Source organism: Populus trichocarpa, chromosome 16 (genome assembly GCF_000002775.5).
Source record: "Populus trichocarpa isolate Nisqually-1 chromosome 16, P.trichocarpa_v4.1, whole genome shotgun sequence".
NCBI lineage: Eukaryota > Viridiplantae > Streptophyta > Magnoliopsida > Malpighiales > Salicaceae > Populus > Populus trichocarpa.
Window position 1 is genome coordinate 11,745,619 of NC_037300.2, and position 60,948 is coordinate 11,806,566.

The following is a 60,948-nucleotide window of genomic DNA, read 5'->3' on the forward strand; positions in this document are numbered from 1 at the left end:
ATTTTAATTTTCTTCCCCTTTTGGATTTGAAAAGATCATATAGATGATCTGATAGATTATTAAGGACATGGCCTCTGCACAACAATTCATCTTCATCTTATTTCTTACGTTTTGCCTTCAACTGATCATTATCTTCGGATGTAGATGCAGGAATTTCAAGTAGATTTGGATCAAGTATGTAAGAGATCTTTAAAGTAGTCAATAGAAACATCATTTTGTCTTTCCAACGTATAAAATTTATACCATCAAAACGATTCAGCTTCACAAGCTCTTGATTCACCATAGTCTTGGACTCTATTGCAAATTAATACTTTAAAATTGTAATGCCAGTGAGTATAACAAATAGGCTTTAAGGCGAGAAGATCACTATTTTTAAAGCAATATACCTTTAGAATACAACAAAGCCATAAACTTACAGACAACAACTTCTATAAGTTTATTAAGAAGTTTTGTTTTGTTTCTAATAAACGTAAACAAAGAGTTTGTAGAGAAAATTAGAGAAAGAAGATTGTTTCTAATTAATTTCTATCAATATTAAGCTGATATTTATAAATAAAATAGCATCCTTTCATACCAATATGTCTGTAGAATTTAGAGATACACCTCTTCAGACCAATATATCTATAGAGTTTAAAGGCACACCTTTCCAAATCAACATGTTTGTGGAGTTTAAAAGACAATTCTTTATTCAAATTATTTGTACAATCATAATTAAATAATAATAAAATTTATTTATATTACATAATACCGAGTGTCAAGTTTTCCTCTAACATCTAAATCTATTGATTTGATATTCCTCACATTATAATATACAACAAAACCTTTTACATCTTCATTGTTGGATAAAGTTCTCTTTAACTACCAATATATAAACTATATTTTAACAACAGTAACATGACTTGTTATTTGTGAATAAATGGTGTAAATATCAAACCCAATTATTTATGAACTCTATATGCATAATATTGATATGCCAAATTGCCAGATATGCCAGGGACTTTTCAAACATGGCTCACATGATTATGTAACAATAAAGCCAGGCATCTGACACCACTCCTAATCCAATGTCTCTTATTGCTACCTTTATTCAAAAAACCGTCATCTCTGTAATTTTCTTCTCGGCTTGCTTAATCCCGAAAACAACTTTGCCAGACCGCCAAACTTTACTCAGTCAGTACCCAAAAAAAAACCTCAAACTTTTCCCATGCACGTTAAGTATGTAAAGAAGTACAACATTGCAGCGTGCAAGTCATCGACTGTGCAAAGTTTGACATTTATTTCCAAAGTCATTGACCATAATACCAAGCCTAGATTGTTGGCATGCCTTGAGCTAAACTAATTTTATTTTTCCGATTTTTCATTAATTTTTTCTTCTAAGCTGGCCCATCAATTATCTTTAATATACTAATTTCCATCTTTTCAGTTAATGGTCTGAAACGTGGCAGAAGAATGAAGATATTATGAATAACCTAGATGATCCGGCCGATTGAATTTTGTGGGGTCAATCTCGAATTTCAAGCTTGTAGCATATCCATCGATTGCTGTTATTTCTGTAGATGTACTACGTACCATGTTCACCGGCCGATTGCTATTATTTAGTCTCCCATTTAATTTTAATCACATCAATCTTTGACCACCAACCAGCACGTCAAATTTGGTGGTTGAGATTGCCTTGTCCACCTTAATCTCCGATCTATGTCCAGTGGAAGAAATGGCCCACCAAAAATATTGCATGGTTCAAATCAATGATACTCGTATCTATGGAAGCAATGCTGCTGAATAGCAGCACCGTTGCCCTCGATGCTTCCCAGCTTTCACCATCGTCAAGCTCCAAACACAATATATGTGCTTCAAATATCATTGCACCCCATGGCGACGCTTTATTCGATCTATTGGATTCATTTGTTTAACCTATAATAGGGGGGGGGGGGGGGAATCATTAAGCTAATTCCGAATTTGTGTAGTTTTTGTGACCAACTTCATTTTGAAAAGAGAACAAGGAATCCAAGTTCCAAAAGTCGAGGGAAAGCCACCAAGTGGATCTTTTATTTTTAGAGGGCCTTCCATGGAAATGATTAAAATTCTTTTAATGGTGAACCTTTGATAGTACTAGTAATGTGAACTGGGTTCTTCTCCGTGTGAAGGACCATTAAATGGGGGAGAGATCATTTTGTTTTTTGTTTTTTCTTGAAAATGCTAGATGCCAGATAGCTTTAGGAAGATGAAAAGAAAGGAAAAGAAAACACAAATAAAATTAAAGAAAGAAAGAAAGTATAAACAAAGGCTACGTTCATTGTTGGTTTCCACGATTCCGGCTACTACTAGCTACAAGGAGCTTCCAATTATCCATAAATCAATAGTGATCTTGTCATTGATTTTAAAATAAATAATATTTTAGGTTTCGAAGAACATTGATTTTATAATACTTTACTTCTAGAGATTTCTACGTTTTCTTAATTCAAAGTTTTTATTTGTAAAATTGACTTTTATTCCATTTGTTGTTAGTCGTCTACGCATGCATTTACACTCCACAAAATGTGACATTTTTTCCAAGAATTCTGTATATATATAGAATTACGAAAGCCTGGAAAATTAAACAATGAACCTAATAATTAAGTTCCTGAAAGAATCCCACCTCAGAAAAAAAAGATCGAAATTCGAGACATAGAAGTAAGCGAAAGTTTTTTATGATTTAAACTCGAATTAATAATGACATGGCATCATTAAATTTCTGAATCTTCTATGCTTCGAATTGGTGAATCCACAACAGGTTTTGTCGGTGTAATCTTTGCATGGGAAATCTCACTGTGGAACAAAATCGTAGGCGCCGCCGCTGTAGGTGGTTTCGAAACAAATTAAGCAAGCCACCGTGACGGTCCCTCTTTGAATTCATCAATAAGCAATTCCATTTTTCTAATCTTTTGTTCAATTCACTTCCCCTTCTCTTGACGTCATGCTCTTCTCACATGATCATGAAATTATACTCTACGAAATTGCTTCGAGAATATGATTTTTCTATGAAAGAATGATGCACGTAAATAATTAAATTCTTCTCACATTCGACACGAAATAGAGAACTGTATACCTGTATAGATCTAGAAGAGTTAATCGAATTAGATATACAATATATTAAAAAAAAAATGAGCAAGTAGTGATAAACTTTAACTAGCACTTCAAACTAAATGAGTATTCATTACCATTTGAATGAGGGCACGAAAAGTGAAGAGAAGAGCTAGTGATTTTTATTTGCATAAATCAAAAATTACATCTCTCTCCTAGGATTCTTTTCTCTAGTGGATTGTTGCTTTCAAGATCTATTTTTGAATATATATATATATATATATATATATATATATATATATATATATATATATAAGAGTCTTAACTCTATATAGATACAGTATGAAATATATAAGAGTCTGAACTCTGAATAGATGCAGTATGAAATTTATAATTCAGTAGCTAAAATCAAAGCTAAAGGGCTCCTTTTCGTTGTGCAGTAAATGTTCGCTCTGTTTTTTTTTTCTTTGTAATCAAGAGTGAATCTAGTAATTTCATGTATACAATATTATCAACCCTTAATTAACTTAAAAATCAAGCAATTACAATCTTTAACTTCTATTTAATTTTCAATAATATACCTTTCTATTATGAAAATCTGTCAAATTTAGCATAGATTGGACTGACATGTGTAAAAGAAAATCATGTCCCGAAATAGACATTCCAATCTGCTTCTGATCAACCTTCACTTATGTAAAATACCTATTAAAATGAAATAAATAAATAATCCCATTGTACCAAATTCACAAAAGAGGTTAATTTGGTTCATTTGATAATCTTCGAGTGTGAATAACAATTCATTAAAGGAGTGATTACAAAGACGAAAAGAAGAAGAAGAAATGATGTTATTTGATCCAAGGGACAAGCAACATTAGGCATGGTCCTAGCTACACTGGAAGTGCTCTCCTTGCACTTTGATTGCCTACATATTAATATCTACACTTTGTTCTTCAAGGACATATAACTTAAATCTTCTATAGAGACTTGGGAGAGATCACATCATGTCTTAGGGTTCCTTCCTGCCCCCACCATTTTAAAAGAATCTGAAGAACAAAAAACAAATAAATAAAGGAAAAAGGAAACAAAAGTGGGAGCTGAGAAGCCTTAAATTTTCGCTTTACTTCTTTGTTTATCTAAACCATCATGCATATATGTGACAATGTGCTGTTATATGAACCTATGAAAGAACTTCTATGGGACTTGCAAACCCACAAGTCTCACCTTTTTCATTCCACTCAAGTAGTAATACTATTATATCTTTCCCATCAATCTGAATCTCTTGTCTGTGCATTAATGAATTCTTTTGTATCATCATGATTTCACAGTAGTTTTGATTAACGAAAAAGAAATTTCATCTGCTTGGCTGGATCGTCAAGCTGGTGCGTCCATATGAGCTAGGAAGAATATGAAATTTCTTGAGAAGTGGCTTGAGGTGCTATGCCTTTTTTTGTGGCTGAGCATTCACATGGTTGTACGTGTTATGAGAATTTGGGACCCCCTCTCCAATTGAATTTGTTCACCAGAAATTCTTATGACACATTAACTACTGCTCCATCTTTGTTCCAATTCTCTATTCGAGTGTTATTAATTAAATATATTCTGTGACGAAATATTTAAATCTGCTAGCTTTAAATTCTACGGTGGAGAGCCATACATTTTTCATTTCTGAGTGAAATCTATGCATAGAAAACCCCCACGAACATCCAAATAAAACTTGAATATAGGAGGATCATGTATTTAGGGAAGCTAATGTCTTAATGGCTGAAAATTGTTAGTGTTATTCCGTACAAGAACTTAAATGAAATATATACCACAAGGTTTCAAGGACATTTTTTTTTTGTGTTATTCCCACATAAAAATACAATGAGATGTTTGCTTCCTAGGTTACATTACAAGTGAGGAAAGTATTATAGTTGCTAAAACTCAAATGTTGTTTCATTAAAAACTTCACGACCATTACGTTAAGTTTGCTTGTCTTACCTTTTTTTTCCTTTTACCTAGAGTATTTAGACTAAAACAATTAATGAAGATTTCAGTTTCAGTTTATTTTATATAAGTTAATATAGTTTTTTTTAAAAAAAAAAATTACTATAAAAAAATACATTTTATCTATAGGGACGTCGTTATCAATGTCTACCTTAACACTCGCATCCACCAATTTTACCTCTAATGTTATTTAACATTTTCAATGCTACCCTTTTATCATCTCTCCATCCATATACATTAATATAATAAATACATTGAACACCTACGTGACAAACTCCAAAAATAAAAAAACATTAATCAAATTTACTGTTTAAAAATAAAAAAAATGATAAAAAAGAGAAATGCAATTTAAACTAAAAATTTAGAAACGTTGAATCCTATTTTAAATTAAAAAAATTAAATCCCTCAAAATTTAAAATCAAATTTTTGCAAATTCAATTTTTTGTTTCACTCGTTTTAAATTCTAAATTTAATAATATTTTAATTTTGAAGTTTCCATACGAGTGTTTAAAATTTTAACGTTTTGTATAAAAAGTGGACAGAAGGTTATATAAAACAACATATGATATGACATTAAGAATAATACAACCTAAAAAATATGGAGTGTGTTTAAAATTAATCCTTAGTTTTGTTTAGGTTAGAGTCCTTTAGTTATTGATGTCTCAAAAAAATTCAAATAACTTGGGGGGAAGGTTTATGTTCAAATAATCAGTTAATTTCTTGATTCTAGTAATCTGATTCATTATTTCTAGCAAAAATGACTAGTGTCTGATACCAGCAAAAGATCCTCTTTGATGAATTTAGAGACTCTCTAATGTTTAAATATCTTTTTTAGAGAAAATGGAATGATATTTTAGAGAAAGACTCTGAAAATAAATATGCAGTAGATAATGAAGATTGAGAACCTGGAGCTTGAAGGATTCATGGGGTATCATATAGCCCATGAGTCTTGTCTTTTTGTGGAGTTAAGGAGCTAGAATGTAATTTTACCCTAATAGCATTAATGAGAAAAAATATTCATGACATATGTATAAATAAGGGATAAATATCTTTACACAAATATTATTGTTGATGGAAATATGATGGGTCCTTAAATGACTTGTATACACTATCTCTTATACAACATTAACGTCGATAGAAATATGGTAGGCTTTTAGAGGACTTTTATACACCTAAGGGTTTAGGGAGAGTAGGATCTAAAATCTACAGTTGAGCCTATATAGGTTGACCTTTTTCCCTAGGTTGAGTTCATGAGAGTTGGGCTTTTCCTCTAGATTGAGACCATGTGGGTTGGGCTCGGGCATGTTTCCTGAGACCCTGGATTTTTTTGTCTTTATGGGGTTTTTTAGTCCCGTTAAATTTGTGTTTATCAGTAGCCCCTCAAGTCTTTGTGATATTTTATACATAAAGATTTTGTTAAAATGTTTGATACGACGAGTTTATCGAATTTATTTCGTGTGAGAAAAGAGGTGGAAACCCTGGATAATATACTAGAGAGCCCATATGTAGGGACATACACCATAATTAAAAAAGAATTTCTAAACATGTAGAGGAGAACCATGAAGAAACCCATACTAAGAAAAGTTTTCTAATAACTGAAGAAACTCATGGAGGAGCCTATACTTAGAAAAGTTTTTAAGTGGTGAAGAGAAACCCAAAGAGGGTTAGCCTATACTTCGAAAAGTTTCTAAGAGCCTAAAGGGAACCTAAGAAGGGTAACCCTTTGTACTTAGAAAATTTTCTATGGTTGGGGGAAATCCAAAAAGGGTGAGTCTACTACTTAGAAAATATTCTTGAGGTTGAAGGGAACTCATGGAAGGTAAGCATATACTTCAAAAATATTTTAAAAAGCTAAGGGGAATCTGAGAATAGTGAGTCATACTTGGGAAATATTTTAAGAGACTTGTGGGAACAAATTCATATCAATGCCTATACTTAAAGAATTCCAAAGGGGCAGAGGGGACGAACCTATATTGATGCCCATAATTAGAAAATTTTCTAAGGAGCGAAAAGGAACCTATGGAGGGTGGAGCCCATACTTAAAAAAAATTTTAAGTGACTAAGGGGAATAGGGCAAGCCTTATACTTAGTAAATATTTCGAGAGTCTGAGGGGAACGTATCCCTATTGATGTCTATACTTATAAAAAATCCAAGCGCTAGAAGGGATAGACTCATGTTGTCGCCTATACTTATAAAATTTTCTAAGAGGCGAAGGGGAACCTTTGCAGGGTGGAGCTCTTAATTAGAAAATTTCTAAGAGACTAAGGGGAACCCAAAAAGGGTAAGTCATACTTAGAAAAAATTCTAAGAGGTTGAGGGGAACAAATCCCTATCGACCCTATACTTAAATAATGTTTAAGGGCGGAGAGGAACCCAATGATGGTGGTGCTATTACACTATAGAGACCGAGTCAATCTCTTTCTTTGAGAGTTATTGCATTTTTTTGAGTGGGGAGCCTGTGGCCTTCTTGATACTAATATGGGGTGTGAAAGCCCCCTATTAGAGAAAGATTGTGCCTGAAAGTGGGAGTTTTAAGATCATCCCTGAAGATAACACAAGGTCTGAAGCCTATCCAAAGAGTGTATTAGTTTTCTGAGTTCCTATTAGCCTTAGTGGTATATACTTGGCCATAAGATGGGGGTCTTATTGCCTTGTTGAGGTTGGTCATCTTAAGTTGTCATAAAAGGTAGAGTTATCGCACTATAGACAACTTATTCCAAGGAGAGTATGCAATCGCACTAGGAAAAACCCTTTCCAACGAAATTGTGCAATCTCATTAGGAAGAACCCCTTTCAAGAAGAGTGTGCAATGGCACTGGGAAGAACCCCTTCCAACAAGAGCGTGCAATCTCATTAGTAACTGTTTGGTATTGTAGTAGCTTTTGTGGTTGTGGTTTGAAAAAAGTTTTTTTTATAATAAGTACTTTTGGTTGAGGTTGATTTGGTATTTATGTATGTTTGGTTCAAACTGTGGTTAAAATTAAGGTTGAACAAAAAGTAGTTTAATGTGTTTGGTTAAAAATGCTTTTGAAATTGAGGTTATAAAATAATTTTAAAAAATATATATTAATATTAATGGTTTTTAATTTAAATATTGTAGATTTAACTATTGCTATTACATCATGAAATAAATAATACTTTATATAAAATATTTTTTATTGTTCCATTAAACTATTTACAATTTGAGATTGCAATCAAATTTTGTAAATGCTACGTCATCAAGTGCTCTCCGTCTAATTTATGTAGTGTCATTGAATAATGTTAAACACTAGTTTTTTGAATAAAACACGATTAAAAAATAAAAAATAATTTTTTTTATTTTACTAGGTCGGACCTGGTTCAATGCATTTTAAGCTTTGGACCGGACCCAGTCCGGCTGGAACAGTGGAGCATGCTCAACTGTTCAGTGAACAGTGTAGCATGGCTACACTGTGCAAGAAGTAACAAGGAGCTGCTTTCCTTCCCCCTGCGTTTCTAACGTCAAAACCTGTGGGACCCATAAACAATAAACTGCTTTTTTTGTATTACCAAACAGGTTGCATCTGCGTTTTAAGCAAAACGCAGACGCAACCTCCTAAACAAACGCTACCTCATATCCAAAATATAGCTAAGTCTATAGGGGTTAAGATCTTCTTTTAAACTGAGCCCATGAAGGTTGGGTTCTTCCCCAATGCTAAGCCCATTAGAGTTGTGTTCTTCCCCTAAGTTGAGCCCATGACATTGGGCTTTTCCTCAATGCGAGCTCTTAAAGGCTGGTCTCGAAAACGTTACCTGAGACCATGGATTTTTGGGTTAGACCCATTAAATTTGAATTTATCTCTTGTTAAGAGATTTTAAGCCTTGATTGTTCATAAATGCATGATCAAATATAAGGAAATTCCAATAGAACATTTATAACATTAATTCCTAAAAACCATCCAATATCCTAAATTTGATCATTTCTGACATGGTTTTTTATTTAAAATATAAGGAAATTCCCATGGAAAATATCCATTGAAAAATTGCTTATCGGTAAATATTTATATTTTCCATTGGAAATTAATTTTTTAATGGAGTTTTTTGAAATTAAAAATAATTTGGCAGGATCTTTAAACTCTTGATGGAAATGAAGTTGTTTTTGTTATTGTTCTTTTCCAAAGAAATATTTTTTTATTTTTTATTCTAAATTTTTAGAATATTTTTGAAATTGGAATCAAACTTATATTTTTAATTAATTATTGAAATTAAATATTTTTATGCAGTTTTTTATAAAAATAATTTTCTTATTTATTAAATTAAATTTATTTTGATTTTTTAATTATTTCTTATTAGAGGTTTTTGAAAACTCCCCATTGAAAATTCCATAAAATAAATTACCATGAAATTCAAGTAAATTAAATTAAAATCTACATCAAAAGTAATGAAAAGATTCATAAAAAATAAATGATTAACATAAAAATATAAAGAGTGTATAAAAATTAAATGTTTTTGTTCCATCAAAATTATTGATGGAAAAAATCCCATCATAATTTTTATGAAAAACTATATCTCTGTAATAATCTTATATTATAGTTTTTGGATCAAATTTTTACTATTGATTTATTAGTCCCTCTTATGTTATATTATATTATACCACTTGTCATAATTCATTTTGATCCCTGTTTTTCAGATTAATTTTTTTAAAATAAAAAATATACTTTCAATGCAATTTGGTTAATTTGCGATCATTTCATAATTTTCAACCCTTTCTTGGTTGAGTTTTTATGTAACAATCTTCAAAAAATTAAAATATTAAAAAGTTATATATATATATATATATATATATATATATATATATATATATATATATATATATATATTAAATGATCTATTAAAAGTTCAAGAATACATTCAATAGGCTTATTCAAATTATTTTGGGATAAGAAAAATTTTAAAGAAGCTACAACAAGTGATGATCAAATCTTAATCAATTTAATCTATGTGCAAGATGGGTCTGATTCATCTACAACATGAACCTAATAATTTTGCATTGGTGGGCTATCCAAATGGAACATGTGGAAGCCTTCATTAATTAAGTGTTTAAATATATTTTATTGATTTCAGATCAGTTTGGAAGTCCTTATTATATATGAAAACATTTATGACAGCAAAGGAGCTCATATTAGATAAGTTTGACAACTTAGCAATTTTAATCTAATATGGAAATAAATTAACAGGGAGTCCATGTCCTATAAGAAAACTAAATAGCAGCAACAAACTTATATGGAAAGATTTGCTTATCATTCAATGACATTAGAGGTAGTTTTAGGCTTATTTCTTCTAATATATAATTTTATACTAATAAACATAATTTTCAATTTAATAGTTAGATTGGGCTAAAAGTTTTTTAGAATATAACAAAGGCTTTTTTATATATACAATGCACATTTTATAGTGATTAGATATCGAAAAGGCTTTGCAATAAGATCCAAAAGATATTATGCGAGATTTGTATTAGTTTTCTAGTTGATTTACGATTCTTTTTTCTAATTTCTTTAGAACTTTTGTATTATTTTTTCAGTCTTGTTTAGGATGTCTTTATCTGATATAAATGAGGTTATTTAACTTGTCTTTTTCAGACTTTGATTTCAGAATAATATTCATGTTCATATGAGTAAAAGTCGTACTTTTTTTGTTTCTCATTAAACTTTCTTGACTTATAAAAGAATAAATAACCATCTTTATGGTGTCTTTTTTATACTTCTTGTTCATGATTTTTTAAAATCATTGGGTGGGTGTTTTATTACAATAGTTTTAGTGCCTTGGTTCAGGTAATCGTTATGTCTAGTTATTATCAACTAAAAGTGATTTCAGCTTTATTGGATATGTTCTGTCTTATGTGTGGGTTTTAGAATTCTTCCTCTTCAAGTTTGCATCAGTTGGTATTAGAGCAAAGTTCTAAAACTAGGCTCTACCTATTTTTATTTTTGATTTCATGTTAATTTTCATTGTTTAGTTAAATTTGATTGTTTGTTGTAACCAGTATAAGAAAAGGTTGATTTGAAGTTCAATTACTACAAATCCATAGAGTATAGAAAAGATCAAAGAGATCGTAATTTACAAGTTGTAGAAATTTTATTGCAAATTAAAATTGTCAAAAGATTGAATTCGAAAACTTAGAGATATACACTAAAATATGATATTCTTCGTGTTTTTGGTTTTTTAGTGTCAAATATTGATATTGGAATTATTTAGGCATCCTTAGGTTTGGATAGTTTTGAAATTACAAAAAAAAAAATCATATCGGATTAGTTTGTGTCAACACAATTTTTCTTGTTTGCTATAGTCATATTTGGTCATATTAGTATTTTAAAAAGATTTATATTCATACCTTGAAACATGAATTTTTCATTACAAAAAATATTCTTGGATCTTTTATGTGTCAATTTTTCATCACAAACTCATTCTAGCTTGTAAAATTACTATACGTATGCATGTCATTACGAGATTCTCGTTCATTTACTGTTTATTGATGTAAATTACATACAAGGTTTATCAAATGGGAAGTAGTGCGCCTAAGTCATTGTCTTCACTAAGCCTGGGGCCTGAAAGAAAATGTAAGTGCTACAACGGGTATTTTGTCAATGGATATGTTTTCCATACTGAAGAATACGGGCAAGGAAGAAAGACATACAACAGTGGTGTTTGTGTTAAGGGATCCACTAGTAGTGAGTTAGAAGTTGACTACTATGGTAGATTAGAAGAGGTCGTCGAACTGCAATATCATAACGAACAGAATATAGTGTTTTTATTCCAATGCTATTGGTATGACACGACTGACAGAGGAATCAGAGTTGATCCGCACTATGGTCTGGTCGAAATCAACTCAAAAGCTAGACTCCGCAACTTAAACGATGTCTTTGTTTTCGCAAAGCAATGTCAACAAGTTTATTACACATACACCCCTTCATTTAGAAAGGATCGATCAAGAGTTGATTGGTTGTCCGTTTTAAAAACAAAACCCCGGGGTCGTGTCGAGGTTGTTCAGGATGAGAACGAAGACACAAGTGTGCGAGATGAAGTCCTTCAAGTTAGTGAGCTGGTTGAACCATATCGAGTTGCTCATTCGATTGAATTGAAAGAAAATTCAAATTTTCATGTTTTCGATGATAGTCTTGCTGATGTTGATGCAGAGGAGTTGAATGTTGTTTTGAGCTCTAGCGGACAAGCAAATGTGGATGAAGAAGATGAGTTGCTCGCCGACGGAATTACCGACGGACCACGAAAAATATGGAGGGTCATTAAAAATTTTGGTGCGAAATTCAAAAATTACCGACGGATTTTGGACGAATCACCGATGGAATAAATTAAAATAATAATTAATTTTATATCCGTCGGTAAATCCATCGGTAAAACTGCCATATAAGTCCCCCCATCCGCCGTTTCAGTTCATTTTTCTTCTCCTCAGTTTTTTCACCGATTTTCTCCTCAGTTTTTCACCGATTCTTTTCCTCTCCGTTCTTCAAAGGTTTCACCAGCAATCTCTAGCAATTTTTCTCGTGAATCTCCATCAGTTTAAAAGGTATGTATGTTTTTTGCTTTAAGGGTTTTTTTTTTGCTATTTGTTTTTGGTATGTTTTTTGTTTTGGTGTATTTTTTGTAATGTAGATAAAGTCTATAGTTTTTTTTTTTTGCATAATTCATTGCTAAAGTCTATAATTTTTTTTTTAATTTATTGATTTTTTTTATTGTTGTATTGGCATAATTATTATTAGTTAATTTGTTGAATATTTATTGTTAATGTTGAATTTACCATAGAATTAGTAATTGAATATGTTTGAATAATTATTAATTTTACTCTATTATTGCATGATTTGCGTTTAATGTTTTGCATTTATTTTGATTGTTATTCTAGAGTTTTTTTTTTAATTTATTGTTTTGTTGTATTGGTATAATTATTGAATAATTTTTTTATTGTAATTGTTAATGTTGAATTTACCTTAGTATTAGTAATTGAATATGTTGGAATAATTAATATAGATTGGGTCAATTGGTTGTGGCTTTTGTTAATATGTGCAGGTTTGTGGATTTGGATAGTATCCGGTATAGGGGAGTAGTATCCGGTATAGGGGAGGTGCTGTCAAATTTTTTTTTAACATTTGAATTTAATTATATAATTATTTGTATAAAATTGTGGAGATGCGTAGAATGAAAACCAGAGCTGGTCGCTCACGGACGGACGCAGCTAGTTCGTCTAGCAGCGATGATGATATTTCCTTAGGTGCCTCTCAATAAGAGGCACCTACACCACCTGCGCCGTCAACTGATGCTGCCTCTTCCAGCGGTACTTCACAGCGCAGAGGCGGCGTGCCTTTGCAGCGAAATCAATTTACCCGCAAGTACGAGGCACAGTGGAAGGACGACCTTTCAATGTAAGTTTGTTAAGGTTTAATTTTTAAAAAAAAAAATTACAACATAATTTATGAAGTAATCACTATTTAATTTATTTCATTTATTTTCAGGTTCACAAACATTGAGGTCGTCCGAGTAATATCATCAGCGTTTAAATCGTCGATGGAGATTTCATTGTTTCAATGGAGTCAGATATCCAAGCATCCTGAATGGATGCCTCAAATCAATCCATGGTTTGGCAGATTTCAGGTTGGTGTTAATTTATAATTTTCAGCTTATTTCTAATTAATGATTAATATAATTGTAAATAAATTATTGTTTTTATTTAAACTTGTTTATTTATACACAGCACAAATTTTGCTGGGACAGTGAGCATAACACTGTTGTGAGGAGGGTGTGGGAAAATCACGCGGCAACTAGGTAAGATAAAAAAAAATACAAGATTTTTTTTAGACTAAAATTTATGTTTCGAAATGTAATTTTTGGTTGCGTGAAGTAGGTTGCGTGATTTTTGGTATGAATCACAGAAAAGGGCAAAAAAAACCGCGAGGGATAGGGGTTTCCAAGGCTAGAACGATGTTGTGGTTTGGAGGGATTTCAAACCGATATACATCCCGGAAGATATATGGCCGCACTATCTTGAGCACGTGACGTCTGAGCGGTTCACACGACGCTCACAGTCCGGTGCTGGCAACCGGAATCAGCCAATCCATGGCTCGGTGACAACGCACACTGGCGGCTCCGTTCCGTTTGCTGCACATACGAAACGGATGGTAAGATTAATTTAAATGAAATATATCATTAAATTAAGTTGTTGTTAATATATCTTTTTTCATTATAGGCTGCGTCTCTTGGACGTGAGCCGAGCCCGATGGAGCTGTTTGTGGAGACGCACGTGCAGAGTCAAGACCGCCAAAAGGGGGCGCAATAATTCGTTGATAACCGTGCTCAACATTTCGTGGTATGTTTGTTCGACCATTTTATTTTGTAAGTTATTATGTAAGTTATTATGTTTATTGAATTGAATATGATGATTACTTTTTTTTATTTTCAGGAGACCTATAATAATCAGTTGAGGGAGAGATACGGGGACGATATTTTGACCCATCCGGAATTCGATCCGGATTTGTGGATGGAGGTTGGCTCGTTAGGTGGACTCGATAAAAATCGGGTTTACGGGCTCTCCAACACTACGGCCGACAACTTGCGGTCGACCCGTAGTGTTTCAACCGTTGGGAGCTCCCAATCAATATCGAGCTCCCAATCTAAGGAGTTCGTGGCCTTGCAGCAACACACGGCTCAGCTCACCGACAAATACGACCACCTATCAGCGGAGAACGCACAACTCAAAGCGTCTCATGCACAACAAAGAGCGGAGTCTGAGCAAATCAAAGCGTCTCAAGCACAATAAAAAGCGGAGTATGAACAACAAAAAGCGGCTTATGAACAGCTTCGCGAAATGGTTATGAACATGGCAAATAGTGGAACATGTGCGCCTAATCCTTTTTGGCCGTATAACCACCAGCCTTCTCCTTCAGGATCTCCTCCTCCTCCTCCAGCTCCACCTTTATATTAATTTGTAATAAATATTATTTACCTTTAAAACTTCATTTCATATTTTTTAAAAAACATATTCAGTTTGTAATGAATATTATTTAACTTTATTTTTTTTATGTTTAATATAAATTTTATTTGCATAATTGGTTTGTATTACAATTAATTTATATAGTTTTATATTATATATCCTAAATAATTTTTTAAAAACAAATTTAGAAAAAAACTATTAACAAGGATTTTACCGACGGATTCATTCAGTCGGTATTTTAAACACTCACCGACAGACTTACCGACGGAATTAATCCGTCGGCATTTAACAGTAGCTGCCACACTTACCGACGAATTTACAGACGGATATATTCGGTCGGTATTTCATACACTCACCGACAGATTTACCGACGGTTAGTAGCCGTCGGTAAATCACGATATCACCGACGGACTAAAAATCCGTCGGTATATTTCAAGCAGGAATCTTTTTTTTTTGACGCGCAAATTCCGTCTGTAAAACCATCGGCAAATGGTTTTTTTTGTTTTCCCGACTGATATAGCGACAGAATGGGGAATCACCGACGAAAGGAAAGCCGACGGACGTAATCCATCGGTGATGACGTCGGTAAAACAATCACCGACGAACTTCTAATCACACACCGACAGAATTTTTCTGTCGGTAAAACTGTGAAATCTTGTAGTAAGTGACAGAAATTTAATAAATGCTTTGAACTACCGGCGCCTAGATTTGAACTCAAATTAAAAAGAAAGCATTATTTTAAATACCAATACCAGCCGGACTGGAACATAAAAAGTTTTTAGTACATAAACAGAGTGAATAAAAAGTTTTTATGTGTCAATTAAGATCAAATTTTTTTTTTTTATGAGGTCACGGAATCATATCGTTGCAAAAGAGATTATGAACATCTGACTAAACCCTGCAAAAAACAAAATGTAAATCATATTGAAATAATTTCTATTCATTTGTCAAGCAGATTCGGCTTGACCGCCGAGAAAACCAGTCAAATTCACATGGGTGATGCCAATAATTTCACATGTGATTACCTGTGTAGAAATCAATGAAGGAAACTAAGAAAATTAGGGGCATAAAATAGAATAATACTATGGAAAGCTCACAGGAAGATAGATATCTGTAACGTGGGTCGATCTCATCTTAGGTTAGGTGTAAGTCATAGTTAGGAATTAACATCAGAAAGCTAATGACATGAAGTATGCCAAACAACAAAAATAGCAGGGCTATATATATCGACAAGGCCTCCACTGGAATTGGACAGCGCAAAAATATGATTTTTGGACATGACAACCCTACCACCTACAATCAAAAGTAAAATTTTAGGTTAGGCAATGCTAGCCACCCACTTTCCCTGGACACTGCCGAAAAATCACCATATGCACCTGGCTGAAAGTTAAAGATTAGTTTACCTTCTCTTGATTGGCTAGACTGGGAATGGGAATTCATAGAATTCTCCTTGTAATTGGTCTAATCCTTTTGGAAATCCATTCGTATTTCACTTCTATTTATTGATTTGAGTTATTTCTATTTAAAAAGTAATCATTTTAATTCAATTTAATAACGGTTAGATGAGATTTTAATGTATAATTTATATTATTTTTTAACATACTCCTTCAAATAAAAATTCTTTAAACTTGAAAATTGTACATACTCATATTATATTGTGTTTAATTTTTATCAAATAAATAAAAATTATGAGATTTCAACTCATGACCGCTAGGTTATCAAGACTTTGATATCATTTTAAAGAATCAATTCAATTCAAAAACTTAAATTATAAACGAGATTTTAAGATATAATTTATATTATTCTCTAATAATGATTTTATTGTTCATGAGGATAGTGACGGGTCTGTTTTTCTATATTGTAATTGATGTAATCCTTTCTCACAGAACCTTTTTATGCCCTTATTATAGAAAAAATATATTATACAATTATATTCAATATATTAAGGAAGACGGTAACTGTTGTCGAAATGTTTGATATCGAGTGATTTAGAATCACGAAAAAATACCCTAATTTATGCAAAAGGGTAACATATTTGTAGGATTTACCATATGGTTCTATAGGTAAAACACCCACAAGTTGTGATTATCTAAACTTACAAGAGAACAGAGATTTATCATATGGTTTCTCATTGAAGTGGACATGCCCTTTTTTTTCTAAGAAGACGATGGAAATGGTCCGAACTCAAATCGGATTCTTGTTTGAAACCAGAACCAGTCGAACTTCATATTATAGACGGCTAGCTAGTGGTGTGATCTGAAACATTAAAAGCATGAAAGCAAGCTCAAGTTGAAGCAAGAATTATTCCAAACAAAACGAAAGGTTATACTTTCTCTGAAATTTAGTGTAGGTATGTTGGTAAGTAGCCATTTAAGGCATTAATGTTATGACTCTCTCATTGATGGGGACCAAGACTTGACAGTTTGGTACAAATAATATATGCAGGCCTCATGAGACATCATTTTCTAGCTCTAAAGGGGGTCCATGCATGCACTGGGGTCTTTCTCCTATCAAAATTCGCTTTATACGTCTGGTCATTTTTCGCCAATTATTAAAGCCTATTTTAATATTCTTCCTACGGTGCTAACCAAGCTTTGGATCCTTAAACAATGACCACAATATTTCATAAACCTAACCCCTTATCATGCAAGACTAAGTTCTTGCCTTGCCCAATTAACAATTCTTGGTTTTGATTTAGACCCTCGGCCGACTGGTAAAAAGATATCGATCAAACATTTGTTCCAAGAATTGTTTTTACTAAGAAAACACCATTGATTGTTTTTTATAAAATGTTAAGAAAACATTAAAAATAATGCATTTTTAGTTAAAATCTTGCTTTTAATTACAATACCAGATACATTATAAGTCTGACCCAAGAGAAAATAAAGAATCTTTTTTTTATATGAAAAAAGAAAAATGCCGAAGAAATCAGTGTGAAAGCTTTTCGGTGCCGAACTTGAGTGATTTAAGAGTTTGGCAATAATATTAGCCTTTTTTTTCTTTAGATTGCATTAACAAGGAAAGGGAGATATGGGAATTATTGGAGATATTGAAAGAGATTGATAGACTGTGCAATTGATCTAATCATATATTACGTATGAATGTCCCATCTCGTTATTCTTCACCGAAATCTTGTGCGTATCTCGGTTTTAATTTCGGCCAAGAATTTTAATTAATTTCGAGAAAACACGGCATGTTCGTTGTTTCTAAGAAGAAAAGGGTACCACTTAGGCACCTTTAAGACAAATAAATAATGAAACAATAACCAGGTTCCATTATTTTCTTTAATAAAAGGCTATGATATAGGCTATTTCAGTCTATGAATCTCTACTTGGGAAAGGAAATGATGTTGCTGAAATGCCTACATCACCCTATGTTTTAATTGCGTGTGTTAAACCATCAATGCCATAAATTTTATGTTATTTTATTAATAATTATCAATATTTATTTTGTAATTTAATGTCTTGGCAAGTACAAAAAAAAAAGTTCGAACATGTCAAATGATGTTTTCGATGAGAATAAATATAATATTTTATCTGATTGTTGCATGCTTGATTTTATAATGCGTCAGCTAACTATAATTACATGATTTTTTGAAATTTTCTAATTATTTTTGGATTTCTTTATTATTTTTCTTAGTTGTTTTGTGATTTTTTTCATTCCTGGTTTAAGTTGCTTTATCCTTAGAATGTTGTAACGCGATGTAAATCATGTTTTAAAAAAAAATTAAAATTTTTTTTATAAAATTAAATTTTTTTTGTGTTTTGAATTGTTTTGATGTATTGATTTTAAAAATAATTTTTAAAAAATAAAAAAATATTATGTTGATGTATTTCGGCACGAAAAACAACCGCAATCATACTCTAAAAAAACTATCTTCAAACAGCCTAATATGTTATTTCCATAATAATTTCTATGAATAATTAATTTTTATGAAACTATTTAATGAATAATTAAATAGATTTCCGCGTTATAACTTGGGATTTAGAAACCCTAATTTTATATCTTTCACGTCAAATATCAAATAAGATTTGAATTTGCTAATTCTGTTTTACCAGACATGAGCTAATACTAGATGAACGAGCTTACTCAACTCTAATAGCTTAACCGAAATTCACATTTCATCGATGCAACGAAAACATCACATTCACTTCGGTTCAGTTTGATTGCAGTATGGGTCCGGTGGACCTCAGCGTATGCCTTCTCCTCCAGCTGCAGAATTGATCAGATTATTGTTCTCATCAATTGACCACCCACCGCATCAGGTGCTGCTGGACCGCAGTCAGCTTCGCACCTTCCAAGAAACCGCGGCAACTGGGCTGTTGTTAGTTCAGAGGTTTTACTCATGTGGGGCCAACATCCATGGTCCTGCAAGGGGCACAATGGCGATCATGTTCTTTGATGTTTATCTCTGTAGTACACACATAATTTACCAAGGCCTGTGTATATACAGGCCGTGATCACTGATCGGAGCTTCTATCTTCAGCTTCTCTTTAGAGGTCGATCTTGCTAATTATTTCATGCAGGATACAAAGCAAAAACTTTGGGATCGTAGACCTGATATGATTGTCTCATGACTTTAATTAATCAATCAACCACTTAATTACTAAAAAAATAAAATTTAACCTGAGGACTAACCATGCCATGAAAGGTTTATATGCGGTGAGACCCTACACGAGTACCATCCATTAAAGTGAAAGGCTAGGTGAGTGGAGGCATCGAGTGCCTCCCTAAGTGCACCAGCCCTAAACTCATGAAAAGGCAATTTCCGTCTTTGAGTTGATGAACTGGCCCCCAGGCGCCTGGTCCCCTCGACTGCATAATTTAAGATTCCACTGTTTTACAAATGTGTTTTTATCCAAAAAGCATGCCTCCCAGAAGGTATCGTGCAAAAGATCCACTATGTATTTCATGATTACATAATTAACTCCCATGAATGTATGTTTAGCTTAATTAATGGCAAGTGTCCAAGAGTTTTATGTTAATCATTTGACTAACACAAATGTGTTTGCCATGTTTGACTAATAATTAAGACTTGGAAGTCGTAATTAACCAGCCCTTTAACCCAAGTAATTATATTTGTACCCAAACATGGAAATGTTCAGCATAGGAGACCTGCTAGCTTTTGCCAACCGAAGAATTTGCTAAATAATTAAAACCTAAGTCACCTGTGGAATTTAGCTATATTGCAACTTTCACTGAATGAAATTGCCCACCAAGACACCAATATTTACCAGGTTTAATCACACTTACGTCTGGAATTTAATTTCTCTAAGCAATCTGATGTGAAAAGGCATATAAATCATGAATGATGACACTATATTGTCACCAGTCAATATAATTGAGAGAAAGCTTTCTTGTAAAGAAGAAAAGCTAAACAAAGGGTGTAACAATAAGATACATGTCAATTCCAAGCAGACAAGTAGGGCTTTCATAGATAAGTTGGTTTAGGTTTGGAATCATATCTAACTCAATCTTTAATATTTTATAAATTATAAATCTAATTCTTTCAAAAAAACATTAAACATGACCATGTTTAATATATCAAATTAACCTAAGTTTTTTTATGGATATTACAAATATACATGGGTTGTGTTTAATTAAAATTAAGATTTTGACTCAATAAATTGGTTGAAACCCGTTACAAGCTATAATAAAAAATTTAGGCTTAATATATTAATTGAATCAATAGAGTAAAATTGAAGAATTAATTGAAAAAAAAAAAGACATGACATATAGCAACAAATTAAGTCTTGAACAATAAAAATTTTCAATAACACAAGGATTTGGAAGTGGTTAGTTGATGATGCAACAACAAAAGTAAGATGTGAATCCTTCCACACCTTTCATTCTAGTCAAAACCCCCCCTAAGAGAGTTAAGTTAAAGATTGTTGTCAATTATTCATGGCTCTAGTAAAGAATTGATCAATTTAGATTTTAGGCTGATTTTTTTTTAAGTTCGATTGACCGAGGTATGATGGAGGTTTGTCGAAATCAAGTTGGGTTTTTTTTTTTTATAAGAATGATAGGAAGGGATTTGTGGTTTTAGTTTGTTAAAACAGTGGCCAGAGAAGCTTGTCATCGTCAACGAGATAAGGAGATTAGTGAATGAGAGGTTAAGCGGCAAGAGAGAAAAAAATTGAATAAAGAAAAAGAAAAAGATTATTTATACCAAAAAATTTCTGGAATATAGAGTTATATTGGCAATGGGTTGTATAGGGTATATAGGTTAGATCAGGTTGATTTATAAAATCCCGACTTGTAGCTCAACTTGTGATATCCACTTCTTATATTTTTTTTAATCCATCATCATCTGTAATATCTATATTATCTATTATCTGACTTTAACAGGTTAAGTCTGGTCAAATAATACAATTATTTCAAATGGGGTAGTTTTTTGAACATCCTAGTAAACAACCACCAAATTTGGAAATTACCACTAGTCATGTGACACATGTTTTGTCACAAGTTGGATAATTTTTTTTCTTAATAAAAAATTAATATAAAAGTTTTTTCAATGTGTTTGTGGATATAAAAAACTCTCAATCACAAATAAAAATGCTTATACCAATATTTAATCAAGAGATAACTAAAAATTAGATTTTTGAGCTTGCAACAAGAGTCATGCATTCAGTTGTGTTTAGTAACTTTGTTTCTTCTGATAATTTTTTTGTTCAATCAAATGGTTATTCGTGCCAATAAAAGGTAAAAACCAAATATCAACGAAAGCAAATTAAATAAAACTATGAAGTATATAACTATCAAACAACCCACTATTGAATGACAAAACTTTTAAAAAATAATTAAAAAAAATATATGGGTCAACCTGAGTTAACTCGCTAACATTGCAACCATGAGTAAAGATTAGGATAGACCTATAGAGAGGAAAGAAAAAAAAAAGCACAAAGATTAATTCCCAAAAAAAAATATGTTGAAGGATGAAATTGAAAAAAAAATTAATTTTTTTTTAAAAAAAACCAAAGTCAACTCGTGCTAATTTTGAAAACTTGTGACCATGGTCAAGAGGCCGAGATCGACTGCATAAAAGGCAAACACAAAAAACAATGAGGCAAAATTCTTAATAAAAAAAACTCTTAGATGAAACTAAAGAAAAGCTAATTTTTTAAAAAAGGAAAAGCAATGGAAAAAATTCCAAGTCAACCCGGGATTAGGATAACCCCATATAAAAAAAAAAGAGAAACAAAAAAGCACAAATACCAATTAAGACAAAATCAAATTTTGTAGGATGAAATTGAAAATAAATTAATTTTATAAAATTAACTGAAAAACAAAGTTAACTCATGTTAATCTTTGAAACATGTAACCCTATGGAAATGAAAAAAACAACACAGAAAAATTCTCAACTAAAAAAATACCAAGGGTTAAATTGGGAAAAATATAATAAAAAAAGAATTCAAAACAAAAAAAAAACATAAAATAAAAAGAATCGGAATCAAATTCGAATTAAAATTAAATTTTTAGGAAGGAAATTGAAAATTAAATTTAATTAGTAAAAGGAAATAAAAATATCAAAAGAATGAGGATCAAATTTGACATAAAAATCAAATTAAACTAAATGTCAGGGACAAAATTGATGAAAAAATCAATCAAAATAAGATACAAAACATATAATAATCAAAAGAATAAGGACTAGATTAGATATACAAAATACATGATAGGACACACCATACTTTGACAAAGAGAAGATAGAGAAAAGAGGGAGGAGGAGAAGAAAAACCATCGGGACCCAACCAGAGCTCCGACACACAGATGCGTCACACCACCACATAAAGGATGTTGCTGTGTTTCTGATGCCATATTTGAAGGTGACTTTTGACCACTAGATTCCACTGCACACACTGCTTGAATGATACAAGCGGCGTCTACTCGCTGCAATCTTTTCTTTTCATTAATATTTTATATTTATCAAAAGATCAAATTTTCTTTAACCCCCTTAAGAATAACAAAAAAAAAAAAGCTAAGATGAAAAAAAAACCCTACAAGAAGCTTTAAATTTTTTGATCCCGAAGGCATCCAGATAATTTTACTGTATATTAAAATTTAAAATATCAATAAAGCTCCTCCACCAACCAATTATTACAAAAAAATAAACTATTATAAAAAAACCAAAATGCCCTTGGCCATTAGAGAGTAAGACTTAACTTTTTATAAGTAATTTAGGCAGTTTATTGTGCTTAAAAAACTAAAAAAAACAAAAAAAAACCCTTTAGAAGCAGCTTTAAAAATTTTGATTCCAAATGTAATTTAGTCATTTCAACATACATAACAAGGGTACAAAATCAAAATATGTCCCTATCAATATGGTAATGACAAATGGACTCTATGTAATGATAAGAATACCCTTAATAACTAGGTATTTACATGGTTTTAAAAGGGGCAGAATGAAAAATCACTGTGGACCATCCACAATGTTTTTTCCATGTGTTTTAATATTTCTTATAATGTTTCCAATAATTTACAGTAAATACATTTAATCATTACCATATTTCCAATATCTTATTCTACATGTTTTTTTAGAATAATATATTTTAAATTCTTTTTATTTGATAATAAAAAAATATGTTTAAAATATTTGTAATCATATTAGAGTTTAGGGTATTAAGCATGGTTATTAAACTTAATCTGTGATTGATTGTTGTAAAGTTTGGGTCATAGAATGAGTAGGTTAATAAAAGTTAACTTTTTTAAAAAAATAAAAAAGATCAAAATAACATCATTTAAAAAAATTAAAAAAAATCAATAGATTTTGATAGAATTGATTGAATCATGGATCAACCTAAGTTTTAAACCAAGTTATTCTAAGTTAATCTTTCTAATTCTTTGCGAAACTCAATCAAGTTAGATTCTAGATCAATGTGTTTAATAAACCAAGTTTAATAAAAATAACATTAATTTACTAAATGTCAAGATTGATTTTGGTTTGAAAAAATTAAAAACTGAATTTTTTTCAAATAATTTTAATATACTAATATAAAAATTTATTTTTTTAAAAAAGTTTCCACGGTAGTAAACACAAAAAAAAAATATATATATATATATATATATAAAAGGAGCATGGGATGGAACACACTCCGAAATTTGATCCTCATGGAAAAGACCAAAATGGGGCGTCAAAATCAATTCACTAATCATTACTTCTCCCACTAAGCCCCAAAGTTTGAAAAAACTCACGTTTTATGGCTTGACAAATCTAAGCGGCTCTCTTTTATTGGTTGGCACCACCTCACCATGTGTACTTTATTGGTCAATTGTTTTTTGAAGTTCACTCACTCGAAGGGGTAATTAGAGGGGGAAAAAAGGGATATACTAGAGGGTAATTATGGAAAGAGAAATTGAAGTGGAAGGCTGCGTTTGGCTGGGAAGCGGGCCAAGATTGGAACCCTCACCAAGCCGACAAATCCCCGTTTGAACGGGGCATCATGTGGATTTTGCAATGAATATTAGCAACACATTTTCCATTTTACATGCATTTCCTCAAGCACACAACCATGGTGGCTTGGTGGCTCCACCACCACCACCACCATCATCTTGGTTTCCGCTGCTGTCACCACTTGACTTTGTTTACGACTAATGCTTATAATTTCTATAATTTCTTAGCCTAAAATTTCGTTATATGATATAAAAGTAGATGGTGAAGTACGTGTACTTTTTTAATTCTTATCTTGTAAATAGTATGTTTGTTTTTTTGTGTTTAAATAGTGTTTTAGAATTTTTTTATTTTAAATTTTTTTATTGTTTGTTTTGATGTGTTGTTATCAAATTTTTTTAAAAAATATTTTTTTAATGTATTTTTAAATAAAAATATTTTTAAAAACAATCACTATCATAAAGCCAAATAAAATTGGCATTGTTTCACACATCAAACAAAAAAAAAGTAATTTCTTCTTAAGAAAGGAATTTGATCTTAAATTAGCCATATAAATTGGTTAATTGAGTTTAAATCCCATTTCTCTATTGTTATAAAAACATAATGATTAAAAATCCATCTTCATATTAAAAAAAAAACTATTTTTATTAGAAAAATATTTCATGTTTAATAAGGTTTTTTTTTTATTATTATTTCTAGTAAGTATTAATGCTATGCTAATTATATCAAGAGGGGAAAATTGTAAAAGACATTTTCCAATCAATAAAATTAGCACCAAAATTTTATTTTTGAATCATTTAATGAGACAAAATCATTCTAATTTAAATTCTAGTGCCTAATCACAACAAAAGATTCAATGGAAAAAAAATAATTTTTCAGAAAAAACTAATTAATTATAACAATAATATAATTTTTTTTTTGGATAATATGATAGCAACGTTATATTTTATAATGAAAAAAAGTAGATATACTTGAATTGAAAGAAAGAAAAAAAATCCTATTCTATTGATTAGAAAGCGTAAGAATTCAATTAAGAAAAAACAATGATAGAAAAAAAAAAGATGTTTGCTTTAGGTAAGAGAACGTTCTGTAAATTATTTTTTTGTCAAAAACAAAAAAAACAATTGCTGAATTATTAAGAAATAAAAGAGTGGTAAGGATAGATCCAACCGGCGACGATGGGCCATACTGAGCCGTTGCTTGAAAAGGCATGTCGGCTATGATGAGCCGGCGGCAAGTGGGGTTAGAGTGGTTCATTACGCGCGTGTTTTTCTTTTAAAGCGTGCCCACGATTTCTTGGCTGGTCATAATTAGCTCGGCTTGAGCCATATCTGGTAATAAGGGCTGAGACATATCTGGGAACAAAGGCTACGCGTGCGGCTGCGCCGATTGCACGCTCCTATTATTTTTTGGGCTAACCATTACATGGTATCTTCGGTAAATTTGGGATGTAAAAATTGACCTTTTTATCCTCCCTTCGATTAATTGTTTATATCAATATTTTAAAATATATCCCCGCCTGGATTCCCATAATCTAATCTCGAAGAATAATTGTTATGAACTTGGATTGATATATGTATTCCTTCGGTGGAATTTCTTAAGAGATATATGACGTAATATTCCTTAATTTCCTAAATAAATTTTCAAACGTTTGGAATTATATATTTTCTAATATAGGGGCTTTTTTTTTTTAGATTATTATGCATAACACAAAAGCAACGAAACACTGTTCTATTTATTTTTGCGTTTCAAAGGTATTTTTAAAAAAATTAATTTTTTTTAAATTTTTTACTTTAAATTAATATTTTTTTGATATTTTTAAATTATTTTGATACGTTAATATTAAAAATAATTTTTAGCTGAAAATCCAAAGATTTTAGAAAATCCTTGGAGTGGTTAATAGTTTTCAAGTAAAAACAATTTACCCACATCACATGACGTGATTCTTTTTGCTTACCAAAAATAATAATAAAAGTAAAAAAGAAAAAAAAGAAGGCGATAAAAGCACAATGGGCCTCCATTCCACGTATTTGCTTGGGTTCTGCGGCCCACGATGGAGAAATCCTATCGTGTCTCTCTCACTCGCTCAAAGATATCGTGTCATCCAAGACATGTATCTCCTCCAATGCAGACGAAGCATGTAGCACGCGCATGGAAGGCGAGCGTGGGAGTGGGATCCATGTATTGAAGGAGGGGACAGGGAGGAGGTTTGATGGAGCTTCGATTAAATTAAAATTGAATAATCATTTGAAAGCAATCGAAGTCTCGACATTTACTAAAGTGGAAAAGGAATTAATTGGGAAATTAAATGCATGGAATTATTGACTGGGATTTGGATCTGAGCTTATTTACACCGCACCCTTTGTCAAAAGCATATATTATATATATAAAAAATATATAAAGCAAAATGTCAAGGATTAGGAATAGCATCTTGCGAGATTTAATGTATGATTTGTGTGATCAGTCGGATGTAATCTTAAAATATCTTTTACAATTAAATTAAATAAAAAGTAAAACAAGTGTGTGTCTATACATATCAAATTATCTCTTAAGATTGAAATTCAAAAATATATAGTTTATTTTAAAATTTAAAATAATACTTATCATATGCAAATCAAACACAATTGACATCATTTTATTCACAATAATTATAATAATTATCAATGAAAATGATTAGTTGTGGTCAATTCAAATTTTATATAGAATTCCTTAATTTGTTAGGTTAATTAATAATTATGATAATTATCATTGAAAATGATTGATTTTAATCAATTTAAATTTTCTTAACTTGATAGGTTAATTAATAGTTATGATAATTATCAATAAAAATAATTATTTGTGGTCAATTTAAAAGTTAATAGGGTTCTTTACTAGGCTAGTTGTGGTCCATTTAAATTTTAATAGTATTTCTTAGCTTGTTAATCAATAACCATAAACAATATTCTAGCAATAAAATTATTTATAATAAAAAACTAATATATATATATATATATATATATATATATATATATATATATATATATATATATATATATATCACCCATCAATGCTATTTTCCTAATTATTATTTTTAACTAAATTACTTTGCCAAATTTGTTTTTTGACATGTGTTACTAAAAACATATTCAAATAGATGCACGAAAGTAATTCTTACCTATAATTGTATCAATGAAAAATATGCATGGTTTGTTTGAAATTTGATAAAAAAATAATAATAATAATAATTATTATTAAATTAATATAACTTGACTGATTGATTTAGGATTTGATTGATCTGTTTTTTTTGTCTGAATTGATAAAAAAAAAAATTAAAGTTAACTTGATTTAACATAATTCATCTGATAAAATCTTGTTAATATTTTTTAAAATAATATTATTTTTACTAATTTATATAAATAAAAATTCCATTAATCCATCCAATACAGGACTGTATACTGATCAACCCCCTAGTGGGATTTAATAACCATGGATGAAAGCTGGTAAAAAGTAGAGGTATGATTTTATTTTATTTTTTTATTTTTAAAAAGAAAGGGGCGTGGAACAGGTTAAGAGGGTAGATATCAATAAACCTGCAACAATGACGGCAAGATAAATACTAGTAGCATATAGTAAGAGATTTATTATAAAGTTAAAAAAGATGGTGGTAGTAGTCCTTTAAAGGTGTAATTTTGGTTTTATGGTGCTTATAAAAAGGAAGGTCCCTGGCTAGGTTCAGTCCTTAGCAAGTGATTAGAACAAGGTCCCAATCGCTTAGATCTCTAAATTCTCTTCACACACACACAAACAAACACCAAAACGAAGACTCAAAAAAGAATCGAATCACGAGTGCAGTTGGAATACAACAAGGGATTTTGGGGTTCATTTCCACTTTTTTTTTTTTTTTGAAAAAAAGAGTGAAGGTGAGGAATTTCAAAGCCAAAATTTTAAAAAGAACAAAAAAAGAGAGAGAAAAAACTAGACTATAATAGCAGTAGCAGCAGTGCTATAGTAGTTGAGACAGGAGCAGTGAGTGAGTTTTTATATCTTTGGTTTATTGGTGAGAATAGTAGTGGAAAGGATCTTTTTCTTCAACATCTGCAAACACAATTGATTTCTAGTGTATCTTTTTTTTCCCTGCTTTTGAGGTCTCGCCGTCTTTGAAGTTCGGCTCTGGCCCTTTTGTCTACTAGGATTGGTGGCGCATTAAAGTGGGGAGCGTTCACTAGAGAGATCCGTAGCTGAAGATATTTTTCGGGCTTCTCAGGCTGCAGGCATTCTTAAGTCTGGTTCTTGGAACGAAGAAATCTTAAAAACTCTCTCGCAACTGTGCTGTACCTATTGACAGCGTGCTTGTTGGTTGTTTCCAATCTGAAAACAAGGAAAAGGTGATAAATCAAAGTCAAGCAAAGGACGTAACAAGGAGGGGCTTGAATATATATATATATATATCAACAAGGTCATTTTGGGTCATAGAGGGGATTCTTCAGTCTCTCTTTCTTTTTTCCCATCTCGAAAGAGACATTTCAAAGCGAGGTTAGTATATATGAAAGTGGAGTAATCATGGGGGGAAATAAGTTTCATAGCCCTGTTCCTTTTATTTTGTTTTTTCTTTTTGTTTCTGTGGGGTGGAGACTGTGAGTGACTTAACTGTTTCTTACGAGTCTGGAAGAGGGAATTTGGTGGTTTTATTTGGATCTGGGAGGTGGGGGAGTCTTAACTGGCTTTCGTTTTCTGGGGTTGCGTTGTTTTTGATCATCTAGTATTTTGTCTCATTTACTGTCTTTTATATGTTTCAGATCTACCAGGATTTAGACGTTGCTTTTAGTGAAAAACCAAGACAATGTTGTCTCAGAAGCAAGCAGAAGAAGCAATTGTTTCAAACTACAGCGAGACAGATCAACATGAAGGCAAGGAAGAAGAGGCAGAAGAGAACCACTCTTTGTTTAGTATCAAGAGTGCTCTTTGGCATGGTGGGTCTGTCTGGGATGCCTGGTTTAGCTGTGCCTCCAATCAAGTACTGTATCCCTCCACGCCCATTTTCAAGATTCCATGGGTTCTTATTGCAAAAAACAGAAAGTATTGACTAGTTTTGATGGTTTCTATTACAGGTAGCACAAGTACTGCTGACACTTCCATACTCCTTCTCTCAGCTTGGTATGCTGTCAGGGATTTTGTTTCAGATATTCTATGGGATTGTAGGAAGCTGGACAGCTTACCTCATAAGTGTGCTTTACATTGAGTACAGAAGCAGAAAGGAGAAAGAGAACGTTAACTTCAAGAACCATGTCATACAGGTTTTGTTTTTGCTGCTCACCACCACCACTAATACCTAATCTTCAATGCTAAAATATCTTAAATTACAGTAACTATTTAAACTCAACGTAATTAAAAAAGATCAAACCTTTTTTTCTTCTTTTTTCTTTTGGATTTGTTCAGTGGTTTGAAGTGCTTGATGGGCTACTGGGTCCATACTGGAAGGCATTAGGACTTGCCTTCAACTGTACTTTCTTACTCTTTGGATCTGTCATTCAACTTATTGCTTGTGCAAGGTAAGAACTTTATGATCATTTTCTGTTTTAGCCTTCAATTCTAAATTATAAATAAAGTTTGATGTCTTTCTTGTTTGATTTTCAACTGTTTCTTGTTTTTTTCTCGGTGTGAACAGTAATATTTACTACATCAATGACCATATGGACAAGAGGACTTGGACTTACATTTTTGGAGCTTGCTGTGCCACAACAGTTTTTATACCCTCTTTTCATAACTACCGTATTTGGTCTTTTCTTGGACTTGGCATGACCACATATACCGCCTGGTACATGGCCATAGCAGCTCTTATTCATGGCCAAGTAGGAGTCGTCACGCATTCTGCTCCGACAAAGTTGGTGCTTTACTTCACCGGAGCCACCAACATCCTCTACACCTTTGGTGGACATGCTGTCACCGTGTAAGCTTCCTTTTCTTTTTCATTTTTTTACTTGAAATATTTTATTATCCTCTTCTCTTTTTCTTTCACTTGTTTCTACACGGCTTCTGTTTGCAGCTTTTGCCGGTCATGTTGGGGTTCGAGACCCACAGACAAAATCATATTATTTGTTCCCTTTCCATTTCTCAAGGAGAGAATAGAAATGGACAATAAAATGGTCCAACCTTCTTGTTTTACTACAGGCTTTACCTTTTAATCTAGTCTCCTTTTGTCTTTACCTGGTTTAGCATAGTTTCCTAATCATGGGACTCAATAGTGGGAGTGTAGTAACTAGTAAAAACTACAGAGAATGAGAATCCAATGAACATGAGGTCCATCGAGCCATTTAACACTGTACATATGTAATCAAGTTGTAGCCAGCTTGCTTCACCCCCCTTGTTACTTTCACCATTAATTAATATATAGTTCTTGTCGAGTGAATGGGAGCTGAGTGAATGATGAAGAATGAAAAGTTAGGTCATACGTCAACCTTATTTTTGAATGTCCTTTTGGTTGTCCTTACGGACTTTAAATGGGGAGTTGATCAATTAAATTTTACAGGGAAATCATGCATGCCATGTGGAAGCCCCAGAAATTCAAGTATATTTACTTGATGGCTACTCTCTACGTGTTCACACTAACCATTCCTTCTGCCACCGCCGTCTACTGGGCCTTTGGAGACCAACTCCTCAACCATTCCAACGCCTTTGCTCTCCTCCCCAGGAATGGTTTCCGCGATGCTGCGGTTATCCTCATGCTCATTCACCAGGTCAAGTTAAATTTGGCTGGATTGATTCGATTACTTGACTGCCCTTGAAAGAATATATACAGTAGTTCTTTTTAAGGGAATTTGACTGAGGTAAAATTGTTTTGAACGGTGCAGTTTATCACATTTGGGTTTGCATGCACCCCATTGTACTTTGTGTGGGAGAAGGTGATAGGGATGCATGACACAAAGAGTATTTGCTTGAGGGCACTTGCAAGGCTACCGGTGGTGATCCCAATATGGTTTTTGGCTATAATCTTCCCGTTCTTTGGACCCATTAACTCAGCAGTCGGTGCTCTTCTGGTCAGCTTCACAGTCTACATTATCCCATCTCTAGCCCACATGCTCACTTACAGAAAATCCTCTGCTAGACAGGTAAAAACGCTGCCTCTAATTCTCTCACTCTCAGAGGAACGCCACTGATGAGGAGAACCTTTTTCTTAGTAGAAAGCTGTAGTTATCCTGATCTTTTAGGGGTGTTGAGGTCTTAATGGAGTGAGTGGACACTCCGCGTTTGATGGGGATTCCCACAGTCCACAGTGACATACATTGTCCCAGCTGAGTGGAGACTGGATATGGAGAGATGGAGAGAGGATGCAGGAAATGTACAAGAGAGCATTTAAGGCTTGGATTTGGAAATATTACGGGAATGGAGTTGGGTGGCATGTCGTTTTCATTTAGTTATATGCTACAGTCGGTGTGTTGTACTCTGTCCTGAAATTTGAGCTGGCTGGCTGGCTTGACTCCCTCCCTTTCAAATAGTTCAACTACATGTCTGTCGCAGATGAATATTTTGTCAAAACAAATTGTCAACAAACGTAGTTTATTAGCACTGAGTTTATTTGAATATTGTTTTTCTGGCAGAATGCTGCAGAGAAGCCTCCTTTCTTCATGCCAAGCTGGACCGCCATGTATGTTATCAACACCTTCGTGGTGGTGTGGGTGCTGGTGGTTGGTTTTGGGTTCGGTGGATGGGCTAGCATGACCAACTTCGTTAGGCAGGTGGACACGTTCGGACTCTTCGCAAAGTGCTATCAATGCAAGCCAGCAGGGGCAGCACCACCGCGTCCTCACTGAGCTGACGTCACTGAAGCAAATCAGTCCCAAGATTTCGTCTGAGAAAATATTTCTTTTGCTTCATATTTTGTATCATACAAAGGGGAAGTAGCAGTATCTCCTCCATGTGATGTGTGCTGGATTTTGCTTTTCTTTTCTTTTTTTTCTTGGGGGTTACTTAAATTAGTTGGTGAAATAGTGTGTTGAATTGTGATGATTCCTTTGCTATTAAAAGCGTAGGCTAATTAAATCAGATAAAATATATGCTTAGTTTTCATATTCCTTCCCTTTTGATCACATCATTGTTTTTTCTTCTTCTTAGTTGTAATGTCATTATTACTCGGCATGTTTCCAAAGCATAACCTTATAAAAAAATGGCTACAACGGTATGGGTTTCTCTTACTGATGATCCAAATTCATAGGATATTAACTGATTTTTCGGATCCTATGAATATTGGGTAAAATATATATATATATTATCAAATATGCTTTGAAATCCATTATATTATATAAATATTTTTTTAGAATATTTAATATTTTAAAATATAATATGATATATATAGTAGATAGTAGATAATAATTGGATATCCGAAACTTATACTATTAATAATAGATATAATATGGATATGGATACGGCCTAAACACCTATTATAATCTCTAGTTTCTCTATTTATTTATTTATTTAGATTAATGTAGGTGTCTGGACCAGCTTGTGTATACCTCGACTAATTTCACGGGTTCTACTCAAACTTATGCCAATTGCGAAGTAAACCTAAGACTTGACTAGTTGAGTCACCCTAATAATTAATTATTCTATATAAATATTTTTATAGAATATACTATAATATATTTGGATACCCGAATAATAGATAATATATATAATAAATGAATATCAAGAAATACAACTGAACATTTATTATCATCTCTAGTTTCTCTATTTGTTTAATTATTTTTTCAAAAGGAGAAGATACAGACATGTTTTAATAGAATCTGTATAGAGAGTGGGCCGTCGGCCATCTCCATGATCACATGGGTTGCACGTTGGCTCATCTGTTTGTCACGTGCCAGTCTTGACTCTCTTCTTAAATTCACATGTGAAGACATGCATGAACCTTAACATGATTTTCATGCTTAATTAAGCAGAATCCATAATTGATTTCCCATTAATCAAGCTTAGAAGACCTTTGAACCCTCTTTAAGAATTGGGTTTTTTTAATGTTTTTTTCTTGGCTTTCACATGCACCCAATTTCAAGATGTGGTCTTGCTGTTTCTTTAAGTTGTTAAACGGAAAGTATGTTGATGTCTCCCTTGACAGTGCTGACTGACTAATGAAAGCTCCTTAATTCAACTTATTAGACTCAATTATTTAATCACCAAACTAACTAATTCTAAGGTATATAATTCAACTGGTCAGCTCTAGGTTTCTTCTTTAAAAATCATCAATTCAAGTCCTATAAACCCTAGAGTTACTGGAGGCTTACATGGTCGTTAACTTCAGGACCTGTAGGATTAGTCGAGATCCGTGCAAACTGATCCGAACACCCAATTTGCCTAACATCTCCTCTATTTCTTTTTGAATTCGTGTTTAGTATTATAGTGTTGAATATTTTTCAATTGTTTTTTCAGATTTTTAGATAAAATGCACAGAAAAACAGAATTTATAGACTTTTAATCACTCGATTAGTCATTATTCAAGATTTTACACATCATAGCTGCCCCTATGGTCATTAGGTTTGGTAAGAACACTTTGCTTAATTTCTCCGTTTGGTGAGGCTTTGGCCATTTTATCAAAAGGAGGAATATTTAGTTGGTACCCACTACCCTTCTCTTGAAAGTTCAAATCGGTACTACGAAAAAAACAGAAGGTGTTTTAGGGATTTTGGAAAAAATGAAAGACATTATTGTCTGATCTGATATTCAAATGTGATTGGATCCATGATTGTTTAATAAATATAGTATTGAATCGAACAATCATGGTATTGTTTATAGAGCATGTAATCGATTGATTTTCAAAATAGTTCTTTGTTGTTTGGTAATATATTAAAATAATTTTTTTTAATTTTTAAAATATTAATTTTAATACTAATGAATCAAAACGATTTAAAATAATAAAAAATAATTTTTAAATAATTTTTTTAATATTTAATAAAATACAGTTTCAAATGGCCTTTAAATCATCCAAAATCACTATTTTTTATATTGATATCTAATTAAAATGAATGTTTGGGAGCGTGATAATAATTGTTTTTTAAAATATTTTTTTTATTCGGTAATATATTAAAATAATTTTTATTTTTTAAAAATTATTTTTGATACCAGAACATCAAAACAATAAAAAAAAATACAAAAACTAATTTTAAACAACTTTATTTCAATATTTAGTAAAATATAGTTCGAAATGCAGTTTCAAAACCGACTCAAAATCATCCAAAATCACAATCTTCATATATTTATATCTAATTAAGTTGCTTCAAAAACTAAAATTTTATATCTGAGACAACAATAGGCATGCAATGCAAGTGGATTATAATTTCCAAGGCCTGCCTGCATTATTGGAGAATCTCTCCCAAATAAAACTCCATTAATTATCTGATGGAGAAGCATATATTAATTTAACAATTGTTGTTTGATAGACTAACTGATCAATCATGGTATGGATGTGAAGATCACTCGTGTCGCGCTTGTTTACCAGTAAATGAGATAAGGGAAATCGATGGAAAAGATTGGTCCTGCAGTGATTCCTCAATAATTGGAATTGATGGGTACTGTGCGTTATCACTTCCAACTCAGAAAGAAATTTATGCTATATTTGACCCAACAAGTGACGCCATTCAGCATCAATATTATGGAGCCAAAAGATTCAGTTTTGTAACATCCGCCATTGTTACGAGTTCATATCATTTCCTTGGAAACTCGCCATCAAAATTTATTCCCAGTTGCTGTTCTTGCAAGAATATTATCGTTTTTATTATTATTAGAACCTACTTGGCTGTATTTCAACTCCCTCTTTCTTGATTCTTTCAAAAAGATTTATATATCTTCCTCCACAAGGTAGCTAGCTAGCTTCTGTTAATAAAATAAGGAAGATTAATATTGTTGCTAAGATTCTTACAGTTACTGTTCGCAAGAAGTTGCCTCTATATATATATAATTATTGAGGTTCACTGTCAGACCCTGCACTTGCAGCAAGTTGATGAGAGACTTTTTCTGCTATATTCTATCACAGATCACTTGACAAAGAAGCATCCTGAACCAAGCACATACAGAACACTGACGATGGCAGATGAGCATTGGATTGGATACTGTGGCAGGATAGTTCTTTTATCAGAAGAACATGTCCACTTGCATGTTCAAATGAGCTCATAAAACGAGTATAGATTATGGTTTTTTTTTTCTTTTTCGCGGTGTGGGTAGATATTAATTATGGCTTTTAAAATAGTGAAATGTTACTCTAAATGATGTTGAAGATCTAAACGAGGTGGAGTAATATATATATGGAACTTCGGTTATGTACTTGCATTTATTTTTGTGTGAAAAAAAGGTGTACAAAACTCAGTAATTCAAGACAGATCTTTATACAGGCAGCGTTCAAAGTGTTTATTTCTTTATATTGGGTAATTGGAGTGGCAAATTGGACTACATGCAGGGAATAACCCTCTTTTAGCTACTTTCAATTCTTGCAATTGTTGTAAATAAATAATATAATTTAATATAATTTGAGAAGTTATTTCAAAAAAATTGAATGACAGCAACTTTTTATTTTTAAGATGAAATATTTAAAACTAATATGTTTCTAATCTCATATGAATTATGATACAAGCTACTAACCATCTAGAAAGTATGATAAGCTTGCGCATATAAAATTGAGTTCAGCAAAATAAAAACCTCAATTTTTCGTCCAAAGCAACGCCTAAACTTTTTATTTTTTGGCCTTTAAATTGAAACTACAGTTTTTTAAGCTCCTGTAATTTATTTTCCTAACAGTTATTTATTTTCTCTAATAGTTATTTTCCTAACAGTTATATTTTAAAGATTGTCTGCACTTTTTAACTCTCCATTTAATTTCTTTATAGATGTTTCAGATTCTAGACCTATATATAAATGCTTATACTTTTGTAGAAGATAACCATAATTCATTTTAGATTGTTAGACTTTCTTATTCTGCTTTGCCTGCTTCCCTCAATTCTAGAGGAGGAACTTGTTGAATTATGAGAAATAGCTTTTTATATAGGAAATATCCTTAAAAATAGTGTTTATAACACGTCTCAGGTTTTCTATTTGTTGCCTTCATTTTGTTTTTGTTCTTCCTCCATTGTTTCTTTACCAACAACAATTTCAAACATAAATGAAATTTGAAATTATGGTAACTTCTTTTAGCTACTTTCCTTGCCTTTTTATGCTTTTAATTAGGTTTTTGGAAGATATTGGAAAATTTACCTATAAATGCTTGTAAGATAATTCAATGGTTTAACTTTATTACTCTAAATAAAAGATCTTCCATACAAATCATACTCAACTTACAATCTGATTCGATAAAAAGATACGAGTCATTGGGTTATTTAGATATCTCATAAATCATTTGGGCACCTTATGAATCACCTGATCAATCTAGATTAATCTTTTTTTTTCAAAATTATGTTTTATTGTTTTTTTAAAAAATCTTGGTTTTAATCTGATCATGTTTAGATCGGGTTTGATAAATCAATTAGATTATAGGTCATGAATTAATTTGTCGGATGAGTATTAAAATTAACTGATTTGGACTAGGTTCAAAATTATGAATTTATTAAATTGATTTATTAAACCGGAACGAGTTTAGTAATTATATTTAAAGTAAGAATAATAAAGTATCATTTAGGTACCAGGGTGGATGACTTTCTATTGCACTGTTTATCTTCACTAACTAAACTTGCAAACGGACGACATTGAAAAGTATCTTTGTTGATGCATTCATCTATTTTCAAGGGCTTGCCTTCTTAAACTAAAACAAGTCCAAAACCTAACCAACAAATTATCTATGTGACCATGTCAAGTTCATCATGAACACAAGGCCAGTAGCTTAAACCCCTAAAAAAATCAACAAAAAAATTAAAGCACTATTTATTTTATTTTCTTTTTTCTTTTTATTTTTCTAAATCAATGCATTTTCTTTTCTTTTAATTTCATCATTTAATATTAGATTTGTTTTCTACTGGGTTATCCTACTCTCATAGCACGAATCACGGGTTTGGCGGGTTATCTCGGTTGATGCAGGTTTTTTTAAAATTAGTTTTTGCCTAATTTTATCTTTTAATACCGAGTTAATTGAGAATTAGACTTCATGATTTGTTTTGTTTGCTTTCTATTAGATTATTTTGGCCTTAATATTAGAGGATAGTGCTTAACAAGTTAATTTAAGTTGACTTGGGTTATTTTTTGTGTTCTTTTTTTAATTGATTTTTTTTAATTTTATTATTCAACATTGAATCGGTTGGGAATTGAGTTTTATAATCTGTTTTGATTTGCTTTATATGGGAATATCTTGGTCTCATAATCAGGGTTGTCGATTTTGACATTTTAACCCGGTTAAATAGGGTCATTTTCTTATTTTTTTAAGAGGTTATTTTAGTCTCATGACTCAGGTCACAAGTCATTAAACATTGGATTTGCTTTTTATTGGGTTGTTCTCGTCTCATGGCCTGGATTGTGGGTTGACAAGTTAACTTAATTAACTCAATTTGTTTTCTTTTTCTAATTGATTTTTCCCCTCAATTTCATCATTTAATATTGTGTTTGATTGGAAATTATGTTTTATGATTTATTTTGATTTTATTTTTATTAATTTATCCTAGTCTTATGACTCGAAAATAATGTTTCACGGGTTAACCCGAGTTAACTTATCTTATTTTTTGGATCATTTTTTTAATTAATGTTTTTACAAATTTCATCGTTCAACATTGGGTCCGACATGATCGATTAAGAATGAAGCTTTATAATTTGTTTTGATTTGCTTTCTATAGGATTATCTCAGTCTCCTAACTAGAGTGTGAATTTTACAGATTAACCCGGGTTAAATCAAGTCTTTTTTTATTTTTTCTATAAAGTTATCTCGGTCTCATGACCCGATTCATGGGTTAGGCGGATTGACTCAGGTTATTTTTTTATATTTTTTTAATTAAAATTTATTTTTTAATCTCATCTTTCAACATTGGAATGATTGAGAATTAGACTTTGTAATTTGTTTTGATTTGATTTGCTTTTTATATTGTTATTTTGGTCTTATGATCCAGGTCGGGAGTTTGACATGTTAACCTATATCTCTTTTTAAGACCTTCTTTTTAATTGATTCTTTTTAATTTTATCCTTCAACATTATGTTGATTGAGAATAAGGGTTCATAATTTATGATTTGTTTTCCATGAAATTATCATAATCTCATAACCCGAGTCATAAATTTAACATGTTAACCAGGTTGATCCAAGTTAATTTGCTATGTTGTTATCTTAATGTTTTTAAAAAATATTATCTTGAGATTTGTTTAGTAAAACGGGTCATTTGAATTGTTTTTGGACCCGTAAAGTCAATTGGGTCATATCAAGTCAACCTCTAAATAATTAATTTTTTAACTAGAAAAAAAATATTAATAACATTTAAATATTTTTTTACATTTTAAAATTTTTTGATCCAACGCACATTATATCGTGGTTCAATAATCTAGATGCCATCTAATCAGCTTCGGCATTTTTGCATTTCGAATCGTCTTTGTTTGTTAGGCCAGACATTGTCTCCAAGTTAATCTCAGGCCCTGCCATCAATCATTTGAACTCTCTTAGGCCCTTGAAGTTGATAGTCTATTCTGAACTGATGTAGTTCATAGCCTTAACAAAATTGGAAAAGCCCATAGCCCACTCTATCCAAGCTCTATAAAACAGGGAAGAGACCAGAGGGTGGAAACCCATGAACAAAAAAATACCTTATCCTTAAGCTTACTCATGGCTTCACTCATGGTGGGTGCTATCCCTATGACCCCTCAAGCTCTCAACTTTGGCTCTCGCCTGTCTTATTCTCAATCGCAAATCTCTCTTTGCCATTCAACCTCTTCACTTCCACTCTCCACCGCCAGAACTTCAGTCCCATTTGGTAACTAAAAAACTTCTTCATGTATTTTCTTGTCTAATCTTGGTTTTGTTTTTGTATTAAACTGTTGCTTTTTTCAGTGTACTGTGGAAGAGGGGACAGGAAGACTGAAAGAGGGAAAAGATTCAACCACTCATTTGGAAACGTGGGTACATTTTGATTTTGTGATTTTTGTTAATTTTGTTTGATTAAGCATTGATATACAATGTGGTGTTGGTTGTGAATGTTATGTAGGCGAGGCCTAGGGATAAGAAGAAAGGGAGAGGACCACCAAGAATACCAGTTCCTGGTGCTCCACCTAAGATAGATAAGTCTGTTGATGATGAGGTTGTCAAGATTGAAATTGATGAGTCGCTTGGTTAATATGGATTGCATTACGCTTTATTTGGTTATTGTTTCTTTTTTTTTCCCGTTTTGTTTATTTCTTTAACTTTGTAATTGCTAAAATCTTTCTTGTTGTTAAATTAGTCTGTAAGAACCTGCTAATTGCATGTTGCAATTTCGTATGTTAATCTGCTTTTCGAGTTCTTTTTTGAGTTGTTTCATGATTTTATGAATTTCCATGAATCTGTTCTTTGGAGTTAAATTAGTGGTGATAATTGTTCTGGATATGTGCATGACGAATTCCATTTGTTTTAAATTCATGATTTAGAAAACTCAATTGTTGGACAAGTTAGGGCATTCAATCCTTTTTGCTTTGTGAGTGAAGCAATTCCAAAGATATGATTTTTTGTAGATATTATTTCATTTGTTGATTCCATGATACAATTTCTTGCTTGGTCCAAAGAAAAGTCATTAGTGAATTGGCAGGACTTGGCATACGGGATTTGCCAATATGGATGGAGATTTAAGTCCATTTTGAGGTTAGATGCCTTGGAATTGTGAGCTGTGTTATAGATCTCTGTTATTGCTGTGATCTTTTTTATTTATTTATTAAGGTACAGAAAATGAGAATTTGGTAACCAAAAATGTTTAGAGCAAACTAATTTAGGAGATTTCATGGTTGAGATGGCTGAATATTTTGAGTTGTATGATAAAGCTCCCGTATCAGCTTTGATCTTTGCCATTGAAGGCCTTGTTTAAGGATCTGCTATTTTTAGATGCATATATATTAAGACTGCAACAAATTTTTTGTTTCATGTGTCTATTTTTGCAATCAAATGATAATCTTTTTATACATTTTCACGCCACCCCCCAAAAAAAAAAAAAAAAAATCAAGGAGAAGAACAATTAATGCAAAGTTCAAGTTCCTTTCATTAAAGAGATTAGTCCAGCGAAGGAGTTTGTTGCTTGAGTCTTGAAAGGGGTGTTTGAGATAGTGAGAAAGGTTGTTTTTTAAGATGTTTTTTGCTTAGAAATATATTAAAATATATATTTTTTATTTTTTAAAATTTATTTTTAGCATTAATATATTAAAATAATTTAAAAACATTGTTTTGAAAAAAATTCAAAATTTCACAAAACTCCAATTGAAATACGGGCCAAATGCCCAATGAATTCTGGTCCCCTGCTTTGCTTCAGGCGAATCAACTAGAACTTCTCATTTATTATAGGATAAATTTTCTTCCAGAATGATAAATGTGTTGGAGAGGACAAAATAATCTGAGATTGATCTATTCAAGGAGCTTCCTTCCTCGATAATTAACTCTCTAGTTCTCTTGTTCCATAGGTGTAATGCAAAGCTCTCTCTGTGTTAAGCAGTGAATCTTCCACCCATTCCGAGTTAGTTCCATTGCTGGCTTGCAGCAGAAGAGCATGCGTTTCATAATCTGATTAACTGGAAAAAACCCTTAGCTGGTAATCAGTAAGACCGTAACGTCATAACAAGGGATGCTCAATCACTGTAGAGACAAGTTATGGTCCATTATGCCTTCGTTTATTTCCATTAGAAGTCGAGGCAAATTCCTGTAGGCAGTCTGCCAAAGATGGTTCTTTATTCTTCTCTGCTGATTAATGACTCTGGCTATGCTCTGAGCTCTAAGTGCATTCCACAACCCCGCAAAATCTTTCAAAAAAACCCTAGTGTAACATTGCAGCCCGTATCAATTTGGAAGAGGATCTTTCAGGCCCCTTATCTGATCAAGCCAAGCTTCTACTGGGGTATTGTTTACTAGAAAGGGCAAGTCTGGAGTAACAGCTAGAACTCTGAGCCCAAGGTAATGTAGTGGTTTTAGAAGCTTGTAGCCTGTCTTGAGTCCATAGGTCTTGACACGATTGAGGGGTTAGTTTTGAACAGTGCCCATTGCCAAGAGTACTAGCTGACGAACATGTAGAACTCCAGAGTGCCCTTTGCTGAAAAAATTCCAATTAAGGACCATGAAATTTCTATTTTTAAAGATGTCCCAAAATATCCAATTGTTATGTGTTGAATAATTACTAATTTTTTAGTTTTAATAATCTCATATATTCTCTCCATGAGTCAAATTTAGAACTATGAAGACATGTGATCATTTTAGCATTATCACGAGGCGTGAGAGCCTCCATTAAAGAGTGGATGACCTTTGGCCTTCATGGTGATGAAATGGAAGATGCAAGCCCTCTAATGAAGAGAGATTGTACTTGAGAGTGGGAGATCCAAGAATATCCATGGAGATAGCTTGAGGCCTGGGAGTCTCATTAGTGAATCGTGTTAGTATGAAACTACATTGGAGAGTGAAAAATCCCAGATCAATACTCGGTGAATTGGTGAGATGTCATTTGACATCACATAGAGAATGTGTCAGTCCAAGACTGCACTCGAGAATGTGGGATTCAAGATCAACTTTTGGTGAATTGGTGAGAGGCCTTTTGACATCACCCGAAGAATATACCAGCTCAAATATGCACCGGAAAATAGGGGATCCGAGATCAATCCCTGACGAATTAGTGAGAAGCCCTTATGCATCACCTAAAGAATGTGTTAATCTGAGACTGTACTAAAAATGAGGGATCCGGGATCAATTTCTAGTGAATTGGTAAAAGGCTCTTAGGCATCACTCAAAGATTTGTAGATAGTAAATGTATGTCAGAGATACATTATTTTTATTTCAAAAGTAAACTTACATTTTCATTAAGAATTGTGCATTCTAAAGTGATCTGAGTGATAGGTATTTGGGAGGTGTTTAGAAGAAACATGTCTTGAAGGTGATAGGTATTTGCATGATTGCCTTAATAACTTTAAAGGAATGATTCCATTTTGATTCAAGCAGTAATAAATCATTAATATACACTAAGCGCCCATGAGTTGGTCCCTCGTGGTTCTTCCTCAAGCTTTTATTTCTACTAAGAGAATGATTTTCCTCAAAGATCCTTCATGTCGGCTGTCCTTGTAAAAACAAAGAAGGTCATATCATAGCACACTAGCATTTTCCACCCGTATATGATTTTTCATGACTTGTTTTACCTTGAACAAGCTTTTATTTGGTAAGGTATAAAGTTTTCTTTCAGAGAACATGTTCCTTTACCCCTCGTATCAAGGCCTCAAAGGCTATTGACTCCAAATTAACGCATGCTCAAAGTAATCTAGATATAAACTCTTTTACTTAAACTTTTTATCTAGATTTGCGTGTTCAAAGGTGATAATATTTATTTTTTTATTTTTCAATATTTGTAAATATTATTCTTTTACTCTAGATATTTTTAATGTTATGTGGTATTTTATTTTGTTTATTTTAGAGGCACTCAAAGCATAGTTAACCAGGTTCATTAAATAGATTTGCTTTTGAAAATATGTTTCTCTTTCTTTAAGCGAGTGAATTTAACCTCTCATAGACCCACAAAACATGAATAATAGTGATCATTCCTTTTCTCTAAGCATTCATTTTCTCCTTTTTCCTTAAAAAAAACTAGGAGTAAGCATGACTCCTGGCTTCTTCTCCTCTGAAAAAATAAGCAGGAATTATAAAATAAATAAAGGAGGGTGTGGTCTAACCGTGGATTATATATCTCATAAAATAACTTTGGACTGAAACAACAAGAATTGTTTTTCATAGTTCTCTATGTTTTGATGGATTTTTTGCTTGGTTTGATGATGCTTTCTGCATTTTAGAAGCTGTTGGCCTTTTCATTTCCCCCCGTTTCTATCCATTTTCTTATGCAAGTCTTTTTATGCGGTTGTTTCTTTTCTCTACCTACTACGAACTTTTGTTCTTTTGATTTCTTTGTCTGTTTTTTTCTTCTTCTTACACACAAGGGTGAAAGTTTAGTGGAGCTAATGCAAACTTGGAAGTTAAAACTCTAGAATCCACACGGAAAAAGAACAAACTTAATAAAACTAAAATCAGATTTGGTTGATAAGGCACAACGATTATTTAAACCATTGAATGAAACCTTTACCTAATGATTATAAAGAATCGAGAATGAAAAATATAAGGAAGAAGCCATGAAGACAATTATTTTTCGATAAGTTAGACAGTTCATTGAAGAACAAAAAATATGAAAATTCTCTCTTACACAAGCACACGATATATGACAATAATAATAAATATCAATTTGAATTGCAAACCTTACAAAAAAACATTTAAAGTGTTGAAAAAAGGACTTACCCTAATGGACTAATGGGCTGAAATCAAACTCAATTTAAAAATAACCAAAAGTATTAAAATAATACCATTCCCTCCTGAATAATATTGCATATATTATTTCAGAATACTTGATTTTTTTAGGTTTAGAATTGTAATTTTTTGTAGCAATTATATTATAGTTCTTAATTTTTAAAATTTATTTATCATCAAGTTTCATTTGATTAATTATCTAAATTTTATTTATAACCAATGGTTCTAATGTGTGTGATATATTAGGTTTTCTAATGAGTTGGACCAAATATAAATCATAATCCTAAATAAAAAATGATTAAATAAATTAAACAATTTAACTTATTATCAATTCAATAAATTTATTGACTTATATTTGAAGATTTAAGTAAAGAATCATGATTCCCCGAATATATTATTGTTTTTTTAACACTATCCTAAAATGTGAAACTTCAATCTTGCACACAATTGCTAAACATTTTAGTCATAAGTTACTTGAGAAACTTCTTTCTAGGATGAAATTTAATTCCAAGGTAAAAACTCTACTGATAAAATATAGAAATACACATCCATCCATGTATTTGAAATCTCCAAGGTAGCAAATTCCCATGAAACAAATTTCTAAGATGTTGCTTGTTCCAGTGCCTTGAGTACAATTAGACTAGTAAAAGAACTTTACTCTTAGGCCATGTTTGTTTCACGGAATTCATTTTCCGGGAAACCACTTTCCAAACTTTCCTGTGTTTGTTTGCCATTAGGAAAGTTGGTCAACGGAAAACACTTTCCGGTCAACGGAAAACACTTTCTGGTCAACGGAAATCATTTAATAAAACAATAAATAGTCTTTTATAAGGATAGATTGGAAAATAAATTTACATTCAATGATAAATTAAGAGCAATCACAAGAGATAGATTCAAGATTGGAAATTATCTCACAGACAATAAATGATCATAAATTGTATGTATTTATATTCATGCCCGCCCTTATTGTTCGTGTTAATTTATAGTTATAAGGAAGAACAAAAAGGAGAAGAACGGTGCCGTTTTCAAGAGTTTCAAAGGCTTGAAGGAGCGTAGCCGTATCGGAGGATTCGGCTTAAGCGAGCGAAAGAACTTTAGGCAGGCATCAATCAACATGAATTGCAAGGGGGCCTTAAGCTTACAATTGCTGCTCTCTCTCTCTCTCAAGGCTCTGCGACAAAAGGAAGTGAGAGTGAAGTGACCTCAGGAGGAGGATAGATTGGATTGTTGTTGTTTTACCATATGTACTTGGATTTGACTTGTTTTTATTAAGATCATATGCCTTTATAAGGCAGTAATTAAGTTTTGAGGTTTGTTACAGGCTGTGTTTGAAGTATGAGGTAATTGTTGGTTTTTAAAATATTTTTTGTTTAAAAGTAAATTAATATAATATTTTGTTATTTTTAAAAACTAATTTTTATACAAATATATCAAAAGAATCAAAAAATATAAAAACAAATTTAAATTTTAATAAAAAAAACATCTCAAATCACCCCACCATTGATTTGCTTGTTGAGTTTGGAGTGCAGATTGAGAAGTAATGTGGTTCTTCGCAATTTAGGAATTGGTAGTTTCTCTACTTTTAGTGGTGGATGTTTTGCTAGAGATAAGAAAGATGGTGGAAGTGAGATGGTTGTGGTGGCTGTAGTGATCGACGAAAAAAGGAAGGGAGAAGAGGCGGTGGAGATGGCCATCGTGGAAGAGGAGCAAGCATGTTTTAATTATTAAATTAAATATAATGACAGTTTATTAAATAATTTATTTTTTTTTTTACCTCAAGAACCCATAACAAGCTAATATAAATAATTTTTTAAAACAAATTTGTGTGAAAAGATAAAAAATATATATATGATTGCCAAAATAAAAAAAACTATAAAAAGACTACAAAAAGAGCACTATTCTAGCAAATAATGCATTATTAGAAGATCTACAATGTGTGTTTTTTTTTTTTTATTTCTCAAACTAGCACTAGTTATAAAAGATTTTCCAAACTAACATAGCATAGTCACTCATGGAGGTTGCACATACACAACCTACCATTATTGTTTTTGTCCAGCAGATGTAAAAAAAAATGTCCTTGTTGGTGTGTGTGCTATACACAACTATTGGAGGAACATTTTGCCACCTTAAGGCAATACATGTGACTCCCCAAAAACTAAGTATAGCTTTCCTGGATGACCATGTAGGTGTGTCATTATCAGAGCTATGATGTGTTTTTATCATTTTATTTTTTTTTTCAATCATTTTTTATTTTATTTTCTCTCCTCTATTTTAGTTATTGTGTTAGCCTACTTCTCTTATTTGGTCCCTCAAGTTTATGTTTAGTTAAATTTAGTTTTATTATTACGATTATTTCATCAATTAAACTTAGTTTTATTTAAGTTGGGCAAAAAAATAACTATTTTTTTGGGTAAAAATGATCTATTTTTTAGCACTCATTCATAAATAAATATTAACTTTGGTTAATTTATTTTTGCGCAAAAACAACAGATGAAATGATCATAATGGTAGAACAGAAGTTAGCTAAATAGAAAAATTATAGGACTAAATGAAGAAATGAGCTAGAAAAAAAGAAAGGAAGTATTTTTTGTCCATGTGAATTGCCCAGGTTAGACTCCCATGTCTCAAGTTACGCAGATCTTAACCGTACAACTGGTAAAATTGTAAAATGTAATTGCAATATTCTGTATATAGATTGAAAAATGCTATTAGGGAAGTGAATTATGCAGAATCCCATTGGGCATTTCTTTCCTTGCAAATGAAAAACAGTCATGCACACGCAATGCTAACAGGGTCGGGCAGAAAGAAAAGATTTCTTTTGTAGATTTTCTTTGGCCTTTGCAATATTTGCTACCATATGCTTCTGACATAGGCCGAGGTACTCTCAAAAAGCAAATGATTCCTTATCTCTCATCTTGCTGTTGGCAAAGAGCACAATCAGTATCAGTTTTTCTCCCCCATCTAAGCTGCTCAGCTTCGGTGGAAAGCCTATCCAACGCACTGTGTTTTGGTATGAAAAGAGAACCCCACAACCAATCTACTTTTGTAGCTTTGATCCTCAAGCTACCCCATGTACTTTTGATCGACAAATTTCCGTTCGAGCCCAGCTTCCAGGAAATGGAGTCCTCTTCGTCGCTGTTAGGATAAATTATCCCACAAGCTGCTGCTATCGTTACGAGCATAAAGGCTAGCTATCCACAGGAATTTCCTATTATAATACTGCAGCCTTTGCACTATAAGATATACCAGTAATGAACATGATGCTACTCTCATATGTTCTCCTGACAAGTGGTAGGTATGGATGCTCATTGTCCCAAACAAATTTTTCCTCTTTGTGCATCATAGAATTCGATTCCCACTAGAGACTGAAGGTGGCAGTACATTTGTCCGAGAAAATTCTTCTCCCTATTCCAGTCTTCATCAATGCTTGGCTTTTGTCACTCCATTGGAATTTCCTGCAAATCTGCACAACTGACAATAAACAAAAACTCACATTAAGCGCCAACAAGCAGATCTTTACCCTTTGAAAGATGAATTCTGGACATGCTTAGATTTGTGAATAAGCTCAGTCATTCATCAGACTGTAGCTTTTATAGCACGGAGAATCAATATTGGAGATACAGAACATGAAAACAGATCTTTACCCGAATTGTTTACACAGATGATTCCAAGTAGAAATATAGTAAAAAAAAGAACCAAGTGAACTAAGACAGCCCTCATTTTGGGTCCAAGAACATGAAGATCTACCTTGATCCCCATATTAGCTGAAGTGCCTGTATGATTCTCAATGCTGGTCCAATGGGCGGTGCAATTCAAGTCTAGCAGTTTCTCAGTAGCTATTGCATAAAATTGGTAAATCTTGAACATTTTAGAGCAGGGATGGACTCACATTCACAAAGACATGAATGCCATGCTAAGCAAAATCAAAAGTGAATTCAGTGATGACTGTAAGTCACGTATCCTTCGGAAACTGGAGAAAAACAGAACAAAGGGCAAGAGAGAAAAAAAAATCAATCAGTTGGTGATAGATATTATACAAGCACACACGCCCGCAGCCTCAAGCAGCAAAACTGAAGCAGGAGGTATCTTTAAGGATTTTATCCTGAAAATAACACCATAAAAAATAAATCAAAACAAGAAAAACACCATGTACCTCAAGCCAACAAAAAATCGACAGAAAAATGAAACTGCTAACATCATAAACATTAATCCTAACAGGAATGACAGGACTATCTTTACTTTCCATACCATCAGTTCCTGCATTACAGTCCTTACAGTAAAGTCATAATGCTTACAGTTTACACCCTCCGAACCAAGTGCTGGGCCTACTGGCGGTGCAGGAGCTGCTTTCCCTTCCTCTAAAGCCAGCTTTATCGAAAATTAAAAATTTACAAAATGAAAATGTAAAGGTTTTGCCATCTGACTTTGGAAGGGGCCATTGCTACAAATGAAAGGCTGATGAAAGAAGTGTTGTACGCAAAAGTCCATCTCTTTTCAAAATTACTCTCAAGGCTGTCAGTTGACAGACTTGCGTCTTGACCTTGATTTTTTTTTTTTTCATGGACACATTGGTTTTTATATATTTTGATGATCCTCCATGGATACCTTGTTGAGAAGGCAAAATTCATGGCTAGTGATATACTGATGGAATTTATCATCAAACCAAAAAACAGCTGAGAACAATGATAAAAAAGATGTTGATGAAGTTTCTTCTGTTAAAGAGCATTTGAATGTTAATTACTTTCCGTAACACCCATTACAAAAAAAAAAAAAAAAAAACCTCTCATTAGTCTCCCATTCGACTCAATTTCTTGCCCCTACAAACTCTTTTCTGCGTTGCCCCACCAACCCCTTTCTCTTATTTCAAGTTTTCAACCTCAATCGGCCAATCCAATCACTTCAAAAAAAAAAAAAAAAAGACATACTTTTTACTCTCGTCCCACTTTTCACTCCTCAAAACGTTCATTTGGAACAACTTTTTTTTTACATAAAACAGTTGTCTTCGCATTTCCCTTCATCACACCAAATTTCGGTGCCCAAATGGGGCAACTCATACTATTCTATTGCTATAGCTATATTTTTTTTACTCTCCGAAACCTACATTAACCGATCTGATAAGCTCGGAAGCCGGCGGAAAAAGTTCAAGCTAGCCGGAGGCATTGGGTCTCTAAACATGGGGTGTCGTAAAAAATAGAATCCTAAGGCCACAGCTACCATTTTTGGTGGAACCACATACAGTATCAATGTTATAGCCAAACATACCGCTATGAACAACTTTGTGGCTCTCGGATCTCTCCAACTCACCAAAGCTTGAACCCTCTCCCCTTGGGTTGCAAAATCGCCCAAAACTGTTTGGACTCGGGCTGCCAACATCCTTAACCTGTCATAACGGGCCCTTATAATTTCGGGTGGTCTCATGCTTGGTACCGTGTCGAATTCCTCATCTAGTTCATCCGAGTCAACGGTTTCTGCTTGTGATAACCGGATATCCATGCCTGCCGGTATCTTAGGCCTGAACCTATAGTACCAAACACCAATCAAGAACACATATAAGAACCCTGTTGGGACTACCAATTCCGGATACCAAACAAGCACCAAATACAAAATATGAACCAATACAGTTGTGACCGAGTTTCTCCATCTTCGAATATCATCCAACCATTTAGCCAACCCGACAGCCCATGCAAGAACCGCTACGATTCGAAACCAATTGGCTTTACTCTTTCTCATGCTCCATGCATGAGAATCCGCATCCAGCATGTACCTAACCACCTCTGGTCCCAATGGTGGCTCGGACCGCGCAAGCCACAAAGAAACCATTTTGGTGGCTGCACCACGCAATGCCTCTTGTTGGGCTACCCCGAGCGGCCGAAGATAGTGCATTTTAGGAAGCAATGGCTGCCCATAAACTGCACAGGTATCCGGTAATAAACTCGGGCAAGCAAACCGAACCGCTAATTCGATCTCACCCATTTTCTTCAACCCGGTTCTTAATAAAACCAACAAGGGATACGAATTCATGTACACCTTGTTGCTCTCCAATGTAGATACTCGTATACGTATTTTCCCGATACGGCAATCAGGTTTATCATCAGACATTTCACCAAACATGTGCCAATTGTCGAAAACCCCAATGGTGAGAACAGTGCTGGGATCATAGACCTGCCAGGTATACTTCTCGTTCCAACGTGGCTCAAAGCTATCCGTGATAGTTCTTGTTCGGACCCATTTTTTGCCATACTTAGCCACACAATAAGCATCGGTCGAACCTTTGCCCCCTCCTTTGGTTTTCATGGGCAGCAACCCACGAGCCCCTAAAATCCCCAGCTCCAAAACCCCAATAGCTGGCTTCCATAGCTGCTTAGCCGTGGGTCTAAAATCACTGCACACGTGCGCCGCTTCATCAAGCACGTGATACCCTCCTTCCAAACAGAGACGCAAATGGATTCTCCCACGGTAGGACCCGCCAGTAGCACAGCCTGCTCCCCCAGTGTCCCCGCCGCCTCCTTCCAACGCGAACCATTTGGATGCCACGTGGCGCTCATCATACCGTTGCTCGATTGAGCTCACGGGAATTATGATGTGCCCGAGGAGTACCGCTTCCTTGGTGGTACGGTCCTCCACTAGCAGAATCAATGACTCTTCCAGCGGCTCGCCGGCGACGAAAATTAGGTCATCGATCCATCGGAACGACGTACTATGATTGCTCATGGACCCTCGCCTCGTCCTCGCCGATTGGAACCCCAATTGAGCTTTGATTCTGATATCCGGAACTGTCAAAGGTGGCAGATTGGACGAAAGGTGAAGATCTTGAGCTTCAATAACCGTCACTCTCAAATACCACAGCTTAGGGGACTGGTAAACCTTTGAGCGCGTGTGAGAGACGTAAGGGGCGTCTGAGCTCCACGCTTCAGCAAATGCATCATCAGCTTGAGTCCCAATCCATACAGAGAGCTGGATATCACCAGAAACCCTATTACATATCTGACCAGCGGCAGCGTCACTTTCCAATCGGTACCACTGAGGAGCAAGCGGACTGTCCGGCGGATCCCTCACCGGAACTTCAGAGATATCAAAGCAAACACCGCCGAGAAACTGCTCCGAACGTGCGTCCCAAACTGAGATCTCTATGTTGCCAGCTGCATTGGGGAGCTGTCCGTCAGTCTTGTTATTATGACCCAATGCAAAAACCTGGTGCCACTCAGGCGAATCCGGTGAGGCACCAGGTCGGTAACTCGCTGGTTTAGACCTCACACAATGAGTTGAGGTCCTTAACTTGACGATAGGACTCTCGTTTTGCGATAAACCACGAGCCTTGACAATGCTGATGAACAAATACTGCATTGGTTCGACAAGATCGTAAGGATGGATCCTCTCCGTCGATTCCGACTTGAATCTGCCAGAAATTACTTTAGGAGAGAAATCTCCGATTGGCGGCCTCAATGTCTTCACTCTGTTATCACCACTGGACGCGACTCTCGTAGTCTGCATCCTCCTCACTTCTGGATGGTACTGAGTGTGGGTTTCTACGTAATGCGGCTCCTCTGGAAGAGGCACTTGTTGCGAACCTAGTGATGGTTCCGAGTTTACCTGCACCACCGGCGGTGGAGACTCCTCGATAACCACAAAAGGAGGCGAGTGAGTCCCATTATGATGAAAATGGTGGTGGTGGGGGTGGTGATAGTCGTGGCAGTTAATCTCCGGTCGTGCGAGAACTTCAAAAACTCTGCCTTCCTCCTCAATAACTGCCGGGGATTTTAGCGGCTTTTGATCTTGCAACGTATCTGCATCCTCCTCCGATGGAGCTGGAGCTTGTTGCTGATCCTCTTCAACTAACTCATCGTAAAAACAAATTCTCAGACCGATTTCTCCCCTTATACAGCTGAACACACTTTTCTTCTCAAGAGGGAAGTAAACAATCCCTTCTTCACCTCTTTTAGAAAACTGAGAGCCATACACTTTAACCCTCCCCAAGAAATGGTTTTTACGGCCGCTACCATTGCCGAATTTCTTGTCATTAAGAACCTCGACTTCAAGCTCTTCGAACTCCATGTTGTTTGGGTCAGAAACGATGAACTCCAACGTCTCTTTCCACACGGGGTTGAGGTCACGATATTTCGTGGTGGTTCGTTTTCTTTGACCGTCGAAGTCGGCGATGACACAGGCACTGGAGCTTCCCTGACCGTCTTTGGGGAGAAGATCCCGTGCGTCGACTACTTCTACCAGTAGTTTCCGAACGATATTTGGTGGTTGGGTCATGGCTTTTTAGTTTTGTTCTTTCATGGGGGGCAGTAAATCAAAAATAGTCGTGGTCTTTTGAAGGGAAAGTGAAGAAAAGAAAATGGCTTCTGCGGTATGAATTGGAGGAAGTGGACCGGAGAAAGGAAGGTAGAGAAGCGATAATAGCGGGGAGAGGAGAAAATGGGTGCCGCTTCTGCTGTACGTGAAGGTATTATTTTATTCTTTTGAGGAGTTGCTTTTTGAATTTGTGTTTCTTTCTTTTGTTGCTTATTTGGACTTGTGTAGTTATGTTTCCCCCTTTTTTTTTATTATTCTATTCTGCTTTGCTTTAAGATTTTGAGAGGGAATGTTGGAGAGAAATCGCGAGGGAGAGAGAGAGAGATGGGGTGAAGGGTTGGGGATGAGCTTCTTTATTTTATGATCTTTTGCAAGAAAGGGAATGGGATTCTATCCTCTCTCGCCAAGTTTTTTATTTTTTTTTCCGAAAAGGGAATGAGATTCTATGCTTTCTCGCGAAGGTTTTTTTTTTTTTTTTTTGGCATACAGAATAATTATAGCCCTCGATTACAATTATTCTTTTTCTTTTTCTTTTACCATCTTTAAACCCTAAAGTCTCACGTTATTCGTGTCTCCTTACATTTTTTATCTCTCTCTCTATTCTGTACTTCTTTGTGATCACTTGTTCTGTTTCCTTCAAACCCTTCAATGTCTATCCAAACCCACTCATTGTTTACTTTCTTTTCTTTCGGAATTTGAATGGATTTAGCACTGTTTGATTGGAATTTAAATGAAGTTAGTATTGTTTAATAATTGTTGTGGTTTTTTGAGACAGATTATTGATTCTTGTTCATTTGCAGACAGGACAGGTCAATGTTTCTAGTTATTTTTCATATTTTTTATCTCTTTTCTAATGTTCTGCTTTGGTATCTGATATTGGTATTTTTATCAAGGAGAAGCTAATCAAGTTTATATTTTGTGAAGGACCTGATTTGATGTTTATGTTCAAGTTTTGTACTCATTGTGGAGGTTGTATGTCAACTGGTTTGGGTCTGATTTTGAGTCAAGAATCTGCTTATCTTGGAAGAGAATCTCTACACAGGATCCATTGGGTGTTGGTTCATACCATGAGCAATGATGCATTCATGAGGTATCCAGACTGTTGATGTCCTTCAGTGTTTATTCAACAACTTGCCTTGTATTTTAGATTTTTCAGGCTCATTTTTAGCTCACTTGGACAAGATAGGAATTACTGGTCACCTAGAACCAAACTGTGTAATAGTTGAATTTGAAGGAGTGTCCTAAAATGAATATATGTTGCAATCCGTACACGCATTTCAGCTCCTTTACCTGTTCTACTCTTTCATTGTCCAGATATGCTTGGAGTAGTGATGCAAAATATCCTCAATTCCTTTGGAAGGAATATGAATTTAACCCTTTGGAAAACTGGTTTTCAAAATAAAATTTGTTGTGGTATTTATCTGCTTTTATTAGACTTATAAATGAATGTTACAGTATGGTTATTTCTGAATTTTGAAGAGCTGTTCATATAATTATCATAGTGACGGCATATGTGCAAACTGATATGGGGAGCATTTTTATATCTCACAAACTAGATCATAACATTTTTCCTGTTTCATGTATCTGATTTTCACAATCGAATGATAATTTTGTTAATTATGTTGTTACCAAACAAATCAAGAGGAGAGAAAAATTAAATGAAAATTCAAGACCACTTTATTAAAGAGATGAGTCCAGGAACAGAGCTTGTGCTTGTTCTCTGAACTAGAGGCTTCTATGGGTTGGTCCACTGCTCTGCTTCAGGCGAATACTGTCAACTACAAAAACTTCATCTTGATTATTATGAGAAAAAGTTTCTTCCATAATTGTATATGTGCTGGCAGAAGACACATTGATCTGAATTTAATCTATTCACGAAGTTTCCTTCATTGATAATTAATCTGTAGTTTTCTTGTTTCACAGGTGTAATGCCTTTCAGTCTGCACATTGTCCACCCATCCGCAGTCAGTTCCATTGGCTGGCCTGCAAAAGAGCATGCATATCTATATCTGGTTAACTTGATAAAATGCCGTAGGTAGTTTATGGTACCATCATAACCAGGCATGCTTCATATTCTTTGAATCACTCTAGAGGCCAGGTAATGCCCATCGTGGCCCTTGCTTATTTTAATTAATAGTTGCAGCAAATTTGTTGGCTAGGAGAACTGATTTGTAGCAAGGATCATATTACACTGTTCATTCCTGTCCACTGAGTAGTGACCTTTATCTATGCTTTGAGCCCCATCTACATTCTTCAACCCCACAAACTCTTTCAGAATTATTAATCTATGTCACATCAAGCCAAGCTTCTACACCTGATTAAATAGGAAACATTAATAGATAGTGGAATGATAACCAGTATCTTTCCTCCACCTTATCTCATCAAGCCAAGCTTCTACTGTGGTTTTTCTTTCCTAGAAAGGGCAAGTCTAAGTAGGAGCTAGTACTTTGATCTCAAGATCTTGTAGCGAGGTTTTAAGAGCTTATGGCCGTGTATGGAGTCCATATATATATCTTGACACGATAATCAAGTATGCACGAGGATTAGTTTTGAACAGAGTGTCCACGACTGAGAGTTCCCTTGCTCTGAAGATTTTTGCTAATGAAAAGCCACATCCTGTGGAACTTGATAGTGCACTTATTGTCGAAAATTTCCAGATCTTGAGCATGAGATTTCTTGCTCAAGTCGTTCAAATTGAGAATATGTTCTGGCAGCTTTTTTTTCTGAATCATCCAATTCTTTTCTTGTGACATCTAAATTTACCAATTTCTTGCTTCCTGGCAACCAGTGGTACGCTACTAAGTGGTGACTGGTGTTGAGTTTTTTGGTTATAAAAATACTTTGGTGCTTAAAAATTTCTCCATTTCTTAGGTCTATGGTGTATATAGAAAAAATTAGAGATGATACTGTCAGCATAGATCATGAAGAATATAGCATTAAATCAAGAGGTTAAGATTGGATTTTTGGCAGTATGGCTGCTTAGCTGGTAATTAGAATTTGGAGAGAATTTTTTTTCAATGTCTTGAAAAGTGAATTGGGATAGAATTTTCGTGGAAGAGAAATTTTTCTTGAGGAACTCCAATGATAATTACACTGAAGTGCCAATACATGCATAGGATGGAATGGTTTCAATGGCAAGAATTTGTGTAGCTTAATCTGAACAAGTTGTCTGGGTTTGAACACTCTAAACGTGACAAGTCATTTAATAAAAATTAGCTGCATGGAAGGTTTTTATCTAGGGATATCATAGAGTGGTTGATCTGCAATAAATGTGGAATATAAACATTTGTTTATGATTGTTTAAGGCCTGTAATGCAGGTTACAGCTTGGATTGGTTGGGGACTCTTTATGGGGGTATAAACCGGCTACAATTTGACAAACTATATTCATAGTTGCGGGTTTCAAGATGATATTCTGGTTTAATGGTATGCTATAAAACCTCATGTTTCATCCTGTTTCTGCATAAATTTGATGATTTTATTGGTTCAATCTCATCTTAAAAAACCTCTGGAAATGATATCAGTACATCTTCTTTTAGATTTATAACTTGGTACGATTGGTTTAATGATTTTACAAGTTTACAACTTCAACACGGGTGGTTTCAGTTTAGTGAAGTTAAATTATATTCTGGTTTTTCCAAGTTAGCATTCATAAAAATTTATATTCTGGTTTTTGTACCCTAGCATTCATGAATTCTCTTTCTTTTTGGTTGAGATTATTCCATGTCTTTTACTGCATTGTATCTTATTTTGCATGCAATGGTACAATATCCTGTTTAACATTTTAATCTACCATTAAATTCCTAAAATCAATCGAAGGATAATATGACATATGACTACGAAATTTATACATTTGGTTTATGTGCTTACAAGATTGTCACCATTATTTGGTTCCAGGATCAAATGCTATTTGCTGTTCCTACTAATGGTTAATCATGGAGCAGGTTGAGCCTAGAAGCTCTCCTACCTAGTGGATGGCTTTCAGGTGAATCAACGAGTTTTTCAGCCATTAACATTACCTCACAGACAAGACTCCCTAAAACTTGATGAATATCTAGGAACAGAAATTCAACATCCGGATTAGACAATTATTTCTAACAAAATCATCAGATTTCTCCAATTTGGACGAGTTTTACCAGGAGTTTGTACATTTGTCTTGAGGGGATTGTTTATTAATGCATCTTTAAAATGCCTGAATAACTTGTTATCATCTCATTTCTCTTTCGATACCAAGAGTAGTTACTGTAAGCTTTAGTTCCGAACTGAATCTATTCATTCGAGCTAGCTTATGCATTTCTGATCTGACTGCCATTTAAATCAAGCAATAACTTGGAGATTAATATTCTCACAACCTCTGGATGATGATGTTTAAGACATTGTTGTTATCAGACACCATAATCCTTCGAAAGACATGAATAATCTACTATTGAAGTCAACTGGCTTGGTATATCCACTGGCTTGGTATATCCTCTTCTGGAACTACATAATTAATAATCAAGTCCAAAACAACGTAGGTGCACAAATGCAGCTTGCTATTTAATATATCCATGTTCAGCTCCTTTCTATAACCTGCAATTTTTTGTCAGGTATATTCTGGGTATGCAAACTCAAGGCATCGACAGCAGGTATGATTCTATCCACAGATCTATGGACAGTCAAGTGTCTGGACTATACCATCCAACTCTTCTGTCAATTTGTATCTGCTTTTGGATTTGTTTCTTTATTTCCTTTTTAACCTCCAAGACATTAGCAATTACAGAGGTCATATTTTAGGGGTGTTATTATATCCCTTGCTCTGACATTGTATTTACTCTGCCAGTGCAATCTTATGGAAGCCTCTTAACTTGACGCCCTGGGAAGTTTTGGAGTGGCCTCGAGGCAACTTTACTCGGTGACCAAGCCCATCTTATTGCTACCATAGTATTCCCCCCCTTCTGGAATGTGTTGTCCAATTTTCTTCTTTAAGATGATGAAGTAGGTTCGGCCACGGCCGTTAGTTTTTGAGCGAGGATTTTGAGATGAAAAATGGTAAAATGACTATCAGAAACGTTTCTAACCAGCTAAAAGGACACCGCAAGACTTCTGAATTCTCCATTATGTTTTTTGCGTATTTCTTTGGTCAAGAAGGAGAATGCATTTCTCATTAATGGTCTCAATGTGTCAGCATGAATGGTCTTCTTTTGACCGGATCTTTGATGTATATTAACCGTGGTTGTTTTTCAAAGTATTTTTTACTTAAAAATACATTAAAATAATATTTTTTTTATTTTTTAAAAATTATTTTTAATATCAGCACATCAAAATGATTTAAAAATATAAAAAAAATTTAATTTTAAACAAAATAAATTCAAATTTTTATAAAATATCGTTCTGCGTCCTTAAATAGTGCCTTAGTTTAAACATGTGTATATTGGCTCATCAATCCAGGATCTGGACAAGGTTGGGTTATACAAATAAAAATAGAGGGGATATTTAACTTGATGTGACCCTGTAAAAAAACCAGGATGCACCCGGTATAAAGCGGTTGATAAATTTATTTTTTTGGTTAAAGTATCATTGTTTTAATTTTTTAATTTTTAATTTTTAATTTTGTTAACTCAGGTAAATCCAGCCTTACTAGAAATCAAGTTTAATAATTATAATATTTCCTACCACATTAAAAAAGAAAAAAAGAAAAAGAAAATCCTGTTGTGTTGATCATCAGTATTCAACTCTGTCAAGCAGATGGAGCGAAACGCGTTGAAGATGGTATTGTTTATCTGGACGCAACCATTCATCTGCCTTTATTTCTGATTTTCTGCTATTATTTTCCATGTATTCGTGGTTTGACGAATACTTTTGATGGCTTGGCTTGTTTGCGAAGTAACCCTTAATAATTATTTCATATTCAATTACGTTTCCAAGTTCAGGAGTGATTAATTTCAATTGCGGCTGTCTATTACAGAAGTTTCAAGGATTTGCCAGCGTTAGGCAAGTGATCTCTGCTCTTGTATTTTTATGCCCGAAGTACCCACTTTGATTCCCCAAAGATACAGAATAGGAACAACATTTTGCTATGGCCGGCTTTCCTAAATCTCTTCATGGATTTTAGAATTAGCGGCATCTTGTTCTTCATTCTCTGCCTCTCTCAAAAGTAGCAGTGTGCTGGACTTGATGAAAGCTGGAAGCCCATCTATGAGGAGATTATTTGACATGGAGCACACTAGTTTGGCAACCCATTTTCAGGATTCCAGTGGCTCGCCGATAATAAATCCTATCCCTCTAGGGAGCAGTGATACTGATCCATGGGCATCCATCAGACAGACTGGGACTTCTGGGTCCGATGAACCTGGTAACTTTACTTCTGGTAGCGGCAGGAATGGCCACTTTGAATCCAAGGATAGAAAGGCAAAGAAAAGCAATCACAAGTTAACCAGGAAAAAATCGTTTCGGAGTTTGCCAGGACTTCGTTTATGGAGATTTAGGAGGCCTAGTTTCAGGTTGGGACTGAAAAGGCTTAGGATTAGGATTTGTGGTAAGATTTCCTGAAATTAGAATGTAACCTTAGTTCGTTTCCTGTTCAAGAAAAGAAAAGATCATAACCTTTTTATACAAAATCAAAATGTTGAAGGAAACAATCAGTTGCCCATAATTCGGAAGAAAGAATGATCTTACAACTTTGTTGTAAGAGATTTGTTTTTATATTATTTACGTTGGAACAAAAAAAAAACAGGAAAGATGATTAAAAGGGAGATGAATGGAATCAACATATAAAACAAGTAAAACGCTCCGACGAGTGTGCTCGTCTTCTAATCAACTGGAGGATCCTGTTGATTCTGCGTCTGATGACTCTGTACCGGTGCAGCCATACTCGACACATTTCTGTTCATAGATTTTCTTCAAGAACTGTATTTGTATTCGCAAATGACACAGTGATCTGATATCAATCTACCCATGATACTTCCTTCTTCAATGCTGAATTTACTGCTCTGCCTGTTCCATAAGTGTAACCCATAAGTCTCCCCACTTAGCTGAAGTAGCTTGGCATTTACCCATCTTGATTCTACTTTGTTTACTGGTTTCTTGAAAAAACCACCTATCCTGTTCCAGCCAACTGGATAGAATGCCATAGGAGGCAAGACTGTAAAGTTATACCCAGGTCTTCCAGCCACTTTCTGCACTACTCTGGAAACTAAATAGGGCCCATTATGCCCCCATTTGTTTCCATCAAAAGTCGAAGCAAATTCCTCTATGAACTTGAGTAGAAGTGGATGGTTCATATCAAAGACTAGAACCGCATTGTTCAATCTGGTCCAACTCTTGGACACATCAATGCTTTGTGCTCCAATTGCGTTCCTCAAGTCAGCAAAACTTTTCAGGACAATGAAATCTGTATCCAAGTAAATCCCTCCAAACTTGTATAAGACTGCAAGTCTAATGAGGTTTGATAGATTCTGAGCCAAAGGAATTTCACCAGGGTCTTTGTTCCCACTCTTTATCTCCTCAAACCAAGTTTCTGCTGGGGTGTTCTTGAACAAAAAGGACAAGTCAGGTGTGATTGCAGCAACTTTGAACTTGCGGTCAAGAAGTGGTTTCAGAATCCTATACCCTTGTATGGAATCCAGGTCTCTTGATAGAATCAATAAGCAACCATGAGGGTGGACTTTGAACAAACTTTCCAGGGCCAGGAACTCCCTTCTTCCAAAGGATTCTACCGGCGAAATCCATGTCATGAAGAATCGAACATCGCACTCATTGTTGAAAAACTCAAGAACTCGACCGAGAAATTCCTTGGTCAGGTTGTCTGACTTCAAAATCTCGAACTCCGGCACCTTCTTCCGAAACCATTCGATTCTTTCTTCTACTGTGAGGCTAAAGGGCGGAATTACAGAACTCTGATTTTCACTACGATCAACTTCTTTAATCTCTTCTTGCGTAGAACGAAGTGGTTGCTTAATGACAGTCGACATGATTTGTCTTTCAGTTATGCGAATATGTAGCTCACCAGAAATTTCCTTGGTGCTAGCAGAAGATGATTGTAAGGCAATGGTAGAAATGATACCGTTTGCATAGACAAAAAAGATTGTAGCAGTGAATGCTATGGCAGATAGGATAGGGGTTCTGGCACGACAGAGTTGCTGGTGATCAAACATCTTGTGAGAAACTTTTCTCATCATGGCTGTAGTTGAATGAAAGATATGGATATCAGGGATATAAATTCTATAGAAGAAGTATCAAATGTAAAGGATCTTTCCCAGTTGTCAGAATGATGTGAATAACATGAAGATAGAAGTTCCACGGAGGCTGCGACGCGAAGTCTGTTGAATATTCTTGTCTAGTCTAAAGTTTTGTGCTGTGGTCTGAGTTTGAAATATTCTTCTAAGCCAGGTTTATACCACGTAAACCTAATTAATTACTCTAATTGATTTATAAATAACACAGAACCACACAAGACGAATTTTAGTCAATTAATTACTCTAATTAAGTCATCCTTTATGATAATTAAATATTACAAAATAAAAAATATTCAGTTGAAATTCTTTAACTTAAAGAAGCTACCAGGCACTGGCTCAAGACTTTTATTAATTGCCCTGTCAGATAGCGTCTTGCAGGTTGCCCTTTAAAATAATTTTAGGTTAGAAATATATTGAAATGATTTTTTTTGTTTTAATTTTTAAAATTTATATTTTATATTAAAATTATCTAAAATAATAAAAATTAATATTTTAAAAATTAAATTTTTAACAAAAAAATATTTTAACCACCTAAGCTGAGGCAGTAAGACCAGAAGACGTGATGATTAAAATATGTGTCTTATCAATCTTGTAATCTCAGGCAAACTACAATGTTTTACATGTCATTAATTTAA

General features: G+C 33.7%; 4 protein-coding genes and 1 long non-coding RNA gene across 7 annotated transcripts; 3 read left to right on the top strand and 2 right to left on the bottom strand.

The window, feature by feature from the left end:
• The first annotated feature begins 28,027 nt into the window (after positions 1-28,027).
• On the top strand, positions 28,028-32,434 carry LOC7466059 (auxin transporter-like protein 2). 2 transcript variants are annotated; one of them, XM_002322933.4, is made up of 8 exons: positions 28,028-28,901; positions 29,165-29,382; positions 29,477-29,662; positions 29,805-29,917; positions 30,034-30,315; positions 30,895-31,102; positions 31,217-31,474; positions 31,964-32,434. In XM_002322933.4, the coding sequence occupies exons 2-8, from the start codon at positions 29,209-29,211 to the stop codon at positions 32,174-32,176; spliced, it is 1,434 nt and encodes a 477-aa protein (XP_002322969.2). In that variant the 5' UTR covers positions 28,028-28,901; positions 29,165-29,208; the 3' UTR covers positions 32,177-32,434. The 2 variants fall into 2 exon arrangements, with proteins under 2 accessions (XP_002322969.2, XP_024443189.1); XM_024587421.2 differs by having other exon boundaries at positions 28,096-29,070.
• Positions 32,435-39,075: 6,641 nt separating this feature from the next.
• LOC7487463 (30S ribosomal protein S31, chloroplastic) lies at positions 39,076-39,799 on the top strand. Its single transcript, XM_002322934.4, has 3 exons — positions 39,076-39,274; positions 39,352-39,416; positions 39,506-39,799. Exons 1-3 carry the CDS (start codon positions 39,127-39,129, stop codon positions 39,632-39,634), a joined length of 342 nt encoding a protein of 113 aa, XP_002322970.3. The 5' UTR covers positions 39,076-39,126; the 3' UTR covers positions 39,635-39,799.
• Positions 39,800-46,603: 6,804 nt separating this feature from the next.
• Positions 46,604-52,290, bottom strand: LOC7466060 (protein QUIRKY). Its single transcript, XM_002323532.4, has 2 exons — positions 47,551-52,290; positions 46,604-47,274 (listed from the first exon to the last, which is right to left on the bottom strand). The coding sequence occupies exon 1, from the start codon at positions 52,060-52,062 to the stop codon at positions 48,901-48,903; it is 3,162 nt and encodes a 1,053-aa protein (XP_002323568.2). The 5' UTR covers positions 52,063-52,290; the 3' UTR covers positions 46,604-47,274; positions 47,551-48,900.
• A 126-nt stretch (positions 52,291-52,416) lies between these two features.
• Positions 52,417-58,717, top strand: LOC7460372 (uncharacterized). 2 transcript variants are annotated; one of them, XR_008057605.1, is made up of 6 exons: positions 52,417-53,191; positions 54,025-54,199; positions 55,420-55,526; positions 55,998-56,085; positions 56,687-56,725; positions 57,825-58,717. It is a non-coding gene; the product is annotated as an uncharacterized LOC7460372 (long non-coding RNA). The 2 variants fall into 2 exon arrangements; XR_002978432.2 differs by lacking the exon at positions 57,825-58,717 and adding an exon at positions 56,920-57,256 and having other exon boundaries at positions 52,420-53,191.
• Positions 58,718-58,731: 14 nt separating this feature from the next.
• LOC7487465 (uncharacterized) lies at positions 58,732-60,451 on the bottom strand. Its single transcript, XM_002323533.4, has one exon. The coding sequence runs from the start codon at positions 60,254-60,256 to the stop codon at positions 58,979-58,981; it is 1,278 nt and encodes a 425-aa protein (XP_002323569.3). The 5' UTR covers positions 60,257-60,451; the 3' UTR covers positions 58,732-58,978.
• Between the last annotated feature and the right edge of the window lie 497 nt (positions 60,452-60,948).

Bases quoted from the DNA above. Each gene is read 5' to 3' on its own strand.
- LOC7487463 (XM_002322934.4), top strand. From the start codon at position 39,127: ATGGCTTCACTCATGGTGGGTGCTATCCCTATGACCCCTCAAGCTCTC. The intron at 39,275-39,351 runs GTAACTAAAAAA...TGCTTTTTTCAG, and splicing joins CAGAACTTCAGTCCCATTTG to TGTACTGTGGAAGAGGGGAC. The intron at 39,417-39,505 runs GTGGGTACATTT...AATGTTATGTAG, and splicing joins TCAACCACTCATTTGGAAAC to GCGAGGCCTAGGGATAAGAA.
- LOC7466060 (XM_002323532.4), bottom strand. From the start codon at position 52,062: ATGACCCAACCACCAAATATCGTTCGGAAACTACTGGTAGAAGTAGTC.
- LOC7487465 (XM_002323533.4), bottom strand. From the start codon at position 60,256: ATGATGAGAAAAGTTTCTCACAAGATGTTTGATCACCAGCAACTCTGT.
- LOC7466059 (XM_002322933.4), top strand. From the start codon at position 29,209: ATGTTGTCTCAGAAGCAAGCAGAAGAAGCAATTGTTTCAAACTACAGC. The intron at 30,316-30,894 runs GTAAGCTTCCTT...TAAATTTTACAG, and splicing joins GGTGGACATGCTGTCACCGT to GGAAATCATGCATGCCATGT. The intron at 31,103-31,216 runs GTCAAGTTAAAT...TGAACGGTGCAG, and splicing joins TCCTCATGCTCATTCACCAG to TTTATCACATTTGGGTTTGC.